This window comes from Lampris incognitus, chromosome 11 (assembly GCF_029633865.1).
Source record: "Lampris incognitus isolate fLamInc1 chromosome 11, fLamInc1.hap2, whole genome shotgun sequence".
In the NCBI taxonomy this organism is placed as follows: domain Eukaryota; kingdom Metazoa; phylum Chordata; class Actinopteri; order Lampriformes; family Lampridae; genus Lampris; species Lampris incognitus.
The window spans coordinates 18,350,439-18,420,563 of NC_079221.1; the positions used below are offsets into that span (position 1 = coordinate 18,350,439).

General features: G+C 43.9%; 2 protein-coding genes across 2 annotated transcripts; one reads left to right on the top strand and one right to left on the bottom strand.

Annotated features, from left to right (window-relative positions):
• Positions 1–31,271: 31,271 nt before the first annotated feature.
• On the bottom strand, positions 31,272–57,083 carry LOC130120471 (actin-related protein 3). The gene is made up of 12 exons (XM_056289020.1): positions 56,907–57,083; positions 52,863–52,918; positions 49,580–49,704; positions 46,674–46,784; positions 45,407–45,502; positions 44,948–45,055; positions 43,913–44,056; positions 39,680–39,853; positions 39,365–39,457; positions 38,813–38,938; positions 38,057–38,140; positions 31,272–32,406 (listed from the first exon to the last, which is right to left on the bottom strand). Exons 1-12 carry the CDS (start codon positions 56,948–56,950, stop codon positions 32,311–32,313), a joined length of 1,257 nt encoding a protein of 418 aa, XP_056144995.1. The 5' UTR covers positions 56,951–57,083; the 3' UTR covers positions 31,272–32,310.
• A 9,919-nt stretch (positions 57,084–67,002) lies between these two features.
• Positions 67,003–68,520, top strand: LOC130120472 (uncharacterized). Its single transcript, XM_056289021.1, has 3 exons — positions 67,003–67,216; positions 67,426–67,583; positions 67,686–68,520. Exons 1-3 carry the CDS (start codon positions 67,033–67,035, stop codon positions 68,451–68,453), a joined length of 1,110 nt encoding a protein of 369 aa, XP_056144996.1. The 5' UTR covers positions 67,003–67,032; the 3' UTR covers positions 68,454–68,520.
• Positions 68,521–70,125: the final 1,605 nt, after the last annotated feature.

Sequence of the window (70,125 nt, forward strand, 5' to 3'; positions counted from 1 at the left end):
GTCGTATCATTAGACGCGGAGAAAACATTTGATCGAGTCGAGTGGAAATACTTATTTACAGTTTTGGAAAAATTTGGATGAGGGCAGTCGTTCATAGCTTGGATTAAATTATTATATACATCTCCCACTGCAACAGTTCAAACTAACAGTACAGTTTCTCAACCTTTCGGCCTGAGCCGCAGAACGCGACAGGTTTGCCCACTAGTCCGATCCTCTTTGATCTAGCTATTGAACCGCTTGCAGTTGCTCTTTGCAACAATGCAAGCATTGCTGGTATTTGGAGGGGGGTATGGAACATAAAGTGTCCTTATATGCAGATGACCTTCTGCTATATGTCTCAGACCCAACAACCTCTCTGCCAATAGCACTTTCTCTGCTTAACTAAACTTAGCAAAAAAAGTAAGGAAATTTGTGTTTGGTATATTATTTCTTTGTTGGAACAATGCTTCTTGGCAATAAATCTTATATCAGGCACCTGATTGTCAGCACCCGGGGTACCAGAAGCTCAAAACAAGAGTCAATAGCAACAGCAAAATAAGCTGTTTGGCATTGGCAGAGAAGATTTGGCAAATGTTCATGGGCGCAACCCACATACTCAGCTCTGCTGCTCATCCCACAAATGCATGTTCCTTACAAATGTGGCACCATTTAAAAGGGAAATAAACAGGCTTTCCAACGGTATAAGATTTATTGCCAAGAAGCATTGGTATAACAAAGAAATTATCTACTAAACACAAATGTCCTTACTTTTTGTGCTAAGTATAGTTTGGAATAATATCGGGATACAAGATGAATTTGCACAAAAGTGAATTGTTCCCACTTAATAGCAAAGCATTTGACCTAGACTACGATGACATACCATTCCAAATTGAAGAAAGACAGTTCCCCTATTTGGGAGTAGCAATCACACAGAAATTCAAAATTCTTTTTAAAGAAAATTTCATGACTACTAAATCAGGTTAAAACATCGTTACGGCAGTGGTCCCCTCTTACACTGTCCCTTGCCAGACGAATAAATTCTATAAAAATGAATATACTACCAAAGTTTACATATTTATCTCAGTGTGTACCGGTGTTCATCCCAAAATCATTTTTTGCTTCACTAGATTCGAGTATTTCCTCATATATATGGCAAAATAAGAGGCCACGAATAAGCAGGATCTCACTTCAGAGATTCAAAAGAGACGGGGGCATGGGGCTCCCTGATATGTGTCACTACTACTGGGCTGCTAATATTCGCTGTCTTGCTTTTTGGAACCACTTTTACCTTCAGCCAAACAGCCCAGAATGGACATCTCTGGAGTTGAAGTTCATGCCAGAATATTTCGCTTCCAGCACCCCTTGGCTCACCGTTCAACTACTCTTTGACTAAACTAATAGACAACCCAGTTGTATGTCATACCCTTAAAGTGTGGGCCCAGTTCAGGAAGATTTTTTGGAGTCCTGTTGCTTCCAATCATCTTTTCATACCATCTCGACACGACTCAACCTTTCAGGATTGGCACAGGAAAGGCATCCAATTTTTTAAAGACATTTCAAAAACAACTGTTTTATGTCTTTCACCCAGCTGTCTGAGAAATACAACTTACCCAGAACACACTTCTTTAGATATTTACAGGTCAGACAATATATGCGTTCTATCTTACCGTGCTTTTGTGAAAAACTTGACACTAACCCTGTCAACAAATTTCTCTCCTTTGACCCACTATCTAAAGGTGTATTGTCAACATTATATGGAAAAATTTCCATGCTGACATGTCCACCTCTAGACAAAATTAAAACAGCCTGGGAACACGATTTGGGACATGCACTATCTGATGACCAATAGGATTCCATTTTCACATCTATACACAAATCCTCACTCTGTACAAGACACTGCCTAGTGCAATTTAAGGTGGTTCATAGGGCCCACATGTCTAAGGTTAAATTATCGAGCATCTATCCTGATATCACCCCCACCTGCGACAAATGCAAAAATAGTGATGCTACCCTGATTGATACACTTGTACTGGCTGTGCCCTCACTTGGTAAATGTCTGGAATGATGTTTTTCACACTCTATCCAACATTTTAAAGCGGATCGTAGACCCAGACCCTCTGACTGCTTTGTTTGACGTTACTGATGGAGTGGCTCCTCGTTTGACATTCGCAGAGTGCCGCATGGTTAACTTTGCTTCACTCTTGGCCAGACGTTCAGTTTTGCTCAGGTGGAGAGATGCTGCCCCGCCCACACTTAGTCAGTGGCTTCGAGATGTAATGTCCTGCCACAACCTGGAGATGTTGCACTTCTCAGTCAATGGTTCTGCAAAGAAATTCTACAAAACTTGGGAACCCTTTTTAGCATACTTCCATAACACCCAAACGATTTAACATGACATGCATTTTACCTCTGCCCTTGACATAAAAATAACAACTGACTTCATGGAAATAGCTGCAGCTTTACTTGTTATTTATTTATTAATAAATATTGTGCCTTAAAACTACTCTGGACAATCAAAGGGGTGGGGGGATGGGGGCGGGAGGGAAAGGCTGTTTTATTTTATTCTATCACTATTCAATGACATTGTTATTGCTTCCTTTTCTTTCTTTTTTTATGTATACTTTATAACAATGTGGAACACATCTGCCCAACCCTGATAGTAAAAAGATTTTGGAATATATAAAATTTATGAAGAATATGATGAGGATGCCAAGCAGTGTCCAGATGCCACCGGAACAGCCCAGGACCCGAGCCACGCGACCAGCATCATCGTGTTAAAAAAAAAAGAAAAAAAATACATGGATTTATAAGATATATAAAAAGAAAAGGACTAAATCAGACTAAATAATGATGGGTGCACGGAAGAAGGAAGTTTTCATAGGAAAGTGAAGCGAGCAGCCGGCAGTTACACCGGAAGCCCTGAAATATTGTCTGTTGTACCCTGAGCTAAAGACAATTTATCTCTGGGTTCCTACATTGCTTCAAGATAAATAGTCTAAATTCAAAACCTTTTAAATGTCCCAGGAGGATTAGGTCAATTATCATTAGGATATGCCCCTCAGATTCTGATCATTTACTTCATGTAAACAAATTGATGGATTGTGATATAAATGCTGGAACAAAAGAATAAAAAGGATCAATTTTAAAAATGGCCTTTGTTTAACTCAATATCTAAGATGAAACAACCTGAAGACTCAGATAAATGCCCTTGCCTTGCAGGCTTTTTTTTTTTTAAGAAAAAGGCTGCATGCATGGAAATGTGGGTAAAATCTGATTACCTTGGAGTGTTTGTGTATCTCCTCCAGCCTATCCCGAGACCTATCTTATTTACCCTCTCTCTCTGAATAAACAGCCCATATCTCTGGCAAGAAGCCACAATTGATTGCCCCTTCTTTCTCAAATCACTCTGCCTTACTGCTGTGCCTCTGGTGATGTGATTCAATCCATCCCCATGGTCCATAACAGTTCATTCACTTTAGGCTGATAGATGTCTAGCCAAGAGAAAATTTGGGGGGGCGGCTCTCCTGGCATTAACAATTTTTTTTTCAAAAACTATAATAATGACCGACGGTTTTGGCTCATTGACAAGGATCAAATCAACTTCATCGACTTCATGCTTTTATTACCAATGGAGACATGCAAATTCACCTTTTTGAAGCACTTACAAAGGGTTCGATTTGTTGTGGTTCAGAACAATCTTAACTGTAAACCAGGAGGGGCAGTGCACCTGTGTGCTGAGTCAAAATATATCCATTATAAATGCATAGATTGTTCTAAGGTCTCTCTAAGGGGTTATATCACAAATGCATATCATTTTAGAGACCGTGTTACCAAGGCCACGATTTTGCACAGCTCAGATAGTGTGACGCTCAACACAGGAATGCTTTGAAAAGCTTTTGATCCATGATGGTCAAGAATATGATAGAAAGTAATAGCCTAGATTCAAGCATAACAGAAGCAAAAGGGATGAATAGAATAGAATAGAGCAACATTTAATTCTTCATGCAATGTAAGAAAATAGGTTTACCAAGGACATTAAATGAATTTCTTATATTTTTCATTTTTGTTTTTTTTTTTTTTTTTTTTTTAGCCTATGATAATCCTAACCTTCAGAGAGAAGTGCAAGTTAGTTAAAATGCAATACAACATTTCATATCGAGTCTAGGGAGCTGAATAAACAAGTTTGCATAGATTTCTTGGTTGCCCATGGCATATTATAGCACCTTCCAGAGGGCAGCATCTCATGCTACAAGAACAAGACACGTTAGATTAGGAACATTTGGTCGGGTCACAATAGTGAGTCATTCAGGCACACTTCCAGTCAAGAGGAAGGTATAAAATCCTTGTAGAGCGTGTCTTTTCCAAGGTTAAGACAAAAAGACTGAAGAGTAATCAGGCCTTTGCCTTCATCAAGGGCCCTTGGCTCACAGACATAAGCCTGCAATATCGTTATATCGCCAAACCTTTTGGATACTATGAGACAAGTGTAAGTGGATTATTTGTCAGTATGATGTTATATAGAGCATGCAATGGTTTTAGTTATATTGTTTTTCTCATTATTCTACTGCCTCTGAATATTTGATTCCTAATAATGCTCACGTCTGGGAAATAGTGCAAGGAAGCTGTAGAATGACTCGAGTCAGACGTCTTGTTAATGAACATTTATTCCAGCAGCACAATGATGCAAGACAAGCCAGCCTTCAGCATGGCATACCAAAACTGAACATGTCCAACCCATTGCATCACGCACATACAGTGACGTGACCATGCATGTTGTAATACTTAATGGCATACCACACATTACATCACCCCTCTTTAACTCAACACCTCCCATAAACAAAACGTACAACAAAGATTTGCCCTGTAGTAAATAAGCATCTGTTAAACACATTAAACATATTAAAGTTGTTAAACATCTTATTTAACGTTGTTAAATTCTACCCATATTAAGAAAGTGTTTAATAGTCTCTTTTTTTTTCAATTTTAACTCAATCAAAACCTTTGTAGAGGCCCCCTGTTGGATTAAGTGTTACACTTAGGGCTGGGCTTGAAAACTCTGCCATACCTGGAGCGGTAGGGTGGGTGTTTAGTGGGTACCTGCATGGGGGGCTCTCTGGAGCGACAGGGTGAGTGTTCAGTGTTTACAGGGGACTGACTCGTGGGAGAAACTGAGGCACCAGATGTGTTCTGGGTGTCTTCATTTCCAGGTTCTGGATTTGGTGGTGGAGCTGGATCTTCCATCTCAGCCAGTGCCTGTGATGGTTGTGGTTCTGCCACAGGTAGAGGTTGTCGCTGGTGATGATGATGATGCCTATTTTGTCATGTCCTTTCTCTGTTTGCAGACTGACAACCTGGGAGTTGTGGAGTGGAGTGAGTGGTCGACTGCCTCAGTTGTAGAATCCGCTCTGTACTTCTCTCTTCTTTGAAAGATGGGTGTGGATTGTCCTGGTGTTCATTGGCTTTGGTTTTAGCAAGTGTTTGCTGACAGGCATGTTCATGCATGTTACCCTGGACATCAACAATTGTGCAGGTGAGCCCAGTGTGGCATCTCGGGGTACATTTCTAATGTTTAGCAGATTCAAAAACATGTCTATCCCATCTTTCTTGGATGTTTCAAGTAGACGGTTTGCACTTCGCGCTGCCCTCTCTGCCAGTCCATTTGCTTGATGGTACTCTAGACTGCTGGTGATGTGACTGAGGTCCCACTCTTTAGCGAAGTCACGAAATGTCCGACTCATGAACTGTGTGCTGCAGTCAGATATCAGCTTGTGGGGTACCCCGTGGACAGAAAAGTGCCGTTTTAACTTATTGATCACATAGTACGATGTGATTTTCTTGAGTAGATTGAACTCGAACCATCCTGAATAGGAGTCCACCAACATGAGGTAGTAATGGCTGTTCCATTCAAACAGGTCAGTTGCAACCGTTGACCATGGAAGATCTGGGACCGTGTGTAGCTGTAATGGCTCTCTCTGCTGGTGTGGTTTCACTGCATTGCAGGTGCTGCATGATTGCACAATGCTGCCAATGTCCTCTGTCATTGTAGTCCAAAATACCACACTGCATGCTCGGTGTTTGGTTGCCTCTGTACCTGGATGTCCTTTGTGTCGCAGTGTCAGGTATTATTTGTGCAGTGGCTGTAGAATTACTGCTCTTCTTCTCTTCATTATGATTTCATCTTCAATGGAGAGCTCATCTCAGAATGGAAAGAATTGTTTCGCTGCAGCCGGAACTTTGCTCAGTCGATCTGGCCATCCGTGCCTGATGATGTTGCTCAGGATCTGCAGAGATCCATCTCCTGCTGTGTGCTCACTGACTACTTGTTGACAATTGGATGAAATATGCTGTACTGTCATTACTTCGAAGTCCTCTTGCTCTGTGAGGTGTTATGCCATGCTCTCTCTTGGCGCACATGACAGTGTGTCCGCCAGGTACAGCTCCTTCCCTTTCTTGTAGACCAACATCAGGTTGAACTTTTGGAGCTTCAGCATCATCCACTGTAAGCGTGCTGGTGCTGTGTGGAGAGGCTTTTTTAGGATCGAAATTAGTGGTTGATGATCTGGTTTTCCATATAGTCATAAAATTTGAAGCAAGTGTAACCTGCACGACAGGGGAATGGGCCTATGCTTGCGCAGGGACAGTTTACAGTCTAATGTCTAAGTTCAGTGGAGATTGGTGTAGGTTTTTTTCTAGACCAGATTCTAGTACTCACCCCAAAGACAACACACACACTCGTGTGTATAGTATACAATAAAAAAAAAAACAATTTATTTCAACAGTTCAAAGTAAAGTTATTTCAATATCAATACTAAATTAGATGTGTTATACATATATATATATTTTACTCTATTATACTTTTTAAAAGTTCTTCCTAATATTCTATTTATTGTCTATATCTATCTATATTCTATTTTATACCCTTCTAATATATTACTTATGCAGCCATATTCTACACTAACAAATTAAAGAAAATAATCCAAAATAAAGTATGAGTGCACTCAAAGAAAATAATAAAGAAAAGAAAAGGGGGAAAGATTCAGTCTTCCAATCTGTGCAAGGTGCAATGTCCAGATCCTACCACAATCACAGGGGCAAGTTAATGTAGGGGCGATGATGATGAATCCAAATCCAGGGCGATGATGGGGGCAATCCAAAGGGGGTATCCAAGGGTTCCAAAAGGTGTAGCAAGGGGGGTTGTTCGGGGTACTAAAAAAACTAGTCTGCACAAAATTGTACAGATTCCTTATTAATTGCAATCTCTATCAAACAATTACAAACAAAATAAAAATACCCAAATCTAGAGTCAATTCTCAGAATTAAATCATTTCCTACATATAACTAATATGCGGCTGAATGACAACAGCCTATTGCTGTAAGAACAGTTAAAAACAATGTCATCGCAGCCAGGCTGCGGCACTATCAACGTGAATTCACGTCTAACTGGCTGCTATGGGTTCCATGGATGCCATGTAGCCCGAGTTGGCTCGGTGGCTAGTGGCAACTGGAGCTTACAGTTTTTTTTAACAACAAGCATATTATTATATTAAAATGTCTAACATTCCTACATCAAATAAACCCTATGGACCGGGTGTCCTGACTGGTTTTAAAGCTCTGAATCATATGGGAACTGCTAAGGATCATAGATATACGTTTTAGCTGGGTTAGCTTAGCTTAGCAACCAATGGAAAATTGTCAGTCTTTAGATTTCAAGATTTTAAACTCTTATCTCACCAGGATTCCAGCAGCGTACAAAACACAAGAGAAAAGAGTCTTCCTTCTTCCTTCAACGGGAGATCATCTGTCTTTGGATAAAATCAAGATATCCTACGTAAATGGCTATGATTACATGAAACACAGAAAGCTGTTTACTTTTTAGCTTTGGCTAGCGGCTCACCAAGGAAGCTTCGTGGGAGGGATCTTTTTTGTCGTAGTTCAAATGTCCTGTAGCTCAAATATCCGTAGTTCAAATATCAATAATTCAAGTATCCATAGTCAAAGTTGTCCGTATTTCTAAATATCCGTATTTCTCTTCTCTATTGTTGACGGTTGTTTGTATGTTTAAACTCTGTAGCTCGTGTGCCTCCTAGAGGCTACTCGTGGAACTTACATACGTCACAGGGTACATGTAATCATGTGGGTTACACAAGCAAATACTACAGCTAGTAACTCCTCAGTTTGTGCATACCTCTTCTCCATTTCAGTGAGACTGCGAGAGGTGTAGGGCACAGGACTTCCATCTTGAAGACATGCACTGCCAAGACCATGCTATGAAGCATCACGTGTGAGGACGACAGGTTTGTGCACATCATAGTACCTCAGCACAGGTGGTGATGTTCAGTGTGTCGAACGCATCTTGTTGGTGATCCGTCCAACTCCAGGCTACGCCTTTGTGCAACAGCTGGGGAAGGGGTGTTGCGATGTTGCTGTAGTTGGAAATGAATTTACCAAAGTAATTTGTCATACCCAGAAAGCACTGCAGTGCAGTTTTGTCTGTAGGTGGCGGGATGTCTGTGATTGCCTGGATCTTTGTTGGATCAGGTTTCAGCCCATGTTCAGTGAAGACATGTCCAACGTAACTTACTTCCTTCAGTTGAAATTTGCGCTTCTGTGGATTCAATCTCAGCTTGACTTTTTGTGCTCTGTCTAGCACTTTCCATAAGTTTTTATCATGCTCCTTGATGTCTCGTCCACCAACGATGATGTCATCGATGATGATGGCACATGGGTAGCAAAGCTCTGCTCCATGGACCTCTGGAAGACCTCTGATGCTGCATTGATCCCAAATGGCATTTTCATGAGGCGATATAACCCAAATGGAGTGGCAAAAGTGGTGCAGGGCGAGGAATCTGGGTCCAGTTTGATTTGCCAAAATGAGCTTTTGGTATCGAGCACTAAGAACACAGTTGCGCGGCCACCTCCTCAACTGTGCACATAGGATGATGTGGATGCATCAGAGCTTCATTTAAGTCCCTTGGATCAATGCATATCCAGATCTTGTCATTGTCTTTTTTGTGTGTAGCTACCATGGATGAAACCCATTCAGTGGGCTCTGAGATGGGTGTGATGACCCCTTGTTTCAGCATGTTCATTTCAAACATTCCAGATCCTCACGCGACTCTGCTGGATGGACCACGACATCATTTTCATCAACGAAGGTGCGTTCCCTCTCGATAGCCTCGCTTCCCACTAGATTGAGGAGTATGTAGGCTTTGGTCCATTCTGGCTCGTCACTGTGGGCAGCAGCTATGAGTATATCATATTTCTGTTCAAATGCTCACCAGTTCTCTGCAGTTTTCTCATCAAATGCCAGCGGATCTGGTCGCCGAAATCTGTCAGCCATCTTCTTCTCCCTGTTGTTTACAGGGCACCACGGCACGATGAATGGGCTATTTTCCGCCAGAACAAACTTCACGACCTAATTATAATGTAAATATCCATCCATCTATTATCCAAACTGCTTATCCTGCTCTCAGGGTCGTGGGGATTCTGGAGCCTATCCCAGCAGTCATTGGCAGCAGGCAGGGAGACACCCTGGATAGGCCACCAGGTCATCCCAGGGCTTATAAGGTAAACACTTTTGATGAAATTCGAGACCTGTATATTTCACTTCTGACACCGTGGAGAATGACTTGAGTCGGAGGTCTTGTTAATGAACATTTATTCCGGCAGCACAATGGTGCCAGCCAGCCTTCAACATGGCATACCAAAACTGAACATGTCCGACCCATTGCATCACGCACGTACAGTGACGTGGCCATGCATGTTGTAGTACGTAATGGCATATCACACATTACAGAAGCTAAACAAAACGAATGAGAGTATCTTAATGTATTATAGCATCTCTCGTGTGCAGACACTCTTTCGATAATTTAGCATCGAAATCCCTTGACTAAAGCCAGCCTTGGATTTTGAAATGATTGTAGTCTGTTTTTGTCTGAGCAGTTCTCATCTTTTGAACACCTTTGCTGACACCTTAATCTACCACAAGTGTCACAAGGTGATACACACAAATGAAAGTTCAGATTAGACCAGGTGGTAGAATGAGGAAAAGGGCAAACTAGGCTGACCCATTCAGATGAAACAAGCTGAGGGAAAAGTATCCAATTTCTCATTACTTTTTAGGATATGGGTGTATAACAGGTAGCACGGATAACACCTGTATCAATCACATTGTTCATGTTCCATTACTGTGACTATCAGGCTTGTGTGCGTGTGTGTGTGTGTGTGTGTGAGAGAGAGAGAGAGAGAGAGAGAGAGAGAGAGAGAGAGAGAGAGAGAGAGAGAGAGAGAGAGAGAGAGAGAGAGAGAGAGAGAGAGAGAGAGAGAGAGAGAGAGAGAGAGAGAGAGAGAGAGAGAGAGAGAGAGAGAGAGAGAGAGAGAGAGAGAGAGAGAGAGAGAGAGAGAGAGAGAGAGAGAGAGAGAGAGAGAGAGAGAGAGAGAGAGAGAGAGAGAGAGAGAGAGAGAATGCCCACAGGTGTAATTCTGAAATTGTCCTGAAACCTTTGTAAATTTGCCAGTATTGTTGACTGGCTGTAGTTTAACTTGCAAGAAATACTACACTGCGTGTGAACATATTTGTCCTCTCCGTGGTATCAGCAGGCTAAAAGGATTGTCATGTGGATAAGGTGAAGCCAGGTATATTTTAAATAGCAAATAACCATTTCATAGCATCTTTCATTATATCGTAGCCTACATCAAACAAGATACTTGTTCTTTATTCACAGACATTGCCTGCATCTTTAAACTTGCATCTCTAACCTTATTTTGAATGCTGATAACATTATTCATAATGCCTATATATTTGACTATGCAGCTGCACATAAGACTGAGAATGAAAATCCATCCTTTTCCAATAAAATTCCTTTAAATCTCCACTTCTAGTTGCATCAGATAAAATGCTAGTCGTTAGTCACTATTAATCTGATCAAATGCATCCAAGCTTTGACATTATCAGATTGGGACAGAGCAGCAAAGGCACAGAACTAATGCTGTTCCTCAAATACACTCAACTTAAGTTCTAAAAATGTCTTTATAGAGCTGGGGACAAAAATGCTATTGCTTGACAGCACATTTGAAAGTTGTGATTACACTTTACACTTTGTGCTCTTTGCATTCACATCTTAACTTTCAGTCCAACGTTTTCCATTATGCAAAGGCAAATTCTTGTCTCACAGCATATCACCTCTTTGCATAGTGGAGAGACACATGTAACATGCAAGTATGAAAACAGTGAGAAAAAACAGGTACCCCAAAATGGAGCCAGTATTTATATCATGTCACACATTGCTATACATGTGCATGCCTCCTCACTGCAGCAAAACCAAAGGTACATGCTAACACCCTTACAGGAAGCTAAGCCAAAAGACTGCAGTCTCATCCGTGCACTCACTCCAGGCCTTTGAACCTGTGACACTTCTTTAACAATCCTGCACCTTTCTGCGAGCCACATAGGCTTTAAATTCCAGCATCAAATCTGCCATTGTTCCTTTTGTCTCTCTGACAGCAAAACCACACTGCGCATCACACCCTATTAACTGTAAGCAGCATCCTCAAAGGGATCCTGGAGGTCACAGACAGGGTTATTTGCTACTCCTGCCACCTGGCTGAAAGGCTTTTGTTGTTGGCACAACAACTTTGATCAGCGAAATTCATCATTGGGGCTTCCACAGTGTGTTGGCAAGTGTGGACAAGTCACTGATTGGACTGTCCTGCAACTTTTTATTGTGCCAGTAAATTGCAGTAGGCATTTTTCTTTGAGAGTGAATTTAAAAAATTTTATTGGCAATATATTTTTCATGTTTTCTTGCATTCTTTACTTTGCATTTTGTTATGTTTGCGTGCCTTTATGCAAGAGGGAATTTGGAGGTTTGAGTACAAATCTCTGTACTGGATTTACACTGGTCACGTGCTAGCTGTACAAAGGGAGGAGAGACAAGGTTTACAGTCAGGTAGCTAGGCAATTTGTCATATGATCTCTACAGAAAAAAAAATTGCAGTAGTAAATGGCATCACTGTAGTGTCATATAATGGTTTTTTCTAGCATCCTCTTTTGCTGAAATATGACATTGGCTTGTCATGCTGTCCTTTGTTTAGGAAATGCAGTTAGCTATTGGAATGGTCGCTAAGGTCAGCTTGACCATCTGCTTCTCCATGCCCCAAATATGTGCATTTGCCAACTGAGCGGGACTGACACCTCCCACGGATATTCAAAAATTAACTTTGACCCAGCTACAAAACCCGGCCAAACATATGAACATCAACAAGCATATGAATATCAACATTCTCTCTGCCAGGAGTATCTCCCAAGCATTTATGCAAAGGTTCTGGAGGATATTCAAACAATCTGCTTGAAATGTTTACGCTAACACAGCACATGAATATCTAAATTAGGAATTACCACTGGATTTATATTTACATAATTATTGTATTCACAAAACTATTTAAGGTTGGGGGCAGATGTGAATGCTGAATGGAGTTGTGGTGCAACTTTCTATGTTGCATTTGCACCAGCCCATGCAAAATCTGATAGTCCAGGTGAAAATGATGTGCAATGCTTAAGTAGTGCTAGTCTGTATATTTCTACAGCACCAACATCAGCGTTGCCTGTGAGGTTTTTAAAGGGAAATGAAATCCGTCGGGAAGATGACTCAGTTGAGGTGAATCAAAAGAAATCAAGAAAGTTTCTGGCAGCTGTGCTTTGAGTCCTCCCGTCTTTGTCCATTTCCTGATAGCTCCCAACTGTGGGATGAGTGGATCCAACCCTCCATCATGCTCCTATCAACCCCAACATCTTGGCTTGTCTCCTTGATATGTCCTCCTGGACTCTATCTCATCCACTTCTATACAAGCCCTCAGACTTCAGCTGCTTTTATCTCCAGTCTTCTCCCCTGACTCTATCCTGCCTGACTACTCCACAGTCTGCCCCATCCGATAAAAAAGAAAAAAAAATCTATTCAACTTCCTTGATGTTCCCCCTATCTGCCTTATTCTCTTCAACTTGGTCTTACTCTTTGTAGTTTCTGCAGGAAAAAAAAATTGACATAGACTCAGATCACGCAGAGGCAGGGCCTTGGTGGTTGAGAGGTTTCAATTTTCAAGGTTAGCTTCTCTACAGGCCGCTCTCCTATGCTACGATGGTCTGATGCACACGTCATTTAGTATATTATTATCTGTTGTGCATTTTAATTCCTACTGAAGTTGAACAAATGCTATGATTTTGGAAGACACATGCTCAACAAAATATAATTCAATATTAGACGTTTGATTTTGGCTTGTTGTAAACCAATGATTTTGATAGGCTGAGTATGTGACATCCTATTTTTTTTATCACTATTTGAGATTGTGTAAAAGGGAAAATATTTAACACCAGTGTCTTGAAAAATGTTCATTTTCTGGGACGTCCGGGTAGTGTAGCGGTCTATTCAGTTGCCTACCAACACAGGGATCGGTGATTCAAATCCCCGTGTTACCTCCGGCTTGGTCGGTCATCCCTACATATACAATTGGCCGTGTCTGCGGGTGGGAAGCCAGATGTGGGTATGTGTCCTGGTCGCTGCACTAGCGCCTCCTCTGGTCGGTCGGGGCACCCGTTCTGGGGGGAATAGTGTGATCCTCCCACACGCTACATCCCCCTGGTGAAACTCCTCACTGTCAGGTGAAAAGAAGCAGCTGGGGACTCGACATGTATCGGAGGAGGCATGTGGTAGTCGGCAGCCCACCCCGGATCAGCAGTGGGGGTGGAGCAGCGACCGGGATGGCTCGATGGAGTGGTAATTGAATGGATGCAATTTGGGTGAAAAGGGGGGTAAAAATCCAAAACAAAAAAGAAAAAGAAAAAAAAGAAAAAGAAAAATATTCATTTTCTTACATTCTTGCACTAAACTATGAAACCATTTTGCATCACAGATAAATCAGCAATAGCCATATTCTGCATGATCTGGTACAATATCCTTGCAACATGATAAATATTCAGGTACTCCATATGGCCATTGTGTATCTACCAAAGAAATGACAACCAATCTCTCCAGGTTGATTACCACTTTGACATTACAGCTCAGCTTGGTTGAACTGAATCAGCCTGTGATTGGCAGTCATTCAAGAGAGCCAACATCTGATTTCTAGCCTGCTAAAGAAGATGGGTCAGCATTGCTTTTTTCGCTGTCAGATATGAGACACAGGACTGGCTGTCACCCAAGCATATGTTTCATTAGCTATCAAATGAATCAGGACATTGGCTGTGGGGTGTGCAGAGGACGACTATTTGGAGTTCCAAAAGGAAATACTCTGTCAAATTGATGTGCCTAGTGTGGCAAAGTAGTCTTTAACCTTTCTCGCTAGATTTATGATTGGCCGTCATTTTGCACATAGCGCTGGTCTGGACATCAATTTCTGCCTCCCCAGACATTTGACGCACACTATTGCAAAAGGCGAGCCTTTGGAAAAGCGGGGCATGCTCACTTGCTCCTACGGTGTTTGCTTTTTACATAGCTCAGCTTAATTTAGCAGCTGCAAATGAAAAGATGGTCAAAAAATGTTTCAGTGGAGGGGAACCCTGGCAGCTGCAAACTAGGTTTTTAGGGACAGAGAGAGAGAGAGAGAGAGAGAGAGAGAGAGAGAGAGAGAGAGAGAGAGAGACTATAGGTAAAGACTATATTCATCTTGCATGTTCATAAATGAACTTAATCTGTAACTAGATAGATAGATAGATAGATAGATAGATAGATAGATAGATAGATAGATAGATAGATAGATAGATAGATAGATAGATAGATAGATAGATAGATAGATACACTCATATATGGTATCTGACTTCAGCGATTGACATTAGTCAATGCAAGGGTATGACAGTCATTCCAGTTCATTGGAAAATCAAAAGATATGGGGAGAGAGAGACATCTTTTGGACAATAAAAGAATGCAATAAATATTCTGTTAGCATTGAGACAATTAAAAGAGTGATAAATTAAGAAAATGGAAGCACTGTCATTGTGATATAGTATGAAATTTTGCCCACCCTGTTTGAAGTAAACAGAACCCATGATTAAGCTGTCAATATAAACATTTGGAAATTAATTGAAAATAACATTACTGTCTCAGCATTGGGGTCTGAGTTCTGGCAAAGTCATTTTATAATACTATTGTTGCATCTGGGGTTCACTGCAGTTCAATTAGTGGTTGTGAACATAGTTAACTCCTTCTCATAGCAATAAAGAGGACTTTGAATGCTATGAAACTCATCATGTAGAGCTGGGGACAGTTGTGCAGATGATTGGAGTTGTGGACTTGAGGTGTTAGTGATATATTATTAAGTCCTAAAACTATTTCATTATAACGGTTGTGAATAATGAGTATAGAAACTCATTTGTATTTCACTCACATTTTAGAATATACACTGCTCAAAAAAATAAAGGGAACACCTAAAAAGACAATATAGACCTCGATGAATGAAATATTTCAGCTGAAAATATTTATTTATTAGACAGAGGAATGTGTTTAGAGCAAAATAACCTAAGAATGATCAATGGAAATCAAAATCATTAGCCCATTAAGGTCTGGATTCAGAATCATACTCAAAATCAAAGTGGAAAATGAGAACATAGGCTGATCCAACTTCTGTGGAAATTCTTCAAAACGATTCAAAATGAGGCTCAGTAGTGTGTGTGGCCTCCATGTGCCTGTATGCACTCCCTACAACGTCTGGGCATGCTCCTGATGAGATGACGGATGGTCTCCTGAGGGATCTCCTCCCAGACCTGGATCAGGGCATCGGTCAACTCCTGGACAGTCTGTGGTGCGACATCGCGTTGGCGGATGGTACGAGACATGATGTCCCAGAGGTGCTCAATTGGATTCAGGTCTGGGGAACGTGCAGGCCAGTCCATAGCATCAATGCCCTCGACATACAGGAACTGCTGACACACTCTGGCCACATGAGGACGAGCATTGTCATGCATGAGCAGGAACCCAGGGCCCACTGCACCAGCATATGGTCTGACAATGGGTCTGAGGATCTCATCCCGGTACCTAATGGCAGTCATGGTACCTCTGGCTAGCACGTAGAGATCTGTGTGGCCCTCCAAGGATATGCCTCCCCAGACCATCACTGACCCACCGCCAAACCGGTCATGCTGGAGGATGTTGCAGGCAGCAGAACGTTCTCCACAGCGTCTCCAGACTCTCTCACGTCTGTCACATGTGTTCAGTGTGAACCTGCTCTCATCTGTGAAGAGCACAGGGCGCCAATGGCGAATCTGCCAACCAAGATGTTCTCTGGCAAAGGTCAATCGGGCTGCACGGTGTTGGGCTGTGAGCACAGGCCCCAATTGTGGACATCGGGCCCTCATACCATCCTCATGCATTCTGTTTCTCACTGTTTGAGCAGAAACCTGCACATTAGTGGCCTGTTGAAGGTCGTTTTGTAGGGCTCCGGCAGTGCTCCTCCTGTTCCTCCTTGCACAAAGGACCAGATAGCGGTCCTGCTGCGGGGTTGTTGTCCTCCTGCGGCCCCCTCCATGTCTCCTGGTGTACTGGCCTGTCTCCTGGTACCTCCTCCATGCTCTGGACACTGTGCTGGGAGACACATCAAATCTTCTTGCCACAGCACGCATTGATGTGCCATCCTGGATGGGCTGCACTACCTGAGCAACTTCTGTAGGTTGCAGATACCGCCTCATGCCACCTCTAGTGGTGAGGGCACTAGCAAAATGAAAAACTAACCAAAGATCAGCCAGAAAAGATGAGGACAGGCAAATGGTCTGAGGCCACCACCTGCAAATCCATTCCTTTTATAGGGGTTGTCTTGTAAATTGTCTAATTTCCACCTGGTGGAAATTAGACAATTTACCAACAGGTGAAATTGATTCACAAATCAGTGTTGCTTCCTAACTGGACAGGTTGATATCTCAAAAGTGTGATTGACTTGGAGCTACATTGCATTGCTTATGTGTCCCCTTTATTTTTTTGAGCAGTGTATATTTTCCAATAGAAAGTCTGTGTGCTCAACTTTTCAATCTAGATTGAAAACCTAACCCTGGGCTATATATATATATATATATATATATATATATATATATATTTGTTAAAAGAAACACTCAATGGTAGGGAAAGTGCTCAGCAAATAAGGAGCAAAATAATCAAGTGAGTCAAGTAAATTCTTTATGAGACAGTACAAGCCTGTTTCATGCCATAAGCAATCATCAGCTGTCAATAAAGCTACTGTGAAAGAACATACCATTTACTGCCTCATCATACCCATCACGTGCACAACGTCCAATGAGGAAGGGAGAGGTGCGACATTCAAAAATTCAAAAACATGTGATCGCTAACGGCCCAGTTTGAGGGGTATTTGTCTATTGGCATGATTTATTTATAATTACAAAATAGGTGCTTATATCTACGTATGTCTGCTACTGCTGGCCAATTCTTTCCTGTTATTCAATGTGTACATTTCTGGTTTGAAAATTAGAAGATATTTTTCAGTTAGACACAGATTGCACATTTTATTGCTGGTTGAATATGCTTTGTTCTTCAAGAGGATTTTCCAGGTGGTTGAATAGTTAATGTTTCTGTTCGCCAATGACCAAATACAACGGCTTAAAGATGTTACATTCTTGAACCCCCCCCCCCCCCCATTGGACCATCAGCGATCACGTGTTTTTGAATTTTTGAATGTCGCACCTCTCCCTTCCCCATTGGACATTGTGCACGTGATGTGCATGACGAGGAAGTAAATGGTATGTTCTTTCCCGAGTAGCTTTATTGATAGCTGATGATTGTTTATGACATGAAACAGACTTGTACTGTCTAATAAAGAATTTACTTGACTCACTGGATTTTATATATATATATATATATATATATATATATATATATATATATATATACGTATATATTATTATAAATAATAATTTATTAAATAAATAAATAATAAAATTATAGATATATATATATTAGCCATACATTAAAACCACTAATAGGTGAAGCAAATAACATTGATTCTCTCATTACAATGGCATCTGTCAAGGGGTGGGATATATTAGGCAGCAAGTCAACAGTCAGTTCTTGAAGTTGATGTGTTGGAAGCAGGAAAAAAAAGTATAAGGATCTGAGCAGCTTTGACAAGGGCCTAATTGTGATGGCTTGATGACTGGGTCAGAGCATCTCCAAAACGACAGGTCTTCTGGGGTTTTCCCAGTATGCAGTGGTCAGTACCTACTACCAAAAGTGGGCACCCAAGGCTCATTTATGTGTATGGGGAGCTAAGGCTAGCCCCTCTGGTCTGATCCCATAGAAGAGCTATTGTAACTCAAATTGCTGAAAAAAAGTTAATGCTGGCGATAATAGACAGGTGTCAAAACACAGTGCATTGCAGCTTGCTGTGTATGAGACTGCATAGCTGCAGACCAGTCAGTCCCCATGATGACCCCTGCCCACCACTGAAAGTGCCTACAATGGGCATGTGAGCATCAGAACTGGACCGTGGAGCAATCGAAGAAGGTGGCCTGGTCTGATGAATTGCATTTTCTCTTACATCATCTGGACACCCGGGTGCCTGTATATCTTTTACCTGGGGAAGAGATGGCACCAAGATGCACTATGGGAAGAAGGCAAGCCGATGGAGGCAGTGTGATGCTCTGGGCAATGTTCTGCTGGGAAACCTTGGGTCCTGGCATTCATGTTACTTTGACACGTACCACCTACCTAAATATTGTTGCAGACCAAGTACACCTCTTCATGGCAACAGTATTTCCTGATGGTGTCCTCAGGTGGTTTTAATGTTTTGGCTGATTGGTATACACAAAACATTAAAACCACCTGCCTAATATTGTGTAAGTCCCCCACCAAAACAGCTCAGACCCATTGAGGCATGGACTCCACAAAGATGTCCTCTGGTATCTGGCACCAAGATGTTAGCAGCAGATCCTTTAAGTCCTGTACGTTGTGAAGTGGGGCCTCCATGGATTGGACTTGTTTTTCCAGCACATCCCACGGATGCTCGATTAGATTGAGATCTGGGGAATTTGGAGGCCAAGAAAAACACCTAGAACTCTATGTCATGTCCCTCAAACCATTACTGAACAATGTGTGCTGTGTGGCAGGGTGCATTATCCTGCTAAAAGTGGCCACTGCGCTGCGATGAACTGTGTTTTCTCAATTTGAGCTACAATAGCTCCTCTTTGGGATCGGACCAGACGGGCTAGCCTTTGCTCCGCATGTGGATCAATGAGCATTGCGCACCCATGACCCTGTTGCCAGTTCACCGGTTGTCCTTCCTTGGACCACATTTGGTAGTTACTGACCACTGCATACCGGGAACACCCCACAAGACCTGCTGTTTTGGTGATGCTCTGACCCAGTTGTCTACCCATCACAATTTGGCACTTGTCAAAGTTGCTCAGATCCTCATGCTTGCCCATTTTTCCTGCTTCCAACACATGGACTTCAAGAACCGACTGTTCACTTGCTGCCTAATGTATCCCACCCCTTTACAGGTGCCATTGTAATGAGATAATAAATGTTATTTGCTTCACCTACCAGTGATTTAAATGTTTTGGCTGATCGTGCATATATGTATATATACTTCATTTGACTGTCTTGAAAAGTTGCACAGCTAAAAGGAAATGTCTCCAACCCCATACACAACTACACGTATTTTCCTTTACCAGAAATCCTAATTTCCACTGATTTACTGGTCCTGCTTTGTGAACAAAACGCGTCACCTTAAATTTATACATCAAAGACTTGATTTGTCCCAGCATGCACAAACTATACCACATGCAAGTTGCCCATTTAGGTGGCAACTGCCTCTGAATTGATTTTCTGACAGTTTGAATGGAGACCTCCTCCATCTTGTGCAGTGCTGTTTGTCTTTGGTAGGAAACCTGGACGACGCCTAACCCCCCCCCCTCCGTTGTCCATTCTGATGAAGCTATTGTTTCAGTGCTCTCTTGACATTTATCCTGATAAAGTCAAGTCAAGTCAAATCAAGTCAAGTCAAATCAAGTTTATTTGTATAGCCCAAAATCACAAGGGCTTTACAATCAGTGCAATACACAACAATATACGACGCCCCCCCCCCCCATCCCTGGACCCTCAACTCAAATGAGGAAAAACTCCACAAGAAAAAAGCTTATCAGGTAAAAATGGGAGAAACCTGAGGAGGAGGAACAGAGGAGGCATCTCTCTTCCATGACGGACAGGTGTCGAATGCGCTGAATACACAAAAGTAACGGAATTATGATGTAACATCATTGATTACACAGCGAGGTAATGTAGAATATATAAAGCTAATGCTTGGAATTTAGCAGATTTAAATGTACTTGGTAGTAAAAATTGTAAGGCGAGAGTAAAAATTGTACACCTATTACCTTCAAGCTCATGAGGAAGTCTTCATGCTGAGAGCGAGACTTGTCTTTTTAACACGGGGATCGGCGCTTCATATCCCAGTGAAGGAAGCCGGATGTGGGTATGTGTCCTGCTCTCTGCACTAGCGCCTCCTCTGGTCGGTCGGGGCGACTGTTTGGGGGGGGGGACTGGGGGGAATAGCGTGAGCCTCCCACGCGCTACGTCACCTTGGCGGAACTCCTCACCATGAAGTGAACAGAAGCGGCCACGTGTATCGGAGGAAGCATGTGGTAGTCTGCAGCCCTATCCGGATCGGTAGACGGGGTGGAGCAGAGACCGGCACGGCTCGGAAGAGTCGGGTAATTGACCAAGTACAATGGGGGGAGATGGGGAAAAATCCTGCAAATAATAAAAAATAAATCCAGATTTTCCTTTTTTGGCTGTCTCTTGCGCCCGAAAAACAAAACCGATGTGCTAACTGCACATTGTGGCACCTGCATCCTCTAACTAAATCAAATGCTGCTCTTCTCGGTGTTCGTGGTCTAAATAACAAAGCCCTCTGATGTGGACTAATAGTCTCTACATACACCGCAATCTTGTGCTACTTTCCTAAATGTATGTCATCTTATGCAAAGTCTATGCTATTTTGAAATGCTATGACACCGTAGTGACTCTGGGCCCATTTGCATCCTAGGGGACTATTGTATTTAGAAATCATGTCAGGACACAGTGCTCGACACAACCGCTACGTTGCATTCTTTATTTAGACTGACACAGCATCACAGGCAGACCCGATCAAACAACCCAGAGCCCGCAGGCATCACCAATCGATCCCAGCACAATAGAACAGCACCAAATCAAATGCAGCACTGTCGATGTGTGCAGACATAACATCCCCCCCCCCCCCTGGTAGGACTTCAAACATGAAAGGTTGACACAAAGTCCTCTAGGTGGCCAGGGCGTAAACGTGTGCGAACAGGTCACGGGGCGGCCTGAGGCTGGGCAGGCCGAGGTGGGGAGGGGGAAGGCAGGGGAAGCTGAGGCCCAGGAATGTCTGGGGCCCGTGTAGGAGCTGCATGAAGCCCCGGGGCGTCTCGCCATGCTGAGGGAATGGCTAAGGTTGTGTCACCAGCTGTGTGTGGCGGAGCTGACACCTTCCGTAGACGACTGGAGTGCCACCGAGTGCCATCGCTGAGGAGGTAAGTGGCTGGGCCCAGCTGACGGGTGACTTGGAGAGGAGAGGACCAGTATGAAGCCATTTTATTGTCCCTGTGGGGCCTGCGGACCCTGACCCAGTCTGACACATTGATGTCTGGCACCCTGGTTCGTTTTGACTGGTCAAACCGTTGCTTCATCCGCGTCTGCTGACGAGTGACTGAGGCTCTGACCCCAGAGGGAGGTGCCTGGGGTGTGGAGGGGCGGAGCCTGTCAAGGGGCATGCACAGTTCCCGGCCTAGCATGAGAGAGGCTGGGGAGACGCCTGTGGTCGAGTGCTGTGTGGCCCGATAGTGCAGCAGAGTGTGACGGATGGCCTGCGTGAAAGAGCACCCTTGGGCCATGTGTGCTCTGAGGCCATTCTTCAGTGACTGGTGAAAACGTTCAACGCCGCCATTGGCCTGGGGGTGGTAGTACGCAGTGGGTATATGACGGATGCCCTTGCTTTCGAGATAAACAGTGAACTCAGCAGAGACCAGCTGAGGGCCGTTGTCAGTGGTGATGGTCTTTGGGAGGCCCCAGCGAGAGAAAAGAGAGTCCAGGAAGTCGATGATGATCTGTGAGGTCACAGTGCCGGAAGTGGTGAGTTCAGGCCATTTTGAGTGTAGATCGTAGGCAACCACCATGAAGCGTTGGTGGTGGGGAACTCCATGGATCTCACCACAAATGTCCAACTGCAGGTGTTCCCAGGGCTGAGAGGGCCAGGCGAGAGGTTGCAGGGGTGGGGGAGCCTGGTGGCCAGTCTTGCCACTCACAAGGCAGGCAGAACAGTCCTTCACCAGAGCCTCAATATCTCTGTCTATCCCCGGCCACCACACCAGGTCTCGGCAGCGCTGTTTCAGTTTCACAATGCCCAGGTGGCCTTCATGCGCCATATTCAAAACACGTGCACGGAGAGCAGCTGGGACCACTGTGCAAAACCCACGTGCCACGCAGGTGTCGTTCCAGCAGGAGAGCTCCTGTCTGACTCGGGCGAACGCAGCCAGCTCCTCTGGGACCTTTTGAGGCCAGCCGTTCTGGATGTAGGTGCGGAGCTGGGAGAGGACAGGGTCCCGTTCGGAGGCTGCCCTCAGCTTCTGCAGAGAGACAGTGGCCTGAAAGGGTGTGTGTAGCATTTGGACAATGTCCTTTTCCACACAGTCAGTGTCCGTCTGTGGAGCTGGGGTGGAGACAGAGCAAGAGAGCAGGTCGGCGACAACATTGTCTCTGCCTGGGGTGAACTGCAGGCTGAAGTTGTACTGGCGGAGGCGGTCAGACCAGCGGTGCAACCTCAGGGGTTTGTGGCCTGTCCCAGATGTGGACAGCAGCGCTGTCGGGGCCTGGTGATCTGTCCTGAGGGTGAAGGAGCGGCCATAGAGGTAGAGGTGCCACCTTTCACAAGCCCAGATACAGGCTAACGCCTCACGCTCACCCACGGAGTACCGCTGCTCAGTCAGGTTGAGGGCACGGGAGGCGAAGGCGATGGGCTTCTCCACACCGTTCTGGGTTTGAGACAGCACAGCCCCTATCGCTGTGGCTGATGCGTCACAGGTCACAAAGGTGGAGCTGGAGATGTCGAAGTGAGCCAACACTGGTGGTGAAGTCAGTTGAGTCTTGAGATCACGCACAGCGTCACTGCATGCCTTTGACCACACCCATGGCTGGTCCTTACGCAGCAGCTGGCGCAGGGGGGCTGTGGTCACAGAGTACTGGGGAAGAAACCTCAGGTAGTAACTTGTCATACCCAGGAAGGAGGCGACCTGGGCGGCCGAGCTGGGCTCAGGGATGGCCTGAATGGTGTCCACGTTGGATTGTAGTGGAGTTACACCGCTCGCTGACAGCCAGAACCCCACGAACTCGATGGCTGGCACAGAGAGGACACATTTCTCAGCATTGAAAGTTAGCTTGTGCTTGCACAGGGCCGCGAAGACCATGTTGAGGTGATTGTCGTGGATTTCACTGGTGGGCCCGTGTACCACTATATCGTCCAGATAAATGGCCACGCCCAGTATGCCAGCCAGCACGGAGACCATGATTTTCTGGAAGCAGCTAGGGGCGGAGCTGAGACCGAAAGGCATCCTGGTGTAGCGAAACACTCCTGCATGTGTCACAAAGCCTGTGAGGTTTCGGCTGCTGGGGTGGAGGGGCACCTGTAAGTACCCCTGTCTGAGGTCGAGCTTGGAGAACACCTCAGAGCCATAGAACTGAGCAGTGAGTTCTTCTGAGGTGGGCAGTGGATACTTATCAGGGACCACTGCCTTATTTACTGCACGTAGATCGACGCAGACATGCAGGCCCCCCGACTTCTTCTTAGCCACCACGAGGTTTGAGACCCAAGGTGACGCGTCCACCGGTTCAATGATGCCAGCTTCCAGCAGTTGTTGCAGCTCGGCGGAGACTCCATCACGGAGAGCCAACGGGATGCAGCGCAGTGGTTGGATGACAGATTTCACAGCAGGGTTGAGGAGAGGTTGATGGGCAAAGGCGGAGAGGCAGCCCAGCCCCATAAACAGCGATGGCCACTTCTGCTGCCAAGGTGTGGCAACAGTCAGGATTGCTGCCCCCCTTGTGTCTAAGAGGGAGAACCCCAGAGCGGAGGACAGGTCCAGGCCCATCAGGTTGGCCCCACGGCGTGCCACATGAAAAATTGCATTGGGCACCAGCTTGGTTCCATAGCGGACAGTCACTTGGAGAGAGCCAACCAGATCGATTTTGGAGTCACCATACCCACAGAGGACAGCTGAGGGTGCGGACAGTGGCAGTGAACCGAAAAATTGACTGTAGGTATCAACATTCAGGAGAGACACACCTGCACCGGTGTCCAACAGCAGGGGGATGCACACATCATTAATGTTGACTGTGCATGATTTGAATGACACTGGCCCAGAGCTCACCTTGTGAATGACGGTGGTTGAAGACTGGGGGGTGTGGCCCTCTGACCCAGCCGGGGAAGATCGACAGACGTTGGCAAAGTGATTTTGCTTACCACAGCTACGGCATGTCTGGCCACGGGCAGGGCAGTTCTGAGCCCTTGAAACATGAGACCAAGATCCACAGTTACCACAGGACTGTTGCGGGCGGGGCCAAGAACGCCGTCGTTGCAGTTGCAAGACGTCCCCAGTGGAGTCGGCGCCCGCCTCGCTCTGGCTGGGTTGCGTCCCGAGGGGCAGCCGTGAGTAGAGGGAGGAGTCGTTGGCAGCTTGACTGGAGGTGGTCACTTGCTGTGTATTTAGCATAGCAGCACACTCAGCTGCTCCCTCAACCTGTAGTGCGATGGTAATTGCTCTGGACAGCAGCAGATCGTCTTTTTCCAGCAGGAGAGTCTCACGCACCTTTGTGTTGTTGGTGTGTTCGATTAGCTGGTCGCGAACCATCTTGTCCTGAAGCGCGCCAAACTTGCATGAGCTAGCTACATACTGCTGCACAGACTCACCAGGCAGTTGGTGTCACTGACGGAATATAAATCGCCAAAGGAGGGCACTCTGTGGAGCAGCGAAATGGGTGCTCATAAGTCCCACAGCTTCGTCAAAGTTTGTGACGTTCCCCAGAGTCCCGAGCACACGATGACCTTTGCTCCCAAGCAGTGTAGCAACAGAGCCGTCTTCCTAGCCTGGCTCACGTCGTCGAGCCCTGAGGTGATGATGTAATTTTCAAAACTATGTAGCCAGCGAGTCAACCCAGCCACTGAGGATGCACAAGCCAGTGCATCCTTAGTGCCGGTCCCAAGCCCGGACAAATGGGGAGGGTTGCGTCAGGAAGGGCATCCGGCGTAAAATCTTTGCCAAATCAAATATGCGGATCATAAATAAGACTTACATACCGGATCGGTCGAGGCCCGGGTTACCAACGACCGCCACCAGTACTGTTAACCAGCAGGGTGTCGGTGGAAACTATGCTACTGTTGGGCGAAGGAGAAGGAGAGGGGGAAAGCATGTCCAGAGGCAGCTAGAGAGGAGGAAGGGTAGGCATGTGGAGGTGAGAGTTGGAACTTTGAATGTTGGCACTATGACTGGTAAAGGGAGAGAGCTGGCTGACATGATGGAAAGAAGAAAGGTAGGCATACTGTGTGTGCAAGAGACCAGGTGGAAGGGGAGTAAGGCCAGGAGTATCGGAGGTGGCTTCAAACTCTTCTACCATGGTGTGAATGGGAGGAGTAATGGGGTAGGGGTAATTCTGAAGGAAGAGTATGTCAAGAGCGTGTTGGAGGTGAAGAGAGTGTCAGACAGAATGATGAGTATGAAGCTGGAAATTGAAGGTTTATTGCTGAATGTTATCAGCGCATATGCCCTGCAAGTTGGGTGTGAGATGGATGAAAAAGAAGAATCCTGGAGTGAGTTGGACGACATGGTGGAGAGGGTACCCAAGGAGGAGAGAGTGGTGATTGGAGCGGACTTCAATGGACATGTTGGTGAAGGGAACAGAGGTGATGAGGAGGTGATGGGAAGGTATGGAGTCAAGGAGAGAAATGTGGAAGGACAGATGGTGGTGGATTTTGCGAAAAGGATGGAAATGGCTGTGGTGAATACATATTTCAAGAAGAGGGAGGAACACAGGGTGACATACAAGAGTGGAGGAAAGTGCACACAGGTGGACCATATCTTATGTAGAAGGCGCCATCTAAAAGGGATTGGAGACTGCAAGGTGGTGACAGGGGAGAACGTAGCTAGGCAGCATCGGATGGTGGTCTGTAGGATGACTTTGGAGACCAAGAAGAGGAAGCGAGTGAAGACACAGCCGAAGATCAAATGGTGGAAGTTGAAGAAGGAAGACTGTTGTGTGGAGTTCAGGCAGGAGTTAAGACAGGCACTGGGTGGTAGTGAAGAGTTGCCAGATGGCTGGACAACCACTGCAGAAATAGTGAGGGAGACAGCTAGGAAGGTACTTGGTGTGTCATCAGGACAGAGGAAGGAAGACAAGGAGACTTGGTAGTGGAATGAGGAAGTACAGCAAATTATACAGAGGAAAAGGTTGGCAAAGAAGAAGTGGGATAGTAAGAGAGATGACGAAATTAGACAGGAGTACAAGGAGATGCAGCGTAAAGCAAAGAGAGAGGTGGCAAAGGCAAAGGAAAAGGCGTATGGTGAGTTGTATGACAGATTAGACACTAAGGAAGGAGAAAAGGACTTGTACCGATTGGCTAAACAGAGGGACCAAGCTGCAAAGGATGTGTAGCAAGTTAGGGCAATCAAGGATAGAGATGGAAATGTGCTGACAAGCGAGGAGAGTGTGCTAAGAAGGTGGAAGGAATACTTTGAGGGGCTGATGAATGAAGAAAATGAGAGAGAGAGAAGGTTGGATGATGTAGGGATAGTGAATCAGGAAGTTCAGCGGATTAGCAAGGAGGAAGCGAGGGCAGCTATGAAGAGGATGAAGAGTGGAAAGGCAGTTGGTCCTGATGACATACCTGTGGAGGCATGGAGATGTTTAGGAGAGATGGCAGTGGAGTTTTTAACTAGATTGTTTAACACAATCCTGGAAAGTGAGAGGATGCCTGAGGAGTGGAGAAGAAGCATACTGGTACCGATTTTCAAGAACAAGGGCGATGTGCAGAACTGTAACAACTACAGAGGTATAAAGTTGATCAGCCACAGCATGAAGATTTGGGAAAGAGTAATAGAAGCTAGGTTAAGAGGAGAGGGGATGATCAGCGAGCAGCAGTATGGGTTCATGCCACGAAAGAGCACCACAGATGCGATGTTTGCTTTGAGAATGTTGATTGAGAAGTATAGAGAAGGCCAGAAAGAGTTGCATTGTGTCTTTGTAGATTTAGAGAAAGCTTATGACAGAGTGCCGAGAGAGGAGGTGTGGTATTGTATGAGGAAGTCAGGAGTTGCAGAGAAGTATGTAGGAGTGGTGCAGGATACGTATGAGGGCAGTGTGACAGTGGTGAGGTGTGCGGTTGGAATGACAGATGGGTTCAAGGTGGAGGTGGGATTACATCAAGGATCGGCTCTGAGCCCTTTCTTGTTTGCAATGGTGATGGACAGGTTGACGGACAAGATCAGGCAGGAGTCTCCATGGACGATGATGTTCGCGGATGACATTGTGATCTGTAGTGAGAGTAGGGTGCAGGTTGAGGAGAGCCTGGAGAGGTGGAGGTATGCACTGGAGAGAAGAGGAATGAAAGTCAGTAGGAGCAAGACAGAATACCTATGCGTGAATGAGAGAGAGGACAGTGGAATGGTCAGGATGCAAGGAGTGGAGGTGACAAAGGCATTTGAGTTTAAATACTTGGGGTCAACTGTCCAAAGTAACGGGGAGTGCAGTAGAGAGGTGAAAAAGAGAGTGCAGGCAGGTTGGAGTGGGTGGAGAAGTGTGTCAGGAGTGATTTGCGACAGAAGGGTACCAGCAAGAGTTAAAGGGAAAGTTTACAAGATGGTTGTGAGACCAGCTATGTTATATGGTTTGGAGACAGTGGCACTGACGAAAAGACAGGAGGCGGAGCTGGAGGTGGCAGAGTTGAAGATGCTAAGATTTTCACTGGGGGTAACGAAGAAGGACAGGATTAGGAACGGTTATATTAGAGGGACCGCTCAGTTTGGAGACAAAGCAAGAGAGACAAGATTGAGATGGCTTGGACATGTGTGGAGGAGAGATGCTGGGTATATTGGGAGAAGGATGCTGAATATGGAGCTGCCAGGGAAGAGGAGAAGAGGAAGGCCAAAGAGGAGGTTTATGGATGTGGTGAGGGAAGACATGCAGGTGGCTGGTGTGACAGAGGAAGACGCAGAAGACAGGAAGAAATGGAAACAGATGATCCGCTGTGGCGACCCCTAACGGGAGCAGCCGAAAGTAGTAGTAATAGTAGTAGATGTAGCCAGCGAGTCCATGGTACCGGAGGCTCGCCAGGTAATGCCAGGAAGGGGGCAGGTGGTGGGAGAGAGATATCAGCCATCCTCGTCGCCAATATTGTATTTAGAAATCACGTCAGGACACAGCGCTGTCGCTCGACACAACCGCTACGTTGCATTCTTTATTTAGACTGACACAGCATCACAGGCAGACCCGATCAAACAACCCAGAGCCCGCAGGCATCACCATTCGATCCCAGCACAATAGAACAGCACCAAATCAAATGCAGCACTGTCGATGTGTGCAGACATAACAGGGACAACATGGATGACTAACGGAACAGGGTCTGTTATTTATGATATTGTAACGATTGTAACGACCCTTTAGTCGACTGGTTAACGTTGTCGCTTGCGGAGTGGGAGACACGGGTTCGTGTCCCGGCTGTGGTGACGGAGGAAGAGGAGAGATCAACATGGAAGCATGGATCAATGGAAATGTGTATAGCTCAGTCGAATGCACAGCAGGTATATTGGAGCAGGTAAATAATGTATGAAAACCCATAAAGAGTACGTCAAGGTGGATTTGCTTTGAAGCCCCGGTTTCACATCACTTCCTTAAAACCTGCATATTTACAAGAACACGTTTTCAGTAAGATGGCTTTGTCTAACATGTACACTCCGATGTGGGAAGTAGATCTCCATACTAATGGTAGGAATACGTAGTAAATTGAAATATGATACTTTACTGATTTATCTGATCGCTTTATTTAGTCATGTGACTCAGTTGGGATCGATAAAAAATATTCCAAATAAGAAACGTAATTATCAACATAAACAACATTAGGTAGGAAAAGGTGATATTGATCATGTCCACCCATTACCCTCAGGCTTGTGAACAAAGTAAAACGAGTTTCTAAACGCTGATAGTTATTTTAATAACAGCTGGGATATTTATCTTAACCTGATGCACTTCACGACCTGATCATCTCTTGTGATTTGAGCAACAGGACAAACATTTTCACCTATAAAAACATTTAAAGGTGAATATAGAGATAAGTGATGCTGTTTGTTATATTTTCTGTGTATTTTTATTGTTTTCTAAAATTTACATTACTTTGAGGTGTTTTGCGCTATTTTCATCAGTCGTGACAGTCCATTGCATTGGGGGACAACCTTTTTTTTCAGGAGTAACTTTTCCCATTTTGAGGTATTTTTAGTATATGTGTTTGGTATTGTTTGGATATGTTTTGTTTCGCCCCCACCCCCCACCGATTTTATTCCGGGACAATTATGGCCTCAATTTTACAGTGCAGTTTTCTTTTCTTTGACAAGCTTATCTCTGGCAATAAAATTTAGCAGTGCTTTTATGTAGTCTTCTGTCTCTTTCCTTATTTTTCTGTTTCTTAATCCCAGATCAATCTGTTCCCCCACCCTCAAACTTCCTTCTGGGAACAATATGACTAATCAGCCCCCCCCCATACACATTCCCTAGATTGGTAGATAGGTGACAATTTGTAAAGTTTTACGGAGGGTTCCCCGACTAAAAGGACTTAATGGGTCTCTCCATCTACATCAACATCCAAGAGCCCCCCCCCCCATCCTGTTGGGAGACAGCTGAGGTAGCAGCTCCAGGGAGCAACTCTTCCTCGCAGCTCGGCCTACCTTCAATCCTCTTTAATTTGATACCCAGGAGCATCCTGTCCTGTGAGGAAATGCTGCTGTGAGTGGGCAAGTGCAAGGACATGGAGGTGGTCCGGCTGGCTTTCACCTCAGGAGAAGATGCACTCCGATTTTCTTCCCTACGGGACTCCACCGCACTGAGCAAACCATTTCAATTTGGCAGGAGTGGGAGTGTTTCACAACATGCCTTGCATAGATACCATAGAGCCCATTGATACTGCAGACCCTTTCCTGGCTATAGTCTCTCAGGAGGTACCTGGAATTTTCCTTTTCTCCCCTACTGGAAGATGGCAGATGAGGGAGACATTTGAAGTGGATAGATCACCAAGGAAATGATCGAAAACACAAGAGGAACCTTGATGTGGTTTGCACTTGCAAGCTACAAGGTGACCATATGAAAGCAAGCGGTGAGAGTATACGTTATGTCAACATTTCTAATAGGCAAAAAAGATTGAATAGTAAAAAAACCAAAACAAAAACATACCCAGTGCCACAACCAAATGACCAAGGGTGTACTGATGGATGGAGAGGCGGTGTCATTCGAGGGAAGGTATTGTCATAAATACACGCATTTCATTTGATCGATACCTAAAGTAAATATATTCATGTCAGTAGTGGATGGTTTTTGTGTATCGTTCATCCAAATGTTAACTCATACATAAACTCCTCACTAATTTCTTCCTGTTACTCGATTCATCTTGTCATCTAGGACCTTAAACACAAAGCACACTGGCTGCTGAACTCATGGAAGCGCTTCACCTCTACACACTTCCTGAGCTTCAGAACTGACCATCACAATTAATATGAAAGTCAAAACAGTAAAGCGAACCGCGAGTTGGAAAAGTCTATAAACTAGCAATCTAACCCACAAATGCTGCATTCTATATACCCAGTGGTGCACCAAATACCTGGCTCATCTATGACTCTCAGGTCAACACTGAAGCTCTCAGAACATCGGCCCAGATAGGTGCCTTCCAAGTGTCCGCAAACTTTGAAATTTAATTTAAACCTTGTGCATCGATATTTAACTAAACTCGCTGTATTGGTTATACTTTTGATTTTTTTTCTACCGCACCTTGGCTGCCCCTTCTAGACATTGTTCACGGTGTTATTCGACCATGTGTCTCAATTGCACATGGTTGAATAACACTGGCCAGTGGTAAAGCACCTCAAGCCAGAATGACATGCCTGGTGCAACATAATGTGTACCCTCACAAGACCGAAAGCATTACATTTAGGAACTGACACCCAATTACGCGGAAATAAAGGGCAAGTGACAAGGCCCTCATACTTAGAAACAAATTTGAGCCTTTATTGGAATGTTGCAAGGCATTAAATACACAAATCCCATTTGATGAATAATTTGGTATTTAATAATAAAAAAAAGTTCTAGTCTAACAATACTGGTCCAACAGTCGTTCTTTTTTCTTGTATCTTTATAACTTCAGTAAGTTCTCTCTCTTTTCTTTCGCTGCATCACTGGTGGAAATCTGGCATTTTGCATCTGGTCCGAAGTGAGAACAGATGTGAATTCAAGGTAGGAAAAATTAAAAGGGGGAGACAGCAGTGACATATGTTGGAAATAATAGGAGAAACATCTTTCAAAACTTAAGAAAATACTGCCTATCAAAGCTGCACTGTGGGCTGAAACAGTCACTTGCTGATACTTGTATGATGCATAACATATTTTGCCCCTGATTTCCCACGTTTTACATATAAAAAAGAACTTTGTATGAAATATAAACAAGCTCTTGCCGTGATACACAGAGACGTGCATTTGAAGCAGGACAAAAAGAAAAAGAAAGAAAGACAATAATATGTTCTAAAGTTGTCAATGATCACACGTTCTCAAGAGTCATCAGATATTGCCTGGACTCATGTTCTATAAACATAAATAATATGTTCTGATGTTGTGGTAAGTATCATTAATATTATTGTCATCAACATAAGCCTCCACCGACACCATCTTAATTATAATCATCATCTTCCTCATTATCGTTTTTACCATCACCTTTCTGCATGTTCTCAACAGATCCGGAAATGTTCTTAAAATCGATTTGGTTTACAAACCATTTTCCCCCCTCATTTTGGAAAGAAAGAAGGAAAAAACAAACATTCACAAGAAATTTTCCAGCCGGTCTGTGTTTGGTCTGGTCTGTTTTTTTCCTTTTAATATTCTGGATCGCCCTCTTGTTCCATACATCCAGAGTTGTACGAGCAATCAAAAAGCACAAACGCACCACTGCCCCTAACTTCCCCCAAGCCTGCCCTTATCCTCCCCCAACCTGCCCCACCCCTCGTTGTTAGACATTGGAGATCCAGAGTTAGGACATGACTCCAAACACAGGGTTGTGGCGACAGATGCTTGGCCCGATCTCTTCGTAGTCTTTTTTGGTGTGGCATACCTGGTAGAACTCAGGCTGTGGGGTTAAAGAAAAACAAGTTATGTCATAAATGGGTGTGTGTATCAGGGTGCGCTCAAGAGTTTGAAACAGACAGACAGAAAGATAGACTGAGTGACAGATAGATACAGAACTAGAGAGCGAGGAAAAAAAAACAAACTGACTGCTCTGGTGTGCTTCCAACATTTTACATGGTCTTTATTCACATGCATTATCTTAATGTATTCATTTGTGGTGTATCCTTTCTAAAAAGTGGTGACAGCCCCATACAAAGAACTATTTTACCATGTGATTGCCCTTATGGAAGCTTTTTTTTTGGGGGGGGGGGTTATGTTCTAAAGGGACAGTTCACCCAAAATCAAAAATGCATGTTTTTCCTCTTACTTGTAGTGTTATTTACCCATCTAGACCATTTTGGTGTGAGTTGCCGAGTTTGGGAGATATCGGCCATAGAGATGTCTGCCTTCTCTCAACATACAAGGGAACTGGATGGCGCTCGGCTTGTGTTGCTCAAAGCTCGAAAAAAATACATTTGAAAAGCTCAATAGCAATGTCTCTTTCCAGACATCATAACCCGATTACTCAAGTTAATCCAAAGACCTTGTTGTGAGCAGTTTCATGTAGGTGTAGTTCAATCTACGAAAATAGTTTCTGCATGAAACTGCTCACAACAAGGTCTGTGGATTACCTTGAGTAGCCGGATCATGATTTCTGGAAAAAGACATTGCTGATGAGTGTTCCCAAACGGTTTTTTTTGTTTTGTGCTTTGAGCAACACAAGCCGACCGCCATCCGGTTCCATTGTATTCAAGAGAAGGCAGACTAATGATGTGCGGGTTGTGGGTCCCGTGGGTTGAACCACGGGTTCGGGTTGGGCTTTCTAGAAAATATCACAGGTTCGAGCAAGTTGGGTCAAAAAGTGACTAAGCAGGGTTCCAACTAAGTTATAAATAACTTTCAGAAGTATTGTGTACAGCAGGCTAGGCTGTGCATTACTAGTCCACCTTCTCTCTCTCCCTCTCTCAGCACACAAGCAGCTTTATCATCAGTTTGTGAATGTGGTTTTGGTCAATAGAGTGTTGAGGCTTCTTTATGAGATTTTCCCCTATCTGTAGCTTTTGTTTACAGCACCAAAACTCTTTTTTTGATCAGAAAGAAGAAGAGGCTACCACTGACGGTATGTTGGACTTAATCAGAGAAACTTTAAAAACAGGAAATGCTAAGGTTGCATGCAAAGACAGCCAAAAAACTAAGGTGTGGGACAGATTCGAGCAGATTGTCCTGTCCAATGACACCATTACAGACTATGTTATCTGCTTGAGTTGTGAGGCATTGTACAAATATGATGGCCATAAGACAGGTACATCAAACCTGAATAAGCATTCATGTCGTGGGCCTGCTGCCCCACAGCCTAGCAAACCCACTCAACAAGCTCCATCAAATCAGCCCTTGATGTCAGCATTCATGAAGAACAAGGTGCCACTTGCAGCAAAATCTAACCTCGTGGACGATTCTGTGTAGTTCTGCTGCTCTGACTTGAGCCCATTTGATATTGTGTCCGGTAAGGGGTTTACTCGTGTGGCACAAGGGCAAATAAATATTGGTGCACATTTTGGGGCAGTGGATGCAGACTATATCATCCCTCACAGGCAGGTCATCTGCGACAGAGCAAAACAGCTGGCAAAAAAGAAAAAGCCGGCCTCTTCAGTCTATTAAAGCGCTGGAATACAGAATTGGCATTACAAACGATACATGGACAAACAGGCGCTTAAGAACTATTCGTGGATACTATGTACAGTGCATGTAATCTGTAACATCCTGAAGCATACATTCGAGGAAAGGGATGCACCAGACTTCATGCGGGAGGTGACTGACCAAATAATAAGTGCAAAAACCTGGTCGCATACTTGAAGTCTGGTAGCACGCTAAGTTTTCCGCATGCTGTTCTACAAGAAAGCGAGACTAGATGGAACAGCAAGGCAGCGATGCTGAAAGCCATCGCCAGCATAGGGAGATCCTGGAGCTGCTTCGGGACAAGGGGCAAGAACAGCACATGGAGGTGATCCAAGTGAAGGTCCTCAACAGAACTGGAGAGTTCTTGTCCCCCTTTAAGGATACATCAGAAGATATGGTGGCTGACTGCTACCCAACAATCAACTAAGTCCTGTTGTGGCACCATAGGCTGAAAGGACATTGTGAGACTCGGTGCGGGGATCCAGGCTACATGCAACACATCTGCAGCCGTGCAGGAGTGCTCTTAAACGAGATGTTTATAATCACCCCCACCCATAAAATTGCCACCTTCCTCTCTCCACCTTTCAAGACATTGAAAATGCTCCCACCAGATGAAAGTTTGGCAGTTCAAGCTGAAGCCCAAAGACTGACAGCAGCCCTCATCCCAACCTTGCAGGCCCAGTCTGAGCAAACTAATATTTCGGCCTGTAATATTTTAATATTTCAGCTTGTAATACTTCAACCTGTAATATTTTATAATTAAACCTTCTGTAGTCATATTACCACAGTTTTATTTTTATGAAAGGAGATGTTGGTATAATTGAGATATAATAATTAGGCACATACTAGATGCTAATTAATTTTGGATTGGAGGAGATGAGCACATCAAGCATCCCCTGGGAGCAGGCTCTGGAAGGTACACATCCTGAACATACATATTGTTGATAATGACACAAAAGGTGTCACACGTAGTTTTTGTTAGTTTTCGTTAATGATAATAACTTTGGTGTGGAATGGTTTGACTAACTTTGTGATGATGGCCACTCATTCATTTTTATGCCACAGCATTCACTGAAAAGACGAAGACTGTTCATGGAGTGGGACGACACCCTGGACGCAATCAAGCCAGATGAAGTACAGCATTACTCACAGAGTCACTTCACTGTCGACGAGTGCCAGGAGGACATCCTTGTCTTTTGGAGGGATCGTGTTACACATACCCTCTCCTCTCCATGCTGGCTAGAGCGGTACTGTGCATCCCAGCAACAAGCGCACCTAGTGAGCGTGCTTTCAGTTCAGCTGGTCGCGTGCTCGAAGCACGAACTGTGGACTCCATTCTTTTTCTACACAGTGTAGCCAAACACTAGGCTGATAAAGACAGGAAAGACCTCTCATATAAAACATTACTGTGTTCCAATAAACACATAGGGAGATGGCGCAAAAAGGGAATTGAGAGAGAGAGAAAGCAAGAGATTGTACTGTATGTTTCTGTGCATGTGTACATACACTCACTGGCCACTTTATTAGGTACACCTTGCTAGTACCGGGTTGGACCCCCTTTTGCCTTCAGAACTGCCTTAATCCTTCGTGGCATAGATTCAACAAGGTACTGGAAACATTCCTCAGAGAGTTTGGTCCATATTGACATGATAGCATCACGCAGTTGCTGCAGATTTGTCGGCTGCACATCCATGATGCGAATCTCCCAGTCCACCACATCCCAAAGGTGCTCTATTGGATTGAGATCTGGTGACTGTGGAGGCCATTTGAGTACAGTGAACTCATTGTCATGTTCAAGAAACCAGTCTGAGATGATTCGAGCTTTATGACATGGCGCGTTATCCTGCTGGAAGTAGCCATCAGAAGATGGGAACACTGTGGTCATAAAGGGATGGACATGGTCAGCAACAATACTCAGGTAGGCTGTGGCATTGACACGATGCTCAATTGGTACTAAGGGGCCCAAAGTGTGCCAAGAAAATATCCCCCACACCATTACACCACCACCACCAGCCTGAACCATTGATACAAGGCAGGATGGATCCATGCTTTCATGTTGTTGACGCCAAATTCTGACCCTACCATCCGAATGTCGCAGCAGAAATCGATACTCATCAGACCAGGCAACGTTTTTCCAATCTTCTATTGTCCAATTTTGGTGAGCCTGTGCGAATTGTAGCCTCAGTTTCCTGTTCTTAGCTGACAGGAGTGGCACCCGGTGTGGTCTTCTGCTGCTGTAGCCCATCTGCCTCAAGGTTCGACGTGTTGTGCGTTCAGAGATGCTCTTCTGCATACCTCGGTTGTAATGAGTGGTTATTTGAGTTACTGTTGCCTTTCTATCAGCTCGAACCAGTCTGGCCATTCTCCTCTGACCTCTGGCATCAACAAGGCATTTTCGCCCACTGAACTGCCGCTCATTGGATATTTTCTCTTTTTCGGACCATTCTCTGTAAACCCTAGAGATGGTTGTGTGTGAAAATCCCAGTAGCTCAGCAGTTTCTGAAATACTCAGACCAGCCCGTCTGGCACCAACAACCATGCCACGTTCAAAGTCACTTAAATCCCCTTTCTTCCCCATTCTGATGCTCGGTTTGAACTGCAGCAGATCGTCTTGACCATGTCTACATGCCTAAATGCATTGAGTTGCTGCCATGTGATTGGCCGATTAGAAATTTGCGTTAACGAGCAGTTGGACAGGTGTGCCTAATAAAGTGGCCGGTGAGTGTATATGTGTTAAGGAAAAGAGGGTGGAAAGGATAAAAATTATAAACAAAGGCTACTATTTTGTTAAAGGTCACTGTTAAGATGTAAAGAACGCATCATTTGTGTGTGTGTGAGAGAGAGATAGAGTTCATGTTTTGCTGCTATCCAACAATAAAGAACACTATTTGGAACAATCCGTGTGTTTATTTAGTGGCCTACAGACAGATGCTATCTGGCTAACAGGCTACGCCTTGCACTCCATGTATTATGCTGGGCAAACGGTCCAAAAATGACATAATGCAACACCGCTCACTTTGCTGTAGCCTAGGCTAAATTTGGAGGTTTACGGGTCGGGTTCGGGTGGTTAATTAACGTGTATTTTAGTGGGTCGGGTCGGGTGGAGGGGCTCTCATAACGGGTTGGGGTAGGTGCTGGTATTAAAAAACCCTGACCCACGCATCACTAAGGCAGACATCTCCACAGCCGATATCTCCGAAACTCGGCAACCAACACTAAAACGTTCTAGATGAATAAATAGCACTACAGGTAAGGGGAAAAACGTGCATTTTTGATTTAGGGGTGAACTGCCCCTTTAAGTATTTCAAAACCCCTTTCCTGACAAATATTAACATTACAGATGCAATTATCTCTCATTTTGAACTGCGCGATACATTTTGAATTACTTTTTTCCCCCCAATGAAGTTCATCTGGCGCATTTCGTTGTTTTAATAAGATAAATCGGGTTTAGATCTTATTCCTCTCTGACAATGTAAAATAGCATTATAAATATAATTTGCATATGAAATGACATTAAACAACAATAAACCAATTAGACCCTTTAAAAATTAAAATCAATTTGTGATCACCTGTGCACACAGACAGGCCTGCTGAACTAAAATGACCATTATTAACCCAAAAAATTAATTTTGTCCTCTGCTTTCACTTCTGAAATAAATAATGCATCATCAAATTCTGACTACATTATATTAAAACAAATAACTTGATTATTTTGACATTTAGATGATGTTAAAGTACTCGGTAATACGTTTGACCTTCAGATTCACACAAGATGAAAAGTGGTGGAAGATGTAAAGTTTAAAGACAGAACGTCTTTCGTTCATTGATGTAAACTGTTTTCAACCCAAGTTCCTACCTTAAAGATAACAGTCGTTACACAGAACTACTATCCGTTTATGTAGTAATGGATTGTGTCAATGGATTATGATACTTACGGTTGATGCTAACATAGATCCACCAAACCACACAGCGTATCTTTGCATATGATGAGTGATGACCTGCACATCAATTGGTTTGGGCTGAGGAGGTGAAAGAGGGAGAAAGACTAATGCTTTAACAACCGAGAGAAAAGGACCAGCTGCACTGCAACCACCTTGAAATAACACAGACATGCCCACGGAACGGAAAAACATGGTGTGAAATGGTTTCTTTTCTCCTACACGTTTCAAGTGCCGAAACAAGAATGGGAAAAGAAAAAAAAATATCTGCACCAGCAAAGAAAACTCAGTTTAACTATATTAACTATCGTCACACAAAACGGAAGATTATTTTGTTTCATTGTAACCATTAGCTTTCTATATACAGTACAAATGATTAGCCTCAAAATAAAATTATATTTAAAACTTGGTTGGAATAGGCAACAAAAGCGCTCGTCATGTCTACAAAACAAGCATATTGTGGACATTAAAAGCTGGAGACAACTTCAATATTCCATTCGCCACCTTTTAAAGGTCACTTGTCAAAAAAATAATCCATTAGTTTTAACTCCAGTGCTGTCACACCTGAATTTGTTTTCTGTTTTGCCCCAGACTTCTGCAAACAAACAAAAAATGTTGTTTTGACAATTTACTGGTCGGCATATTAATACTGAGCAGGTCTCAAGTGATGACTGGGATCTGAAAAATATGTTTAGAAACACATGGGTGATATATAAGGAACTTTAGTTATATATAAATGGTCTTCTCTCCCACCTTGAGCTTCCCCCCGCTGAGCTCCTCACTCATCTTCAGCCGGGCATCCACCGTCCGCTTAAGGTCTCTCTGCAGACGGCGCCCAAAGTCCCTGAACATGGTGGAGCCTCCTGAGAGAACGATGTTCTGTGGGAATAATAAGACAATACAGAATACAAAATGATATGTCCTGGCCAACAGTCAACCACACTCAGCCCCTCACTAACTCTTGCACATATAAGTATGGAATACAATGCTGGAAAGACAATGATGTAAGGTGCTCAAAGAAACAATGGTCATGGTTGAGGAGCAAATTTGACAACCCCAATGTTCTCGCTCTCGCCCACACAATCTTTCTACAAATCCTTGAGCCAGCAAAAGAAGCATCAGTTTCTGGTTTTCAGTAAATACTGTATTTTGTCACAAGTTCTTCCTTCAGTAATTGAATTTCTTAGGCTTTTAAATTTTGTATTTATAGGTTAAAAGAAAGCCTATATCTGAAAGAGCTTGATCCTTGGGCAACCTCTCATACAGTATGATCACAGTTAAGTCAGTATGGAAGTGAGAACTTACCTTATAGAGGGGACGTCTGACATCAATGGGGCAGTTCTGAATAACTTCATCCACAACCTCAGAAATAGGCTGAGTGAAATCAGGGTTGGCGAACTGGGAAAACAAGAAAGCATGTGTAATCCAGTACTGTACCCATGCATTCCACGTATAGCCAAGCTACAGGAGTACTTTGTCTGTTTTAATCTTCCAGAGGAATGTTTGCAACATAAGCCTTTACTGATATCAAAGAATACACTTATTCAAACAGAGCTCATGAAAGCAGATAACACAATCCAGTAGGGTTTCCCCCACTCAGTTTGCACAGAATTAACTGACCTCTGGGTGGAAGAAGATCTCAGGCCCCAGGAAACGCTCATAGCCCACATCGATGGTGAACTCCTTCTTGCTGATGGCATTTATGCCGGTGTACTGCTTGATCCACTTTGAGCCATCCGTGTCATATTTGTTGAACTCTTTCACTAGGTCTGGACACACATAGCTGAAGCGCTCCTGGAGGGACAAGCACGGAGTTGATCAGATCATTTCAGTCACGTAAGCTGGCTGGTCAAAATTGCATCCCAACTGTGCTGGTAATTCCTTTAGCATGGCTAGATGTGCTTTATGGGCCAATATGCTAATTACAATTTTTCTCTCCTTTTTTCATCTCTGTATGTACATCGCTTGGGGGGCAACTTTTTGAAAAGCACACAAGCAGTGATATAAATGTATAAAGAGCCATAATTTCTGCCAAAGATGTGTTTTTTACTGTGACTATTGACAGTTTGGTGTTGCTGACTGAATATGCCTTATAAAAGTACCAATTATCAGTCATTGAAATAAGGAATATTACTGACTCATAGCAGCATACACACACACACACACACACACACACACACACACACACACACACACACACACACACACACACACACACACACAGATGAGCCAAATCATTATGACCACTCAGGTGAACCGAATAACACTGATCATCCAAACAAGGGCATATGTCAAGGTCAGGGTAGATTAGATGGTAAGTGAGCAGTCAGTTCTCACAGTCAACATGTTAAATGCAGGAGAAATGGGCAGGAGTAAAGACCTGAGCAATATCGACAAGGGCCAAATTGTTAAAGCCAGACGACTGGGTCAGAGCATCTCTGAAACGGCAAGACTTGTGGGGTGCTCCCGGTCAGCAGTGTTGAGTACCTACTGACAGTGATCCAAGGAGGGACAAACCACAAACTGGCGACAGGGTGTTAAGAGCTCAAGGCTCATCGATGCGCAAGGGCAACGAAGGTTATCCTGCCTGGTCCAAAACGACAGAAGGTCTACTATGGCACAAGTCACAGAAAATTTGAATGATGGTCACAGGAGGAATGTGTCAGCACACACAGTGAAATGCAACTTGCTGTGAATGGGACTATGTAGCCTTAGACTGGTCAGAGTGCCCATCATGACCCCTGTCCACCGTTGAAAGTGCCTACAATGGGCACGCAAGCATCGGAACTGAACCTTGGAGCAGTGGAAGAAGGTCGCCTGGTCCGATGAATCCATTTTCTTTTAGATCATGTGAATGGCTGTGTACATGTGTTTCATTTACCTGGGGAAGTGGTGGCAAACGGATGCACTGTGGGAAGACGACAAGCCGGTGGAGGGAGTGTGATGCTCTGGGCAATGTTCCACTGGGAAACCCTGGTCCAGCCATTCACATGGACGTAAATTTTACACATGCCACCTACCTAGACATCATTGCAGAACCGGTACACCCCCTCATGGCAATGGTATTCCCTGATGGCAGTGGCATCTTTCAGCAGGATAATGCACCCTGCCATACTGTACACATTGTTCAGGAATGGTTTGAAGGACATAAGTGTTCAAGGTGTTGCCCTGGCATCCAAATTCTCCAGATCTCAATCCAATTGAGCATCTATGGGATGTGCTGGACCGACAAGTCCGATCCACGGCGGCTCCATCTTGCAACTTACAGGACTTGAAGGATCTGCTAATGTTTTGGTGCCAGATACTACAGGACATCTTCAGGGGTCTTGTAGAGTCTATGCCTTGGCGGGTCAGCGATGTTTTTGCGGCACACGGAGGACCAACAGAATATTAAGCAGGTGGTCATAATGTTTTGGCTCATCAGAGTACATTTCAAACAGATACTTTCAGCTTGATTAACTAAGTAGAGTCCACAGAGGTCAATCCTATTAGGCTGACTGCAGCGAAATTAACCTTTAGCATGACATTTAGCAATTCTCTACAATGCATATCCCCCATGTAACAAATGCCAATTATTTGGATTATTTCTACTAGGTGCATTTTAGGGGAATGACAAATGGTCTTCAACTGAGCACTACAAAGACATGGATTAACTAACTGATTAGTAAACATGGAGGAAACTGGTACAAGCAAGGTGAATAGCAATTGGTTAGGGTGATTTAAAAAAAAAGGGGGGGGCAATTTAAATAAGGGAGGACAAAAAGTAACAATTACACAAGCCAAGTCTCTTTGTTAACTGTGAATTAAAAGATTGGAAATAAAATCTCCAGCTTTGGTATTTTAGGTTTGCGAAGAACAAAACAATTAAAAAAAATATAGTTGCTATAGCAACTAATCTTGGTGGATCATGTTTTGGGAAAATGCGTTGTTACATTCTGATGAAACAAAATTGCCAAGCAATTTACAAAGTCTAAAAAAGCCCCCACACATACCTATGTTTTTTTTTTATCTGTTCAGTTGTAAATACTAGGTCTAGGATTTGGCTTGATCCCAGAATTAAGATGAAATGTCAAAAGCACAAGGCTACGGTCACACATGCGCGAATGCAGGCGAATGAGCATCGTCAGCCGAGGCGAAATTCGTATCTTGTCATGCTGATTGTGGGCAATGCAGGATGTGACGCACATGGAAATCAGTTTGCTGGTTTGCAGTCCATTTGAGTAGATGTGGTTGTCGGTCACACGAGCGGTTGTTGGTTTTGCAATGGGAAAATGTACACTGAAGTCCAGAGAAAGATAAATGTTTCCACTTAATTGTCTCACTTGTACATCTTATCATAGTTTTACGGACAAATACGGAGTAAGAATATTGGTGTACAATTTATATTTGTATACCACAAAATATGAATTGATGTTATTAATAAATTCTCCATTTATTTACGTTCAATGCCGGTCTCCCGACTCACTGCCAGTCAGGCAGCATCTCTCTTGTGGGGCAATTTGTAGTTTTCATGGGCAACGTCGTACAATACCAGCTGGTTAGACACAGCAACAATCAAAGTCTCCTCCATCTTGGCTCACAAAGAAAACTACAGCCAGTTACAGCCAAGTGGGGTCAACAACACACACTTCTTTGCTATTGGTTGAGGCTTCGGATTCACCGGTTGAAGTTCACCAAAGTTGAACTCCATGCGAAGCGAAGACGCAAATTTCTTTCGCCACCAAAAGTGAATGTTTTATTCGGTCCTTCGCTCGCACAGAACGGAAGTGAAGGGAGGCCAATATTCACTAATGTTAATTTCACGCATGTGTGACCGTAGCTTAAATGGTGAAAAGGGGCATTTTTCCAGACACTTGTGGTAATTAACTGCTACACACATGGTTCCCTCTAGGGTCCACATTAAAGAAGTGAAGGTTTTTGTTTAGAGTAACATCCCACCACAACTTCGGGTTTTTTTTTTTTTTTGTAAGACATTAACTGGTATGAGATTCAACAATCCTGGTAATAATCTAGGCATTTCAGTCCACTTGTGTATGACACTGGATGTATCAAAATGTTAGCACCTGTATATCCTTCTGCATCATTAGGCTGAAAAGTGTGCACCAGGATATGCCCGAGCATTACTTCAATTCCCCACCAAAATAGTTAGATTTCTCTAATTTTACAGCTCATTCACCATAGTAACAGGCTTCCAAAATTAGAAGCCGATTTAAGCAAATTCAAAAGTGGGTCAAAGGTGGCAAAGGTACATTCGCAGATGGGCCTTAAGCAGAGCTACTCCCGTTTTTTTATTCTGCTTTTTTTGAAAATGTCAGTACTGCTTTAATCTACCAGTACATTTAGTTCATGACCCAAATCTTAGTTGAGCTGCCCTGGAGGGCCAATGAAGGTGGAGCTGGCCCTTATCTTGGCAAAATGATCAAGTAGGGATAAGATGAAGGAGGAAATAAAGCAGGGTGGGAGTTGAAATGGGAATCAGGAAAATAAATGAGTACGGAATGATTGGTGTAATCAAATGCTGAGGGCACTACACACACACATACACCTACATAATGGGAAAGTGATGTATGTCTGTATGCAACTACACTACTGCCAACTACTGGCCAACGTGCAAAACACTGATTGGACTTGGTAATCAACATGGGGTTTTGATTCAGTTTCCAAAAGAAATAGATGGCTCAAAATTCACACAGCGTACATCTCACTCGCCCATTCCTGGCTCCCTCTGTGATGATACTGTCTACAAGTCTTTTGTAGGGGGAAATTACAAATTTGACTCCTGCGTCCAAGGAGCAACCTTTTAGCTGCTTGACAGATAAGGTGGCTGATGGGAAATGTAGCTGGGTTACCTACCTTGACTGCCTTGGCTGTTTCCAGCGACTGCTCTGGTGGAATGCCCACCTCACGCTCCCTCAAGAGCTGCTGGGTGAAATAGGTGATGTCACGTCCTGCGATGGGAATGTGCTTTATACAGCTGCCGATAACATAGCCCTCGGCCTGAGGGAAAGGAAAATGGAGAGAGATGAGGAGAGGGGCAGCGGCAGAAAGAAAAAGAGAAACAAAGAAATGAAGGGAGAATGGGTTAAAGACAAAAAAGCAAACAGAAGCACAGAAAGTGTAAGAGAAAGGAAAAAATAGTGACAAAGGCAAAGTAAGAGAAGCACAGAGAACGATGTGTTCGTTCATAAAACAAACAGGACAACAGAACATGCTGACAGGTGAATAAGAACCAAATAGACTGGACAGGGTGACAATATCATTTTCTTGAAAAATGACAAAGAAAAGTGTATATTTTTAAAAAATTTCACTGAAGCACTGTGAGGCCTTCTCCATATTCCCACAGTGTTGTGTTTGGCTGGTTTTCCGTATGTTCAGCAGTGACCAGAGAATCGCTGACTCAGTCACCCAACCACAAAATGTACTCTGCCAACACATTTCAAAAGCGAACAATTCCCAACAACCTCTCAAATACAGTGGCCCACTTTAGATGTGCTCCATTAGCTTTATAACAAGGAACTAGTCTCCTGGAAATAATAATAAACGTCACAAATAAAACACTTTTCAAAGCACAGATACAGAGTGCTTAACACATAACAAAAATATTAAAACTGCCATAGGACACAATAAAAAATGCTAGGGTTAAATTGAAAATCTACAGTTAAAACAAGTCTAAAACAACCAGATGAAAAAAATAAAATAAGTAAAACAAACATAGGTATATTAAAAATATACCAACATATCTGTATATCTTTTATCCTGGTTTTCGAGTAAAAGAAGTAATGACATGTTTGGAGACTTCTTTTTAGGACCTGCAGACACCTTTTGTATACACGTGTCTGTGTGTGTGTGTGTGTGTGTGTGTGTGTGTGTGTGTGATTGTAAACTCACCACAGGAATGACGTGGGTGACTCCGTCTCCACTGTCGATGACGGTGCCCGTCAGCGTCCTCTCCCCCACCTGTCTGGAGGTCCAGGAGGCTGCCAGAGCCAGCACAGCCTGAGAGGAAGATGCAGAGAGGGGGAGACAGGACAAAGAAGAGAGATCAAGATTATGAGAGGGAGGGAGGAGGCAACAAACAGAAGAGAGAGATCAAGAAAAAGAAAGAGGGAGAGACAAAACAAATAGAAACAGGAAGGAACAGGAAGGGAGAGGAGAGGTGGGAAAGTGACGGAAAGACAAACATGCAAATAAAAGCTGAAACCAGCAAGCAACTGGCAGCACAGCTGTCTGATTTCTGAGACTGTGCCACAGTGAGACTTTTATGGTGCGTTTATGCCATTAAGTCAATGTGCAGGTTCATGCAACTTCTCTCAAGCGAAGGATGGACGGCCCGGTTTGACATCTAACCTGCACAGCGATGTACAGCCCTGGCACGTTGAAGGACTCGAACATGATCTCAGCTGTGTATTCCCGATTTTCCGGAGTGTTTAGAGGAGGCTCTGTCTGCAAAGAGAAAACACATTATGCAAATATATTTACGAATTGGCCATGATTACGCTGCAAATGGCTATATACAAAGGCTATAAAAGAGGACTAATGCTTGGAAACAAAAAAAAAAAAACTTTCTACCACTTATTTACAAATACTCCATGTATTTAATAGAATATTTTCCTACAGATGCTGTTAAATGTCAATCAAGTGAGGCAAAAAGGAGGAAGAGGGTAGGAAATGTGCCCACATTTACCTCTCTTTCTCCATCTCACTGTCTCTCCACTACTCTTTCCACTTTTCTTTTTTTTTACAATTTTTTATTAGGACAAGGATGTAACACAAAAGCACAACCACAAAAGAACAGGTTTTTTCGTATTTTACAATTTCAAACCCGCTTTCCCCAAACCAGGGCCCCTATGAGCCAACTAGATGATTCCCATCCACTGTTATACCTTGACTATCTCCCTTCAATTCTCTCCAATCCCTCTTCTTTTTCTCTTTTATATAAAATACCCATCCATTCATCCATTATCCAAGCCGCTTATCCCAATTGGGGTTGCAGGACGCCAGAGCCGATCCCAGCAGTCATTGGGCGGCAGGTGGGAAGACATCCTGGACAGGCCGCAAGTCCATCACAGGGCCAACACATTCACACCGAGGGACAATTTTAGTATGGCTGATCCACCTGACCTACATGTCTTTGGACATGTACAAACCCATACAAAAATGTACAAACACATTTTGTACAAAATCTACAAACCCGCTTAAATCTAATTACAAAGGCATAACCTTTAATGTTTGTAAAAGTGAACTGCTCTCTCTCCTCTTGCACCTCTCACTCAATTGACATTTGGTGACATCAAAACTGATGTAACGCTTGCTTTTATCTGAGGAGGCACCCTACTACTGATCAGTGGTGTAGTGGTCCTTAAGGAGGTAGGCATACTGTGAACTAGATGGGTAGATCCCTAAGGACAAAGTGGGTATACGCTCCTAGATATTTCAATGGCTTTTTGGCTTCATAGGCAATTATACCGTAAACTGACAGAAAACAAAGTGCGTATACTCTGTATACCAGCGTATACCCTCCACTACACCACTGCCACTGACGCAATAAGGAACACAAGCCACTGATAGGGTTGATAAAGAACCAGGAAGTAGATGGAAGCCCCTACAACCTTACCAAGAGGAAGTAGTGGTCCTCAGGCTCCGCCCTCAAGTACTTGAATATGACCTGCTCCATGAAGCGCTCCATCAGGTCCCAGTCCTCGACAATGCCGTGACGGATTGGCCACTGTTGACATATGGGGTCAAACGGTCAGCATATCAGAACAAAGCATGTGGAAATCAGGGCAGAGGAGGAAATGTAAATAACAAATGCAAACACAGTAGATACGTTGTAAAATTTGGATGCTAGTACAGACCAGTTGCTTTGCAAAAAAATAAGTGAGAGGCATTTGACTCTTGCTATATTTTCCCCCTGTTCATCAAATTTGGGAAAATTGATTGTATATAAATGTGTTAAGATGGTCAGGAAAAAAAAAAACATTCAGTTTGTGTCTTCACACAAGACACATGTTTAGCATCTATTTAAGCCTTATTAAGAGAGTCAAAAAGGCTTTGCAATTATTCTTCCTTGTGCTCAATATGACATTTTATGTGATTTATAACACACACAGCCCACTCAAAAACAAACTTCTTTGGCAACAGTTGCAGCAGACTGGAGTAACATACAAAAGAATTTTCCATTGGAAAAAAAATTGTTTTTTTTTTTCATCAAATAGTCTGTCAACTGATCAACTAAATGATGCTGTCAGGAATCACTGATGGGACAACAGAGAAAATTGTATCATCTCACTTATCCATTGTTGACACAGCACTCTAAGGGCGCGTCCAGGAAGCACAGCGGTCTATTCCGTTGCCTACCAACACGGGGATCGACCGGTCGAATCCCCGTGTTACCTCCAGCTTGGTTGGGTGTCCCTACAGACATAATTGGCCGTGTCTGCGGGTGGGAAGCCGGATGTGGGTATGTGTCCTGGTCGCTGCACTAGCGCCTCCTCTGGTCAGTCGGGGCGCCTGTTCGGGGGGCGGGGGGACTGGGGGGATTAGCGTGATCCTCCCACACGCTACGTCCCCCTGGCGAAACTCCTCACTGTCAGGTGAAAAGAAGCGGCTGGCGACTCCACATGTATGGGAGGAGGCATGTGGTAGTCTGTAGCCCTCGCCGGCTCTGCAGAGGAAGTGGAGCGGAGATTGGGACGGCTCGGAAGAGTGGGGTAATTGGCCGGATACAATGGGGGGGGGGGGGGGGGTCCAAAAAAACATAAAACAAAAAAACCGACAGCACTCTAAAAGCCTTACAAATCCCTAGTATTATGTCACACTTTGTACAGACAGAACTGATAAAAATTACTGTCCATAATCTGTCTGCTGTAAGGTAATGACCCCAGACAGATGCTTGTACTGTCTGCCTGCAAACCACTGTTGTACCTATGACTGTACATGGACACATAGAAAGCAGTCTTCCAGAAATTAATTCAACAGTCATGTAACTGACAGTTGTGGCTTCTCTGAACTTCCCAACAAATGTACTTTGACCTCTTACATAAACACAAGTGAAAAGCATACTTTTGCACGGTAACTGTCCCATTATATTTGTAAACCAGTGAAATGGAATATTTTAATCACTGCAAGTCCAACTGGGTGATAACACTATCTTTGCCTTACTGCAGCACAATCATGTACAGCAGTCTTTTGCATGAGTCACAATGCAGGTTCCTGATTCTATTCTGTTGGCATCACGGGACTTCAATAAGTCATAACTTTGACATGAAGGTTCAGCAACATGGGACAGATTCCCCTCTGCATGCAGGTAAGATTTAGATTCAGACAACTTTATTTATCCCAGAAGTGCAATTCAGTTCCACAATCTACCCAGACCATACACAAACTCACGGGGACTGCAAACAACAATCGCTAAACTGCCCAGTACACAAGATGTCACATGATGTCATATACTTGCAATGCTGTACACGGCTGGGTCAGGAACACCCAATCAGCCATCTCTCTAGGGGATTGAGGACATTCCAAAGGGTGGAATGTTTGGAAGTATAGAAATATCTACACCAAAAAATTGATTTATTAATTTATTCTCTCTGGAGGAGTGGTTATTTTGTGAAAATAAAGCATACAAAAAAATGAAACACAAAAAACCACCATGTTTTCAAATTCAGAACCAAAGTTTCTTCAAAGGGTGAAATTATGTGCAAAATATTTCAAAATAAAATTGTTTAAACTTGCACTTAAAATACTTCAGTTGGATGCAGCAACCACAGACTTTTAAACAATTGAAGAAAATAAATGAATAGGTTTTAAAGTTCCTCCATTTTTTGTACATGGCATGCATATTGGGTCATAGTTATGTCAACTATTACTGACTCGGTACTTTCTCAGATAATTTCTTTCCTTTATTTGAACTCATTGGAACTTTCTGAATTGGCGTTTTTCAAGAACCCCACTCATCTCATTGATAAATCTGATCTAAAGTATACCGTACAATTACTGTTAATCAGGCCGTAACTGTTTGGTGCCTGACATTGAGAGAAAACCTCATGTAAACAGAAAGTCAAATATTCATTTCCTTGCCAAAGTCTCCCTGAACTAGGAACAAGGAATCTGGCTTTCCGTTTTAAAAACCCCATCTGGTGAAATGTTCAGAATGAACATTCAGCATCAGAATTTTGATTTCCATGTTTATGTAAGTAGTGCCTGTATTAAATATTGTCAACAAATTCTGTGTAGATAAGTTAGTATGACAGGTTTACAGTAGGAAAAGAAATATATATCTTTGTATGTAAGAGGTAGTATAACAAGTTTACAAAAGCACTAAGTACTGCTAATAACCTGTCTATGTACATAAGAGGTATGACATGTGAGAATTATACCTGGTAACAAACTCATAAATACACCACGTGAACTGTGCCGGTTTTAGTAATTGAAATCATTTCTGGACTTGTCTCTGGGACCTCTGTAAAAGTGCAATACAGTGCAGTTCTGAATATGATGAAAACGCTTCAGTCTTTCTACCTTTGTGGAGTACGTGGGTTTATCTACTGCCTCATCCCCAATATAGAAATCCAAGTCGTCCACCCCCTTCATCATCCTCCGCTGGGCCTGGTCCCCCACCTTGGCTGACTCTTTGATGGCAATACCTGACAGAGAAAGGAGAACATGCAATGTCAAATGAGAGCTCAACAATCTAAAACATTAACTAAAAGGGCGTCCAGGAAGCGTAGCAGTCTATTCCGTTGCCTACCAACACGGGGATCGCCGGTTCGAATCCCCGTGTTACCTCCAGCTTGGTCAGGCGACCCTACAGACACAATTGGCCGTGTCCGCAGGTGGGAAGCCAGATGTGGGTATGTGTCCTGGTCGCTGCACATGGGGGGGAGGGGGAACTGGGGGGAATAGCGTGATCCTCCCACGCGCTACGTCCCCTTGGCAAAACGCCCCACTGTCAGGTGAAAAGAAGTGGCTGGCGACTCCACATTTATCGGAGGAAGCATGTGGTAGTCTGCAGCCCTCCCCAGATTGGCAGAGGGGGTGGAGCAATGACCGGGACGGCTTGGAAGAGTGGGATAATTGGCCAAGTACAATTGGGGAGAAAAGGGTATAAATAAATTAAATAAAACTGTAACTAAACTGTAACTGTAAAAAATAAAACTGTAACTAAACTGTAACTGTAACACACGATATGATTTAAAAGACGGGTATGACCCCTATATAGCCATGCCGAGAATTTCAGGATTACATAGTATCTGCACCGGTCTGTGCAAGGCTTGGGCGATTGGTCAATTATATTGGCAATCGGTGATTGACTGAGGCCAGTCAGCGATTGTTTTTGGGGGTTTTTTTTTGGGGGGGGGGGCAATGTTTTGGGCGATTCCGGTCCTTTTATGGTCCTTTGCTATGCTATCCTATGCTAATTTTATGGTCTGCCTACTCGAGAATTCAATTGGGTAAATAATTAACCTGTAAAGCGCAATTAAAAGTGTGCTCAAATAGGAACTGGCAGTTGGAGTTGGGCCATATGCACATTGTTGTTGCACCAATTTCTGATGAGTTTTTCGCAGAACGGGCGGCACGGTGGCGCAGTGGTTAGCACGGTCGCCTCACAGCAAGAAGGTCCTGGGTTCAAGCCCCGGGGTAGTCCAACCTTGGTGGGTCATCCCGGGTCGTCCCGTGTGGAGTTTGCATGTCCTCCCCGTGTCTGCACGGGTTTCCTCTGGGGGGTCCGGTTTTCTACCACAGTCCAAAGACATTTAACTCAGGGGAACTGGCGGTACTAAATTGTCTCTAGGATTGAATGGGTGTGTGTGTGTGTCAGCCCTGTGATGGCCTGGCAGCCTGTCCAGGGTGTCTCCCTGCCTGCCGCCCATTGACTGCTGGAATAGGCTCCAGCATCCCCACGACCCTGAGAGCAGGATAAGCGGTTAAGACAATGGATGGATTTTTCGCAAAACAGCAGTGACTAACTGACATTAAGCCATCTTTAGTGGCTGCTGTCCAATCAATTGGTGCTGAAAAGCAACGTCAATTCACAAATCATATTGGAGAACTAGACCAAAAACTATGAGCAGTTGTGCACCCTGGTCATTTATTTAATAGCATAGTTACATTATCCCCGTTTGTTCATTTGGAGGCTGCAAGCAGAGGCGTCGACTTTTTTTTTTTTTTTTAAATCGTGTCGAACAGCTGTTCAGCCTGTCTTTACATAAAGTGTATTGCTTAGCAAAGATTTCGAGGTGATTTATTTTATTTAATTGAAGAAGACTAGCCTATAGGCTGTTATGTTTCAATAGAATTAGATTTTCACATTAATGCGTGTGCAAATTGGTAGTGTTAGAATATTTTGCTGGCATTACTGGTTTGCAAAGACAGCAAATTACTTAATTTAGGCCCTTCGGCTTGCCGGTTGCATCCAGTTTAAAACCAAAATAATCCCAAATAGGGGATATTTTATTCTTTTTCGCTACGAACTCTTCCATAATTGCATTTGCTGAAAATGGCCGGCGCGCAGGGGGGGAAATATCGGCAATCCCCGATTGTTGGGCTGACGATAACCCAACCCAACCCTAGTCTGTGTAAAATAGGTTAGGTCATCATGGACAATCAGCAAACATAAGGCTTTTTTTTCCTTTCTTTTCTTTTCTTTTTTTTTTTTTACAGAGATCCCGCAACACCGCTGTAATGAAGACCCATCTTTACGCAAGCTTTGTTTTTTTACACTGAACCAAACAAAGGCGGCATATTGCCGCCCCAGTGTGTGATATTACATAGCATGTCGGCGTTCCGGAAACAGAGGTGGCGTGATGTGTAACATAACAGCGTCAGCTGTCCCATCCTGCCGGATGACCCTTTTACACAGACGTCGATTTGGCTCTGTGACTACCTCCGCTGCCGGCTTAATGCCGGAACAACAATGACCCCCCATTCCATGTTCATGTGTTTTACACAGAATGGCAGGCAAGGCGGATTTAATGGTGCAACGTTCCCACTTTGAAAAGGCTGTGTAAAAATCCCTATTATCTTGTAGCGTGCGGGGGTTAACGATTCACATTGCTCGCCTCCAGATCGAGCCTTTGGGTTAAACAAACAGTCAACACCGTCACGATAATATCAAACATTTATGATTTTTATGACTGGAATCTGGATAAGTCTGAGCTTACGGTAAGTGTACACCTCTCTATGACTGCAGTCGAAGCCAGTGTGCTGATCAACAACCATAATTCGTGAAATTCGTAGACTTTAAAAGTCTTCTAGTGTGTTCCTGGCTTAAAGCATTACCATTTTAAGATTTCATTCATAGCTGAAACTGAAATGCTGACCCCTTTTCAATTACTAATTTTAAAAATTACATGGTTCAACTTAAATAATTGTTTTGAATTAAGAAGCTTATTAATTACATTGCCTACTTAAACCAAGCACATTTACATAATGGCAACAGGGCTCTGGATAAGCAAATAGAAATGATTAATAAATTGAGCTTTCTCCTTACCTTGATATTTATTAACTCAAATATTACACCATGTCCCCCTTTTAACCACTACTGCAGCACTGACCATTCGTATTTTCTTAAAGCTGATACCTTTGCGTTTTTATGCTTTTGAAAGCATTTTCACTAGCTTTTGTTGTTAAACAGTCTATTTTCATATTAACAATCATTCTCTACTTGTTGAAACAATCACAACATATTTTAAAGACATCGAGAACATGAAAAATCAATTCATTCTCATCGCATCTGCTTTATCATCATGCCGTTATTGGCCTGCTGCAACAAATGCGAGGAGAATTCGACACAATTACTCACATGATGGAACGATGAACTGTGGCTCTGTGTTCCCCGCATACCCCAGTTTAGTGTAACTGCAAGAGAAACACACAGTATGTCACCCGTAAGAAGAAAGAAGCGGCATGTTCTGGTGTGCCAGGCAAACCCGAGCACCAGCATCAAGGGTCACTGGCACAGTGAATTTGGATGGATTTAAGTTTACTGCAGTAGTGAATATATTTGGCTGCTGTCATCTGTGCTATCGTTCTGATCAATACTGTCACTGTCTCTCAGGGAGTTGGTTGGGAGCCAAAAGAAGCAACGCTGCGGTTTGCTAATGTGAGGTCAGTCAAAGCACCATTCATGTCACATTAGGAAACAGAGAACTATTTATACCCCACCACCTCAGAAAAAGAGGGGGGGGGGGATCACTTCTTTATTAACTGAGCGCTCCTAATAAAAACTAATCTGGACCTCTACACTGGATGCATTCCTTATCAAGACTTCCTGGGTGATGAATATTGAGACCTAAACACAAGGAGAAAAGTGCATTAAGAAGAAACATATGAAAGGCTTAAAAACTGTCTTACAAACTCAGAGGGGCAACATTTGGCACTTGATTGGCATAAATTAACACAAGGCCAAGTTTCGTGTTCTATCCCCTATGTTCACACAACACTATGACGGTTTGGTTAAAAGACACCAAACTAATTCGTACATTCCCATCAACATGGGCAACAGGAGCATTTCTTTAGCATTAGAGTCAAAAGCTAGGGACTTTACAGCCTTTTCCATGTTCCTTTTTTTTTTGTGAAGGAGTGTTTTGCAGGGCACATGCTAACCAGATGTAGGGCTTGGCCCAGACAGCACGCCCATGCTTCCTGCTCACATGGGCCCAGGGGACTGATAGAGGACACTGCTTAGAACTGCCAAAGTACTGTGGGTACAACTGGCTACATCCTGGTCATAACAGAGGCTCCTTTGAATTTGGGCTTATAAAAAAAGCATGAAGGGGCATATCAGTGGCCTTAAAAAGAAATGACATGGTAATGTACCAAGACCTTTTAAGCCCCGGGAGTATAATAATAATAATAATAATAATAAATAAAAATTAGTATGATAATTAGATTAATATTATCAAGACACTTTGTGAGAAATGCAAGATTGGTGGTTAAACTGGAATCACTTTCAGTGTTCAATTAATGACACTTTTGTGAGTCCCCTTGGGAAATGAATAAACCTTGTTAGCTCTCCAGCTTAGGTTGTAACAAAAACTAAATATCCTGTTGCCATTGTTTGTTCAGTGATTAAAGTTGATGTATGAATGGCTCAAATACACCATTACTATACTTTCAAAGTACAATGTTTAATTGTTGAGTACACATCACATTTGATTAGATTTTAGTCGATTACAATAATTACGCTACAGTGGTGGATTTTGGGACGCTCTCCTTACACACGTGAAGTTGGTATGTTTTTTGCAATTTCGCAACCGACTCAACACAATAGACCGTTTCTCTGCTTATCACAAACAAAGCAATTGAAATGGAATTTTCATAACTTAAATTCTGAGATAATAGGATGTCAAGCAAGATTATAGGATGTCATGCACGTCTTCAAAGTATGTTCAGAAATACATTTTTATTGTGTTTACTGACAGGACTTTGCACAACACAGTTGGTCAAAGGGTGAAAATTGTAGTATCTTTGCTGAGCAACACCAATTCCAGAGGCTTTGGCTTAAGGTGAGTCACTTTGATACAGCCTATCAGATAAATGCCCAAATTATAAATTGGTAAACTATGTGAAGGAACTGTGTGGGGACTATGTGGCTGCGTGGATTTGCATGACCTACATTTATCTCAGCTATTCTGGACCTCAGCCTATGGTCCACTATATAATAGTAAGCCATTATAGACTATAACCCAACTTCAAAAATAACTTTATAACGGTAGGGAGCACTCTTATGGCCATAGCAACAGACTGAAAGTAAGAGAAGCTTAGTGTAGCAGTAACACACAGAATACTAGAGCATAGCATTACATTCCACAGAAGAGTCTTAGCTTGTCTTGTCTGGATTTAACACCTGCCTCATGCCTCAACAAGCCTTAAGTACCACACTCCTAACTGTGGACATCACTACAGAAATGAGGCAGCAAATGAGAATCAGCCAAACTCCCCAACAGAAGCTGGATAAAGGCTGCATGATGAACTAAGTTTTGGCAAAAAAACAACAGCCTGTAGGTTGTAATGAGCCCTAATTTATAATTTAGACCAAATGCTGAAGCTTATATATGACTGTAGCCTTGAGGTATGAAATTTTGACTGTTTGCTTGGGACGGATGAAGACAAACTCCACCCAAGTTTTTCCTGTTACTTTGAGCTGCAACACCTGTTTCAAACCTTAATGCATTGCAAGTTGTGACAAACAACCACAATACAACTCATGCCCACCAACTTGCCGTTAGTGCAAAAATATGCCAAAGTCCTCAAGTGCAGCTTTTTCTTGCATGGTCAAGCTTCTACCATTAAAAGCTAGCTAACTTTTGGGGTCCCGTCTGAGAGGAAGTGGACCTCTCACACATATCATCAGTCATGAACATTACTCACAGACCTTGGCTCTGTGATGTGTTTTGCTCCTGTCCAAGCGACACAGCTGCTCAGCCCTCTAAGCACTTAAGAACATCTGCCACTGCTTTGTAAAAGTGAACTTGAACTAGTTTTAGAAGTTAGCGTTTTGACTTTTACAGCTCAGCCAGAAGGTGAAACCAATCATCTTAAAAGGAGAATAATATAGCACAAGCTAATCTGATTTTGTGTTGTGCTTTCTCTTGCTTTTCTCCAGCCCAATCCAGATGCATTTAACTAGGGAGAGGTGGTGAGTGAAAACTTCCAAGTCTTTATTTACATGCATGCAATGCAAAGCACTTAAGCCCCCCAAAACAAACTAAGCATGCTTATCAATGCTGAGTACTATTATTTTTTTTCCCGACACAGGTCTACATTGCTTTACAGATCATACGAACGTCTTTGTAAAAAAATAAATAAATAATAGCTTATTTATTTAGATAAGATATTTTATGTCAATTAACAAACCGGGCCAGGTCGAAAACGGCGCCTGGGACAAACGTATTAGATAATCTGTTCTCACATCGAGAGGAAAAAAAATCGGTGGCAACATCGAGATAAAGAAACCTAGACGATGTCATATTATGACAGGAAACTCAGGTAATGCTCAATGAGCAATGCATATATGCTGCAGAACGGCGAGGCCACGTCCCTCTGAATAGCATTTGTAATTCATTTTATATGCCTATTCACTCTCCCAATAAATGGTTATTATGTCACTTTAGACGTGATGAGGGGGGCTAGGTAAAGGATCGTTTCCTGGATAAAGAAGAGAAAATAGGAGAACTTAATCAAAAAAGCATGCTCGGATGCCGAGAAACGACCATATATGGACTAAAAAGCGTGAATGAGGAAGTGTTGACTGTGTAGGAAGTCGCTGTGCGCCTGCTCCAGTTTCACAGTACTGTGCAAAAAAAAGATGTAACAATCGCAAATGTCAAAAAGACAATAACTTGACAAGACACGCATGTTGGTAGATGATATGATGAAAAGACACTGTGATGGGAAAATGAAATGTCAGCTTGCGGATTCTTGATACATCGAACCGGTTTGGAAGTCTTCATTGGGCTGCACTCGGTCTTGCCATAGCCATAGGTTCTTGCAATTCTTTCGACAGGAAGAAAACATTTTTTAACGAGAAAAGCAAATGGCTAACCAGCAAACGACGTAGCTAGATATATGTCCGTTAGCAAGGATAATATATCTTTCCTGCGAGAGGCAGCTGTACGCTCGCTAGCAGCCACAGTGACTCGGCTGGGTTTTTATCGTAATGAATGGGCGGAAAATCTGTGTAGCCAACTCGTTAGCATGTTAGCCTAGCTTGCTTGCTAGCTGGCTAAATACACACACACACACACACACAATTGCTGCTGACACTGACAGCCCTAACTAAGCTAGTCGGTGACACCCTAAACCTCTGCGCTCTCAACACGGCGATCTGGTTTGGATACCTTACCCTGTACCACAGTCCACAACACACGCCGGTAACCGTCCTGCCATCTCTGGTGCGTCTGATAGTCACAGATGTTTGATCTTTGACGGACAACGGTCTGTGTCGGGTGAAGGATTTGCAAGCCGTCCACAGGCGGAACCCTGAACCCGCACAGTGCAGTTTCTACTTCCGCACTCAGAGACAGTCGGGGAGAGGCAAGATGGCCGACACCGGTAGCGATACAGGCGCTCCTCATCTGTCAATCATAGACGCCCCTGCCAACAAGTAATGGAGCAGTAATATATTCTTATTCACTTCAATAATAACAATAAAGATTATATTAATTGTTATTATTGTTTTTATTATCATACAAATTTCCTTTAACTTCATCCCATAATACAACATGATAACCAGTGGGCCTAGGGTTAGAAGGACGTAGAAGTCTATTTGATGGATAGTGCCTTTCTTAGGATATGAGATGTTCCAAGTAGTGCGAGCTCCTGTAGTTCTTGTATTCTGATGTTTTCTCCATCCCTTTTATTATTATTATTATTAATAAGGGATGAAGATGGAATGATGATGTACAATTACAGCAAAAGAGATTTAATATGCTAACTACATCAGTAATGAATATACTTTGCCAACAATTGATACCGGTTTACAATAAATATCAGTGCAGCCATAGCAATGTAAAATGAAGAGTAATTTAAATTGGTGTATGATAATCTAAGTTAAACCATATAGTTTGATGTGCCTCTCTTGTACTGTTGTTGGTTTAAATGATACTGGTATGTCTAGATATCTCACATGCTTTACCTTTAGTAATGACAGGGAGTTATCTAGCACTCCACATCGACAATTTTTCGTATGTACTATTCCCCCTCGTTTTGGCCCATAGTGATGTAACGATCCATTGACCATCATCATCGATCCATATCATCATCTTTAAAATATGCCGAGGGTGTGAACATTTTAAAGCTCAATGTCGCTAAACCACCGAGCACACAGACAAAACCTTGTAAATCCACGGTGATGAAGCATAGGTGTGCATGTTTTATGTCCATAACTGAAAAGTCATCAAGGTCTCCTTAAGTTAACTGATAAAAAAAATTGTATTTAAACATGAGAAATGTTTTACTTTATAGGGAACAGGACACACACACACACACACACACACACACACACACACACACACACACACACACACACACACACACACACACACACACACACTTTCCTCCTTTTGTTTCCCAGGGAGGGTGTAACTGTCCAGAAATAGTTCATTGAGCCGTTTAAAAAACGATTAAAATGTAATAAATAAGTGGTTAAAACGGGTAACATTGATAAAAATAAATTTCAAATATAACACGGTAAAAAATGTTTAGTCAAAAAATGTGCCCTTTATGCAAGGTTTATTTGACGTCAGGGTGTAACGGGTCACATGACCAGAGTTTCGTTAAGCGCATAGCCATTGCATTATGGGTCAGAACCAACATATTGTAACGTGCATGCATAAGGAGACACGCTGGCCGCTGGCTCGCGAGTCTGACCCTTTAGTCTAGCGGTTAGCGATGTCTCCTGCGGTGCGGGCGATACAGGTTCACTTACTTGCCGCGGCAGTTCCTGTGGTTGCATTGTCCCCCGAATTCGCTACAATATACTTAGCACAAAAAGTAAGGAGATTTGTGTTTGGTAGATTATTTCTTTGTTGTAATAGTGCTTCTTGGCAATACATCTTATACCGTTGGAAAAAAGCCTGTTTATTTCCCTTTTAGATGTTGCCACATTTGTAAGGAACATGCATTTGTGGGATGAGCAGCAGAGCTGAGTATGTGGGTTGCGCCCATGAAAAATTTGCCAAATCTTCTCTGCCAATGCCAAACAGCTTATTTTGCTGTTGCTATGGACCAAAGGGCTCGTAGCAGGTGCGGCTCGACCAGCATCACAACAGAATCTTCAGTCAGGTTGGCTGGAGTGGAGTGCCACTTCTGGCAGGTTTGCAGGCCGGGAAGATAATTCCTGATGAAACTAGACCAGAACTGGTCTGTTAAGACCTGAGTGTGCCTCAAGCGGCGCCGACTGATGAGTTCTGTCTCGGACAATCTGACGATCTGGGGTAGAGATCCGTCAGGCCGCCCCATCAATAGGGTGTTGGGTGTAACGGGGTCCAGGTCAGTGAAACTGGAAGAGACGTAGCCCAGTAGCTTTGAGTTGAGGATCCCTTCCACTTCCAGAAGCACAGTCCGACGTACTTCTTCTGGGCTCCTACTGTGGTGTATAGAGCAGTCTTGGCGGAACAGATCTCCCGCTCCCAGACTCCTCCGAAGTGGGGTGCAGCAGGGGGGTTGAAGTGGATGGTGACTTTCTGCATAGCAAGCTGTCGTTGTAGCTCAGGAGACAGCTCGGTGAAGGACTGATGTAGTTCCCTCTCTCCTCCCTGGCAGTTTGTTCCCTGATCAGAGAACAGCACTGCTGGTGTCTCCTGTTGGGCAATGAATCGCCTGAGGGCCATCAGGAAGGAGTCAGCATCAATGCTGGCCAGGAGGTCCAAATGTACACATCGGGTAGTGAGCCGTTTGAAGATTATAAACCATCTTTTCTCGTTGCGTCGTCCCACCTTAATGTGGAATGGTCCAAAGCAGTCCATTCCTGTGAAGTGGAATGCAGGCTTAAAGAGATGCAAGCGAGCAGGGGGCAAGTCCACCATCTCGGGGACAGCCAGTCAGACCTTACAACGTCGGCATTCAGTGCAGGTGTGTTGGTAGCGGCAGATAGCTTCATGCCCGCGCAGGATCCAGAATATGCGGCGAAGCTCAGCGAACACTCTCTCTGGGCCAGGATGGCACAGCCAGATATCAATATCCTGGATCAGGAGTTTGGTGGATGGGTGACTAGGGTCTAGGACAATAGGGTGCACAGTCGCCTGGCCCAAATCTTCTGCTCGACGGAGTCTGCCTCCGACATGGATGAGCTCGCTGGCTTCATCAAACTCGGGGGCTAAGGTAAGTAGTCGGCTGCTAGAGGGAATGGGTTTGCCTACTGCCCTAGACACCCAGAGTAGCAACACCTTTGTAGACCAGGAACTTTGTGAGCAGATGGGAGCTGCTTTGGAACTAGTGAAGTTAAAGCTTTCCACTATGATGGGAAAAGACTCCATCATTAAGAGTGAAAGAGTTCGTGGGCTCAGAGTTAGAGGGTTTTCCTCACAAAGATTTATCAACTTGCCACCTGCCTACACCAGGGATTTCATCCCACTTGAACGTTCCCACATTCCTACCCCTGAAACAGCCAAAAAGTGGAAACATCTAGATAGCATAGTACATGAGATACCAGAGCTGATGGATTGTGATGTTGGATTGCTAATAGGCTATGACTGCTCCAGAGCATTAGCACCAAGACAAGTCATCACAGGAGGAGATTACGAGCCATATGCCATTAAGACAGACCTAGGTTGGAGCGTTGGTAGTGGCACACCACAGGACGTGAAGTCAACAGAGGTGACAGGTCTGTGCCATCGTGTAGCTATTAAGGAACTTCCACCATTGACACCAGCCACTGTCATCAGAGCCCTCGAATCAGACTTCAAGGATACAAACCCTGGGGAAAAGGGCATATCACAAGATGACATAGAGTTCACGCAATTCCTGAAAGAAAGAATACACCAAAATACAGATGGTCACCTGGAAATGCCCATCCCCTTTAAGACACGTCCACTCACCACTGACAGCATCAATGATCCTAAAGGCTTAGAGACACTTACCCCAAACCAGTTACTTACCATGAAAGCCTCTGTTCTGCTGCCTCCTCCAGGAAAATTTGTGGCTGAAGATCTGTATGCTAAGAAAAGGTGGCGCCGAGTACAATATCTGACAGAGCGATTGTGGAGTAGCTGGAGAAAGGAATATCTAGCAAAAATTACCCTCAGACAACGTTGGCACTCTTCAAGGCGAAATGTGAAAATTGGAGATATCGTCATTGTCAAGGAAGAAGAGATTCCCCGCAATGAGTGGAGACTTGGAAGAGTACTTGATGTTTGTGAAGATGATGATGGACTGGTGCGAAAAGTTACAATACAAATAGGAAATAGAAAGCTAGGGAAAGGAGGTCAACGACTCATTAATCCATCCATTGTTGAACGTCCTGTTCATAAATGATTGTGCTTGTAGAAAATAACTAAAATGTGTGACAATATAACTAGTTTCTAAATATTTGGAGAGTTTAAAATATCAGTCTTGACCTAAGCATTTTTTAAATACCAACTATCTGGTTCTGAAAATTACTAGACTTATTCAAATATTTGCACAAAGGTTATCATAAATCAGTAATTTGGTGGGAGTGTAACTGTCTCAGAGATAGTTGTAATGAATGAAAGGTCACGTGTTTAACTTGACCTACTCACGGGTGTACGTGCAGTGCGTGTGACGTATACAGGAAGTGAGACGCGCATGTGATGAAGGTTGTATGTCGGATGAACGCTAGTAAAAGCTACACAGTTAAGAACCTACGAAGTCGGCTCGTTCTTGAATTATTCTTATGTCAGTAAGACAAGGCGTCTACGGACATTACATGGTGTCAGAATAGTCTGTGTATCTGAACACGAGTGGCCATGCCGAAGTTTAATCCGCCGAGTGAATTCAAGTTTGACTGCCCCGTTGAATGGCCGGAGTGGAGACAACGGTTTTCGCGCTTCAGGCTCGCGACAAAGCTGGATAAAGACGACGGGGAGATTCAAGTGAGTTCGCTGATTTATGCAATGGGCAGCGAGGCTGAAAAGATATTCAGCTCGTTTGACTTCGCGGCGGAGGGTGATAAAGTGGACTATGATATCGTACTGAAAAGGTTCGACGACTACTTTATTCCCCGCCGTAACATCATACATGAGAGGGCGTGCTTCTATCAACGTAGCCAGCAGCCAGGAGAGACAGCGGAGATGTACATCCGGACATTGTATGAGTTGTCTGAACACTGCGAGTTTGGGGACAAGAGGGATGAACATATCAGAGATCGTCTGGTAGTGGGCATAAAAGATAAGGTGCTCTCCCGTCAGTTCCAGCTCACAGCGGACCTTACTCTGGTGAAAGTCATTGAACAAGTGCGCCAGGCGGAGGCAATAACAAAGCAGCTCAGCCTCCAAGCTAACCAACCAGAGGCCCTGCTGGCTAACGTCAATGTTGTCCGATGGCGGGACGAACGCCAAAACAAAAAGGGCGGGCAGCGTCATGGTGGCGGCAGACCTGCAACCAACAAAGTAGATGAATGCGGGAGGTGCGGCAAGACGCAGCACACCGATGAGCGGAAGTGCCCTGCAACGAACAGTAAGTGCAACAAGTGTCATAAAAAGGGACATTGGGAGCGTGTATGTCACTCTAAAGCGGTGAGAGAAGTCACTGAAGAGGTTAAACAGCTGTACTTTCTGGGAGAAGTTGGCAAAGAGAGCAGTCAGGAAGATTGGACTGTTAGTTTAACAATAAGTGATGTACCAATAACCTTTAAAATTGACACGGGGGCTGACGCTACTGTTATCAACCAAGGGACATTTAAAAAGCTGAAGCCAAACATAAAACTGGGACCTCCTGACACATGCTTCATAAGCCCAGGTGGAAACATCAGCTGCATAGGACAGTTTCAAGCCACAACCAAATACAAGGAGAAACAATACTCCTTTCCAGTGTATGTGATCAAGGGGAGAGGCAGCTGTCTGCTGAGTCGTCCAGAGGCAGTGGAGATGGGTCTAGTGAAGCGGATGAATGAGGTCAGTGGAGTTTTCGGTTCAAGTGGACTGCTGAAAACAGACCCAGTGAAAATAGCTCTGGTGGAGGGTGCCCAGCCATACGCGGTGCATACAGCCAGACGGATACCGCTGCCACTTGTACCACTGGTTAAGAAAGAACTGCAGCGCATGGAAAATGAGGGCATTATTGAAAAAGTGACTCAGCCCACAGAATGGTGCGCCGCTATGGTGCCGGTGCTGAAACCGAACAAGAAAGAGGTTCGCTGCTGCGCTGACCTCAGGAGGCTGAATCGAGCGGTGAAACGTGAGAAATACGTGCTGCCCACTATGGAGGAAATAATGCCAAGGCTCGCAGGGTCAAAGTTCTTCACAACGTTGGATGCAGCAAGTGGGTTTTACCAGATCCCCTTGCATGAAGACAGCAGGGGGCTCACAACTTTCATCACCCCATTTGGGAGGTATGCTTTCTGCCGCCTTCCATTTGGTATAACGAGTGCTCCAGAGATTTTCCAGAGAAAGATGGCGGAAACTCTGACCGGGCTAGAGGGCACAGAGGTGTACATGGATGACATCCTTATACATGGAGAGACTGAGGAAATCCATGACCGGCGCCTAGCAGAGGCGCTGGGGGTCATTGAAACAGCAGGTCTCAAACTGAACCAAGCGAAATGCAAGTTCAAACAGAAACAAGTCCGCTTCCTTGGTCATATCATCAACGAGGCAGGCATCAGACCTGACCCGGACAAAGTGGCCGGAATAGAGAACTTTCCTCAGCCCCAGAACGTGACGGAACTCAAGAGGTTCCTCGGGATGGTGAACTATTTGGCAAAATACGTCCCAGAGCTGTCCACTGTAGGTCAGCCGCTTTATGGACTGCTTAAAGCAACGACAGAGTGGCTGTGGGGACCTGCACAGAACACAGCATTCCAAGACCTTAAAGCAGCACTCGCCACCGCCCCGGTACTCACCTTTTATGACGTCACTAAGGCTACGGTGGTGTCAGCAGATGCCAGCAGCTACGGGCTGGGAGGCGTTCTGCTCCAGCAGCACGGGGAACACTGGAAGCCCGTGGCCTACTGCTCCCGACGGCTGAGTGACGCAGAGACAAGGTACGCACAGATCGAGAAAGAGTGCTTAGCCAGCGTCTGGGCATGTGAAAGGTTCGAGAAGTACCTGTTTGGGCTTGACAATTTCAGACTTGTCACCGATCATAAACCACTAGTGCCTCTCATGAACAGCAAAGACTTGGATAATGTGCCCATTAGGTGCCAGAGACTGTTAATGAGGCTGATGCGTTTCAGTGCAGTGGCTGAATACGCACCAGGCAAAACTTTAGCTGTGGCTGATGCACTCTCCAGAGGCCCAGAGCAGTGCTACGGAGATGGTGCTTCTCATGATGATGTTGCAGCGCACATTGATGCCATCGTGTGCCAGGTGCCTGCCACACCTCAAAGGATGCAGGAGATAAAACAGAGCACGGATGGGGATCTGCAGCTCCAGACAGTGTTGGGCTTCATCAGACACGGCTGGCCTGAGTATGTCGATAAAGTGCCGGAGACAGTCAGAGACTTTTATCAGGTGAGAGGGGAGTTATCTGCGGTAGATGGTTTAGTCATCAGAGGCAGTCGTATCGTCATTCCCACAGAGATGAGGGAGGTGATCTTAGACAGAATACACGACGGGCACCAGGGGATAGTTAAGTGCAGAGAGAGAGCTAGCCAGTCAGTGTGGTGGCCCAAAATGACAGAGCACATTACAACAAAGATACAGCAATGTCAATTCTGCAGAGAACACAAGAACACACAGAGAAAAGAGCCTTTAATGTCAAGTGAGCTCCCATCCAGACCATGGCAGAAAGTTGGCATAGACCTGTGTGAGTACAAAAAGCAAAACTACTTGATAGTGTCTGACTATTATTCCAGGTTTTTGGAGATCCTAAATCTACCAACAACTACTAGCAGTCAGGTTGTAGCTAGGCTGAAGGCTACATTTGCACGTTTTGGTATCCCTGAAATTGTAGTTAGTGATAATGGGCCACAGCTAGTTTCAGAAGAGATGAGGAGGTTCAGTGAGGATTATGATTTCATCCATGTGACTTCAAGCCCACACTACCCCCAGAGTAATGGACAGGCAGAGAGGGCTGTTCAGATAGCCAAAAGCATATTAAGGCAGGAAGACCCTCTCCTCGCCCTGTTGACATACAGAGCTACACCCTCTTCTTCCACTGGAGCCAGTCCAGCGGAATTGCTCATGGGTAGGAGACTCAGAACCACCTTACCCACATTGCAGCATAACCTGAAACCGGCCTGGCCTAAAGAGGAACTGATCAAAACCGCTGACGCCGCAGCCAAATCGAGGCAGGCTTTCTACTACAACCGCAGGAACGGCGTGCGGACACTGCGCCCACTGAACTCGGGTGACGCAGTACTCACCAAACCTGATGGACAGAAAACATGGACAATGCCAGCAGTTGTTCACAGTCAGAGCTCCACTCCCAGATCCTACATAGTGGAGACAGCTCAAGGTGAACATTACAGAAGGAACAGGCGCCACCTGTTGGCCACACCTAAAACACTCACCTTTGTCAGCAGGGATCCTGACCATGTCACTCCAGGGGAGAGTGGAAACACGGATGAGTCCCGAGCAGCAGAAATGCCAACTTCCACACCATATGTTACTCGCTCTGGCAGGGTGAGCAAGCCTGCAATCCGGCTGGATTTGTGAGGCGTATGGACTTGTGTACTGTGGGAGATTTTTTATTTTTTTGTGAAAAGGGGGGTGATATACAGGTTAAAATTGTTGGCAGTAAATGTTCAGAGAAATGTTTAGAAAATAATCTTAGAGGGGGAGATGTAATGAATGAAAGGTCACGTGTTTAACTTGACCTACTCACGGGTGTACGTGCAGTGCGTGTGACGTATACAGGAAGTGAGACGCGCATGTGATGAAGGTTGTATGTCGGATGAACGCTAGTAAAAGCTACACAGTTAAGAACCTACGAAGTCGGCTCGTTCTTGAATTATTCTTATGTCAGTAAGACAAGGCGTCTACGGACATTACAATAGTTATATTGAGTTCATTCAGCCGTTAAAAACGATTAAAATGTAATAAATAAGTGGTTAAAAGGGGTAACATTGATAAAAATGTATTTGAAATATAACACGGTAAAAAAATGTTAGTTGGGTCCGCGGTGGTGTAGCAGTTGCCCACTAGGGACCGGGGTTCGCGCCCCGGTCTCGTCAGATCCGACTATGGCCGGACTCGACGAGGCAGCAATAATTGGCAACGCTGTCTTCAATGTAGCGAATTCGAGGGGCAGTCCGGGAATACGGGAGGGGGCGGAGTCGGGTTGTGTTCGTCAGATGAATGCGTCTGTGTGTGTGTCGGAAAAAGCAGTGGTTCGGCCTGGATTCACCTTGTCGCTAAAGTGGCGAGGCGTCTCCTACGAGACTGCCGGCCGGAGAGATGCAGTTGGCGAACACATGCAGTGCGAGGGTGGGCGTTTGAACTAAAATAGGGATCGATTGGCCACTAAATTGGGAGAAAAAGGGAAAAATCAGAAATATATATATTTTTTAAAAATGTTTCGTTAAAAAAAGTTGCTCTTTATGCAAGGTTTATTTGACGTCAGAGTGTAACGGGTCACATGACCAGAGTTTCATAAGCGCATAGCCGTTGCATTATGGGTCAGAACCAACATAGATGCCGAGGAGCGGCCTCTCCGTATACAGCCCCCAAAATAACTTTTCTCTACACGTGGTTCAAGGGGCGCACAGTTGTCCTTCATGTGTTTTATATTTGTGCATAATGTTTGTTGATGTGGCTTTACAGGGGCAGTGTGATGTGTTTTAGGCAATTTTACTTGATTTCATTGCATTTCTGTTATGCTAACGTTTGGGGCCTGTTGATCAACGGACTCTAGCTTGAGAGACTTTAAACGGAATGAGAGGTATATTTCAACTTTATGTCTTTTATTTTCTTGTAGTTTTCACGGTGTCTGCTGACGATAGAGAGAGAGCGATATAAATAAATCTTCAAAAGACATCCGTATGATGCGTGGCCGTTATTTCATTGGACCAGTGTAGCTACAGAGGGTATTCTTGGGAATCACAGGTGGGATTATTGCAGTATTCAAAATGTATAAAGAACTTTCACCATTCTCCAAACAAGATATAATGTGGACACTGATAAAACTTAAATTCAACGCCGTTTTGTGCACTGCGTTGTTGCGAGCAAGTATTTGCAAGTGCAATTACACGTGTTGAACTGCAGGAGACAGCACAAGCCTACACTGAAAAACATGTAGCGTGACGAAACCATGAGACGAAGAAGACAAAGGGTACTAAACTACGCGAAGAAGTCGCGGTGAGCGGTCGAAAAAAAGGAAAATAATCCAATGCACAACGCCGTTTCTTCTGCATGATAATGACACATTTTCGAGGGCAGATCCGCGGACCTCATTGGGGACCTGCAATGGATAACATGCTGATAGAGTTCTGGCGTAAACATGAATGTCTTTTTAATTCGTCCATCGAGTCTTACCACGACAAAGATTTGAAGACGAAGCTATGGTCAGAGTTTGCGATGTCTATCGGAAAGCCCGGTAAGGTTGTTTTTAGGTGGCTTTTAGAATGAAACAAGCGTATTTTATATTATCCTATAATCCAAGAAACAAAAACGCAGTGGATCCCAATTTCAGAGGAGCGATGCATTCGTATACCAAAAAGTGAGCGGATGTCAGCCTATTAACTCTTCCCCCAAGCTTGTCGACAGTAAGGCAATGAGTAATATTTTGTTTTGTCCACCCCCCAGCATCAGACGTTGAAAGAAGATCCAGATCTCTCCGTACTCAGTACGGGAGACTTTTGTGGCACCCTGAAAGAGTCAACACTTTCCAGCAAAGGATGCTGAGGGAGAAACTTGATTTCTTGAGACCGTATATAGTTCGCAGAAGAGTTGATGCGTCTCTAGTAAGTCTTTTTGTCATGCATCTGTTGAAATCCATCTCTCAACCCATGAATGAATGACCCTTGGTTGTAAGTGATATATTTCCCTCACCTACTCTTTTGAAGGAAGGGAAGTTTGACGACGAGGAAGACGATGACGAAGAAGTGGAGACCGAAGGTAGCATTGACCAGGATACAGTGAGCATGTTTGGCAGTCCATTAGACGCAGATGTTTCTTGTCCGGATCCCACTTACGGGCCGCAGCTCGTCACCCCTACTATATATACTTCAACCAACTACTGTCCACCAATGCAACCTAAAGTTGCAGAGGTCACATCTTTGAGTTCTAACAGTCAAAATGATGAGAGTCCCTCTGACCCACGTCTGTCTGGTCGAGTTTCAGTTGTCCCAAAACATGATATACTTAACCAGTTTGCAGAGGTTATGTTGGCAGATATGCAGCTAATTAAAGATCCTTTCCTGCTCATGAGACTTCGCCGCGATATCACTGACCTAGTATTTAAAGCAGTGGAAGAGGACATAGAGAGGCGACAAGGCTGGTCATCTTCCATCCCTGCATCAAGGGAGAATGTGCAGTTACACAACTCCACCAGGCCCCACGAAAGTACACCTTTGAAGATGAACCTCTCTCGAAGGCAAAGATATTTTGAAAGAAGAAGTAAAGGGTCGTTGATAGGAAGGAGGAGGTGGGAGGAGCTGCAACACCTGAGACGAGTGTCAAGGAGTCAAGGGATGCAGCCTGTGCAACAAGGACAAGAGCTAGAGAGGATAGGTGAAACAAATCCTCAGGTTGCCGTCCAGACATTTGAGATTAAAGGGGAGCCTGAACCAGGTATGGTCAAAATTGAGGAGGAAACACTACCAGTGGTTTGAAGTATCCACAGTTCCCAAAATAATGGTAAAAGTGTTGGAAAGTGTCCTGAAATTTACTGGGTCTGTAAAATCTATGGAAAGTAAAGCATATCAGAAGTGTTTTAGCAATGTCAGGAACGTTGGTTCTTAATTGCGTTTCAGCCATTCTAATGTTTCATGCTAATTTCAACAACTGGTTGATCCAGCTACCTTTTGAAAGATTAAATGCCTAAATGTACTTCACAGATGACTAGCCACTACAAGACCTGGATCTTTCATGTCGGTAGTGTGATGAAAACAAATTTTAACATATACTAACAAATGTGGTATCGGCACTGTTATTTTGGAAAGTATATTTGCAAAGTGTTTTTTTTCCTTAGTTTTTATTTGTTTTACAGGATAATGTCGTTTTTAGAAAGTACCAGAAAAAAAGTTAGTTTCAAATAGAGAGCATAATAGCAATACTATTTTCAGATACGAAGGCTATAGCAGGCTAAACTAGGTTACCAGTCCTAGAGATCTTCCACAACACAACTGTGTAGTGCCTAGTGTGATTCAAAGCAGTGTTTCTTCTACCTATCTTAAATTATCGCTTTAGTCAAATGACCCTAAACTGATGGTCAAATGCTACATGCTCCAGTAAAGTTAATGGATTTGGTTTGTACTTGGCATCAACCAATATTTCAAAATGCTTTCCCTGAAATTGGCTTTAATTTTGGATATTAGAAAAGTTTCCCAGGGATAATTGAATAGCTGGAGATTCATATCCCTTTCCACTGGCCTAAATCCCACTAGAGCAGTGTTTCTCAACCCAGTCCTCAAGGACCCCCTATCCTGCAGATTTTCATTGTTACCCTGCATACGTAGCTCTGCTTGTACTTACTCAACCAGTCATCTCACAGCACTTAATTATGCAAGGTGTGCAAACTGACATTCACTGCTGAATTACTACAAACGGGTACCTATTCAGGGTTGCAAAGAAAATCTGCAGGATAGGGGGTCCTTGAGGACTGGGTTGAGAAACACTGCACTAGAGGACCCCTCTTGTCTTCCCCATTACCTCTTCACGGTCTAAATGAAAAAGAATGAGTTGACTAACCAGTAGAAGTCCACTTTCTCCATTTCAAGGGTGAAAACATAATTTCAGATCAAGAAAACCAGAACTCATGGTCCACAGTGCAGTACATCAGCTACGTTTAGAGCATGTTTCCAGCCATGCCAAATGCACACGTTTTAGAGCTCTCTTTTTACCAAACAAAATTTGACAGCTACAATGAATTGGTTGTCAGATGATTGAAACTCAAAGGATTGCATATCGCAAAATTGCACATTTGCTATTAACAGACTCATTCATAATACACCAAATACAGTCCCCTAAGATAATAAAATTTACCTCAGTGCTGCTGTATTTCAGTTATCTTAGGTAGTGACTCTTGTATAAGCTCATACAAATCTTGAGTGTACCTGACAGAGGGAGTTTTTCTTTTTAAGTTTTGTCTTGTTATTATTGCCTCAATGCAAAAGGATAAAAAATCGATCTAAACCTTATGAATTTGTTGTAAAACTTTTTCTGATTGCCTCAACCCCCATTATGGACCCCTTCTCCCCTACAGACCACACTATATTCCTTCATTCCCATCCTATGCACCAGTCACTTGACACATGGACTGTTTACACTACATTACTGCTAGCG

Excerpts from the sequence above, each read along its gene's own strand:
- LOC130120472 (XM_056289021.1), top strand. The coding sequence starts at position 67,033 with ATGATAATGACACATTTTCGAGGGCAGATCCGCGGACCTCATTGGGGA. Across the intron at positions 67,217-67,425 it reads GATGTCTATCGGAAAGCCCG|CATCAGACGTTGAAAGAAGA; the intron begins GTAAGGTTGTTT and ends TCCACCCCCCAG. Across the intron at positions 67,584-67,685 it reads GAAGAGTTGATGCGTCTCTA|GAAGGGAAGTTTGACGACGA; the intron begins GTAAGTCTTTTT and ends ACTCTTTTGAAG.
- LOC130120471 (XM_056289020.1), bottom strand. The coding sequence starts at position 56,950 with ATGGCAGGACGGTTACCGGCGTGTGTTGTGGACTGTGGTACAGG. Across the intron at positions 44,057-44,947 it reads TCACCCACGTCATTCCTGTG|GCCGAGGGCTATGTTATCGG; the intron begins GTGAGTTTACAA and ends CCTTTCCCTCAG. Across the intron at positions 39,458-39,679 it reads AGATCTTCTTCCACCCAGAG|TTCGCCAACCCTGATTTCAC; the intron begins GTCAGTTAATTC and ends TTGTTTTCCCAG.